The sequence below is a fragment of the Cervus elaphus genome, chromosome 33 (assembly GCF_910594005.1).
Source record: "Cervus elaphus chromosome 33, mCerEla1.1, whole genome shotgun sequence".
Lineage (NCBI taxonomy): Eukaryota > Metazoa > Chordata > Mammalia > Artiodactyla > Cervidae > Cervus > Cervus elaphus.
This window is the reverse complement of record NC_057847.1, coordinates 26,134,505-26,206,593: the sequence shown is the minus strand read 5'-3', so window position 1 is coordinate 26,206,593 and position 72,089 is coordinate 26,134,505. Positions and strand designations below refer to the sequence as shown.

Genomic DNA, 72,089 nt, shown 5'->3' with positions numbered 1-72,089 from the left:
AAATAGTTAGTGTGTTCATAAAACACCTCTTGACTTTTTGTAAGAAACTTTAGGAGGTAATGAAACACCAGACAATGGGAAGTGCTAATTAACTCCGGCAAAGCCATGCAAAGCTTGGCTTTATTGTCTTAATCAGATACATCCGAACACTGCACCGTGGACAGTGCCTCCAGCCTGGGTTCCCATGTGTGCACTAAGCTGATTCAGTCGTGTCCCACTCTTTCCAACCCTAGGCCTGTAGTCCGCCGGGCTCCTCTGTTCATGGGATTCTCCAGGCCAGAATGCTGGAATGGGTTGCCACGCCCTTCTCCAGGGGATCTTCCCGACCCAGGGGTTGAACCCACATCTCTTAATGTCTCCTGCATTGGCAGGCGGGTTCTTTACCACTAGCGTCACCTGGGAAGCCCCCAGGTTCCAATACTGATGGGCAAGAAGACTAGAGCTCTTCCTGCAACCAGACTTGCAGCACAGGTTTCCTCTGTGAGTTTCACAATGTACCCTGTTACGTGTTCCTCACATTTCTGGGTCACCAGGTAGAATGCTTTCAGTAAATGGATCCTGTTATGGAGAATTAAGACTGTTAGGGACCCAGATCCATGTTCAAATATTGAAATTAAAAATCAGACCTATAAATCACAGTGAAAGATGTGAAACTAAAGTAGAAGGGAGAAGAATTATCAAACAAGGTAAGAAAAGTTCCTTTATGTCTAGTTTCTCTCATAAAGTATGGAGTCTTGGGGAAATCCACAGAGTTCTAGACTCAGGAAGCCCTTTTAACTCTTTCTCCTCTTTTGCATTTTCTTTTAAATCCATACTAATCTTGGCCTGTGCTCTCAGATTTCCCAAACCCATTAGCCATTCTGTATTACCATGGTGTTTATTATCATCTTGAGCTCTTGATAAAAGTAGAGGCACTTTTCCATCATGGTGAAACATTTGCTAAGTTCTGACAAATACTATTTGCACATATCCAAGAGGCGCCAATTTTGACTATTATAAAATAAGACTACGGAGTAATCTTAGTCACAATAATTTTATTATTCATGGTGACCCATTTTATTTCACAAAATAATTCAAAGGGAGGAAAGGAAGTGCACTAATTAATAACTGCCAAAATATATTGAGAGGTATCATGGCAAAAGTAAAGTTATTAGATTAATCTACAGAAACTTTGATTTCTCTGGATTCACCCCTCCAACAATCTTCTGTTCAATATTTCTCTGTTGACAATATCTTATAATGCCTAAGAATTGCTTTAAGATTTTTGAAACAGGAAGATCCTTAGCATATATTTGTACAAAAGGTGTACAGACACGAATACTGTAGTTATATATCATAATAAAAGATATAATTCAATGTCCTACAAGACAGCTTGCCTGAAAACATGGAGGAGATGATTTGGGCATGTGCTCAGGGACGGAGCAATTTGGTAGTTAGAAAATAATTTAGGTGCAAGCAATGTGGTCTGCTTTTCCAAACCACAGAGCAAATGTAATTAAAAGGGGGAATGGAAAATATTGTGGTTTTGACTTTTTAAAAGTGGGTATGGACTTTTCCTGACTATAATCTTCTCTTGTTACAAATGTCAGCATAAGGAAGTATGGATGCAAAGAAGATGAAACGATGGCAGACCTGTGCAAACTCTCCCTTTTAACCACCTGGTATGCAGACAAATGGTGAGAAAGACAGACATAACTCTAAACGGTAAGGCTGGCAAATTCAGATACTTCATCCCCTTGATAAAAACCCTCTACCAGCCTCCTTTCAGTCTTTTAACTGAACTAACATGTAAGAGAAGAAAGAAGTCGAGAGAAGGAAAATAATGAAACTTGAGGTTAACATAAAAAGAAAAGACGTGTTTCGATAAAACATGGCTATCCCCTCCCTCTTCTGCTGTCAACAAATTGCTGCAAAACTGCCAGAAGAGATATATGATACAGTGCTAGGGAAAGCACCATGATCTCTATTATATGTTATTCTACTTGGAATTTCTTTCTTCATAAAGTTCCAATTTTACTTGAGATTTCCCAATAAGCACAAGGTCTTGAAAACATATTTAGGGCAGCATATCGTGGTTGTATTTTACTGTCTAACACCACCAGTGCCATCCTCAGGACTAGAGAGATTGGCCATGTTTCTCTTGTTGAGATCAGGTTCCTCAAGGTGTGATAGTGAAATAGGCTGAGATCATGAGACCCAAGAGGAGCCTAGTGCCAGCAGCTGGGGGGGTAGGGGATAGGCGCCGGCTGAGGGAGCCGGATGGTAAGCTGATGATACAGATATGCAGAGATGCTCTTTGTTTTGAGCTCAGACTGACCATTGCCATCAATTCATATTTCTCCCTGGGATGGAAGCTGAGAATAAATCCACTCTCTGTCCTACTCAGCGGGCCCCATCTGCTCTACAAGGCATAGGAGATTTTCTCAATGACATTTCACAAGCTAGGACTGCTCCCCTCCTGTTGCACTAAAGATGCAGTAGAAGCATCTCAGACAGAAGGAATAGCATTCAGCATCCTCTTAAGGCCAGGCACAGTAGGCGCAGTGCCTGGGCTCACAATATGTTTAGGGGTCCATGAAAATGTTTTCAATTTCTTTTAAAATCAGGAGAATAACAAATCTAGCCATTATGGCATATACCCACCCCCCAAGTTGAAATGGGCATTCAAAATAAATACTTGCACACAAAAGTTCATAGTAGCACTATTCACAATAGTAGAAAGGTTAGCAACTCAAATGCCCATCAGTGGATGAAAGGATAAATAAAATCTGGTAAATCGTGGTGAAGGATCCACGTGCCAATGCAGGAGACATAAGAGACCCAGGGTTCCATCCTGTGGTTGGGAAGATCCCCTGGAGAAGGAAATCACAACCCATTCCAATATTCTTGCCTGGGAAATCTCATGGACAGAGGAGTCTAGCAGGCTACAGTCCATGGGGTTGCAAAAGAGTCAGACACAACTTAGCAACTGAATAACAACAATAAAATCCACACAGTGGAATATTATTCAGCTGTGAAAAAGAATCAAGTTCTGATACATGCTACAATATACAATATAGTTGAACCTCCCAGAGAATATCCATGGAAAAGAAACCGGACACAAAAGGCCACATATGTATGATTCCACTTACATGAAACATCCACAATAGGTACATCCATGGAGACAGAAAGCTGAAGAGTGGTTCTCAGAGACTAGGAGGAAAGTAACTGCTTAATGGGTACAGGGTTTCTCTTTGTGGCAATGTTTTGGAACTAGACAGAGGGAGTGGCTGAACAATACTGTGACTATATAAAATGCCACTGAATTGGACGTTTTTAAATAGCTGTGTTAGGTGATTTTCTTCTCGATAGAAAGCAGAAAAAGAAAAAAAATCCAACCTGAATTATATTCATCTTGGTACCAATGTCGTCATCAAATACATGTTTTTTGGTTTTTTACTATTTGTGAAGGAGCCTAAAAAGGCAAAAGTGCCTAGAACCTGCAAATGTCATAATGCATACCTGACAGAAGGCATGAGCCCAGAGGCAAGCTGGAAGGAACGTAAGGTGTCTAAGGAAGTGAGAGAACGGTTTTGGCTGGAACACCCAGCAAGAGAGGGACAGACGCATCTGAGGAGGCCCAACCAGGCCAGTGCAAAGACTCAGGTTGCTATCTGAAGTGCCAATAAAGAGTTTTAAGGAGATATATATATATATATTTAAATCATTCTGGGATGCTATGTGGAGAGTAGATTAGTAAGGGTTCAAGAAGAGTAGTTAGAGGGAGCCCAAATTAGAGGATATTGCCATAATTCAGGCAAGAATGATGGCCACTTGCCAGGATGCTGGCAGAGGAGATGTAGAGAGAGCCATGCCTTTGAGACACCTGGACTATCAACAGAACTGATATAGGGGATGAGGAGGGGGCTGTCCAGGTTAACTTGCACTTTTCTGGCTGGCATAAACATCTAGATACATATGATGATGCTGTTCATTCAGATAAATCCTAAAGGTCCAGGTGTAGGGGCAGCCATTCAGAAATTGAGTTTTGAACACATAAATTTTGATTCCTGTAAAATTTCCAACAGAGGAACCTAACAGGTAGCTCAATATCTTAGCTACAGCTCAAGTGAGGAGGAGTAGAGACAGAACACTCGGGAGCTGGCCACGTCTGGAGTCAGAAGAAATCCCCTGAATAAATGAGGTCATCCAGTAGAAGAGCATAAAGTGAAAAGAGAGATTGGCTTAGGATCAAGATGTTGAGAAAACCCAACAGTTAAGTGTCAGGTAGAAAAAGAAGAAAAGCCAGCAAAGAAGAGGTGACATAGAAGCTGAAGGAAACCCAGGAGGGCCACAGATGTCAAGGAAAGCAACTGTGTCAAGAAGTGGAGAACAGCGAACAGACATGAACACTATTGGGGTCAAGTAGGATGTGAATGTTTGGTCTCAGGATTCGGTGACATGGAGGTCATTAGTGACCTCTTCAAGAGCATTTTCAGTGGAGTGATGGGGCAGAAACCAGCTGCAAGGGAACAGAGAAGAGTGAGAGGAGGGGAGGTAGAGAGTGTGGACCACTCTTTCAAGAAGCTGACTTCACTCATCCTCACTGCTTGCCTAACCAGCAAGAGAGAAATTAAGGCAGAAGAAACTTGGTCAAAAACAAAGAAGCTAACAAACTGGTGCTGCCAATTCTTAGAGATCCAAGATAAGCATGTCCAAAGCCCTTCTGCAGTTAGAGGCCTGACTGTCTAGGAGCTTGAGAGAAGCCACCCAGGGATCCTACTAGTTTTATGACTGTTTGCAAAGGGACAGTTCTCTGTCCTCACAAAGTCAAACCAAAGAGGAATAAAAGTTTGCAGCTTATTCCCCATCAGCTCTCTCAAGTTGTGGGGGAAAGCCTCAGGAACTAAGCCTTGGTCTTCCCCTCGTGGCTCAGTGGTGGAGAGTCCACCTGTCAATGCAGGAGACACCGATCAATCCCTGATCCAGGAGGATCCCACATGCCACCGAGCAAATAAGCCCCTGGGCCACAAAAGTGAGCCTGTGCGCAGAGCCCAGGAGCTGCAACTCGTGAAGCTCACGTGCCCTGGGGCCTGTGCGCCACCACGAAAGAAGCCGTCACAATGAGAAGCCTGTGCGTGGCAACCAGAGAGCAGCCCTCGTTCTCCACAACTAGAGAAAAGCGTGCACAGCAGTGCAGATCCAGCACAGCCAAAAATAAACAAATAAACACATAAAAATTAAAAACAACAACAACAACAACAAAGACTCCAGGGGAGAGTCCCAAAAGCCACCTTCAAGTGCTGGTAAAACTCCATACCAGTGCGAGGAAGCTGACTCCTATGAAAATTCAGCTTCTTTCTGCACAGATGGTTCAGAGCACGCCCAGCACCAAGGCTGAAGGCCAAGTCCCGTCCTATGATTCTCCTGCACAAACCTCCACGCCAGTGACTCTTAACTGCTCACTTCCTTTCTCCAAGCCTCTCCTTCGTCCCAATCTTAAATTCTAGGACACAAACAATATCTCAAAGCTGTCCCTTTATCTCTTGGCAGTTGAGGAAGAAAGCAGGCTGGCCGAGAGGAGCCAGACATTACAAGCCCCCTGGCTTTGACACCTACTGCCCCTTCCACCTTGTGTCACCGAGTGATGATTTTACTGAGCAGGATTGTTAATTTTTCCTTTCATCCACTGTGAAGAGAAAGTTGGTTGAGTGCATTTACTGTTGCCTTGTAGTCTCTAATTTCCACTTCAGGGGTGACTCACTGTCTCCAGTAGTGGAATAAATTTGAAAAGACTCTGGCCAGAAAGACCCCCATAAGCAACTCTCACTTTGCTTTTTCCCGACCCTGAATTTGGCCTATCAAGTAAGCCTTAAGCTTAACAGTAGAGCCTGAGTAAGTCAGCCGTTACGCTCTTTCTTTGAATGTCATAAAAGCTTTCCTAGGTGCCCTCATGTATATAACCCTGTGCCAAGCAGACAGAGGGCCCACATCAGGCTCTGGCATGCTTGGTGTGTGATGTTCCAGATGTCACATCTGTGGACAGTTAGCGGGGTTATGCTGTAGCTCTTAGAGGATCATGTGTTTAAAAAAAAAAAAAAGCCAATCTCCCCCTAACTTTGAAATAAAGGGACTACGTTGCTATACTGGGAAAAGTACATGAAACTAGAGAAACCAGACAGAATTTTTTTTTAAGTCAGAAAGGTAATTGTAGTCAGAATGTCATCAGCCTAACTACATCCTTCAGGACAGGAACTATGAATTGATCATTTTTTATCCTGAGTACCAGGTAGATAGCAGCAGCAGCAATAGGGTTACGTGTGGGAAAGACAAGTATTAGAACAGAAATGCCTCTTACCACCAATTCTAGCTAGTATTAAGCTCCTAATGCAACAAGACATTTAAAAAAAGAAAAAAAAAAGAGAGAGAGGTATCAGAATTGGAATTGAAGAGACAAATCTTTCATTATTTGAGGTCAATGTGACTGTCTCCATAAAAAACATCTTAGGGCATCTATAGGTAAACTATTAGAACTAGCAAAGGAATTATGTGGAATAGCCAGACAAAATCAATTTATAAAGATCAGTAGCATTTGTATAGATCAACACTGATCAATTTAAACAATAACTCTGCAAAAGCCTATGCCCCAGGGAAAAAAAATTACATAGGAATAAATCTAAGAAAAGATTAAGATCTTTCAAAGAGAAAACAGTCACTTATAAAAAGGACATTAAAGTAGACTTGGATAACTGGAGATAAAGAATGTCCATGGATAGGAACAGTCAGAACAACTCTGAAGGACACATAAGGGGTGGGCAGAGACAAGCCCTCTAAGACATCAAGATGTGAAGGCCATGGTATCGATGGTATGGTCTCAGCACAGGACAGGCAGAAAGAAATCAAGGAATAGACCCATACACAAATGAAAACTTGATAAATGAGAGGTAACATTACAATTGTGCTGGGCAAAGCAAGCACAGCACAGCATTACGATTAGTGGGGAAATGCTGGGTCATTCAATAACCTGTGCTAAGACAACTGGTAATCCACATGGACAATATTAGGAATTGCATACCAGAAACAAAAACAATTTCAAAGTGGACTAACGAGCCAAACTGAAAGGCAAAATAATAAAATTTTTAGAGAGAAATATTTTTATGACACCAGACAGAGAATTTATTGGGAAAGACAGAAAAGCTACAACTAGAGATTCAATAAAACTTTGGTAGAACACTACCACACATAAAAGACACCATAAACAAAGTTAGAAGATGCAGACTGGGAAAAGATATTATTTTCCCATATGTATCTAAACTAATATGTATCTGGAATATTACTATCGTTAAGAACGCTTAAAAATCAATGTAAAATAAAAATCACCAAAAAAGCAAATTGGGAAAAATTCATATAAATAATTTTCTTCAGAGGAAACATGGGTTAGTAATAAAAATATGCTTGTTCAACCTCACCAGAATAGAGAGAAATCAGAATCAAAGTCATGATTTACTTGCCATTCATATAGGGATGGAGATATACATATGCATATATAATACATTTAAGTGGCAACACTAGGGTCTCTCCAAGAAAGGATTACCCCAGTTTGAAGCGGGCTTCTGTAGCTGGTAGGCTGATCTGACTACTTGAATTTGAACCGGAGTAGAAAAGGAGGAGAAAGAATGGGAGAAAACAGGGCAAAGAGGCCGCAGTGCAGCAGACTATATACTCCCAGCCTCCCTCTGGGTGAAGCAAACACCCAGCTGGGCCTGAGCCTTCTCTTCAATATTCAATCCAAGAGGGCTGTATACTGTGCGAAGAGACGCCTACAGTGAGAGGCCGTGGGGAGCGCCATACCAAGGCAGGGGTTGAATGAGAGCTAAAAGCTGGAACCAGTGAGGAAAACATGCATTATTTCTGCTATAGTTAACATTACATTTGGTGATGCCTATTAGTGCTCGTATCTTTATAAATACATGACTGTTTCTGATTCCCTTTTAACTTCTTACACCTGCTTGTTTTACCCCCAGATGGATTTTAAAGCACTCTGTCAGACTGCAAAATAAAATTGCATTGTTTTTTTTCAGTTGGAAAGAAATATCTGCTGAGGCCAAGGATTTGGGAAGAGTGTGGGGAAATGTGAACTCCTAACCACTGCTACGAGGAATGGACTTTGGCACGTACAGTGGAGATCAATTTGGCAGTATCTGGCAAATTTGAAGATAATATCTTACTGGCCAGTGACTGAACTTGTAGATACATATCTAAGAGAAACACTCACACACATGCACAAGGAAACATATCAAGTATTTCATTGCAGCATTGTTTATAATAGACAAATATTGTAAACAACTGAAATGTGCATCAACAAGAAAATGGATAAACTGTGATATACTCAATGAACTATACAGCATTTAAAATGAGTAATTTAGAGAAACATGTAACACAAGTACATCTCAAAAACATGAGTGGAAAAAAACAAGTCCCTGAAGATTACGTACAGTAAAATACCATTTCATATAAAGTTTCAAAAACATAAAAATCACCCTATATATGCACACATACAGTAAGCATTTAAAATCATTCATGGTATCATTCTGGCAAACATCAAATTCAGAACAGCAGTTATCCCTGGGGGTGAAGAGAGAGACAGAATGATATAGGACTATATAGATTTCAACTATAGCCATAATCGTTTCTCTTTAAAAGAAACAAGCAACTATGTGTAAAATGATTAAAACTGTGAAAGCTGGATACTGGATACACAGGTTATTTGTTATACGGTTTTCCATATTTTTTCTATATATTTGAAATGCTTCACCAAAAAGGCACAATATAAATACTAGCAATTTTGTTAATGTTTGCTGACAACTAAGTGGATCTAAGTGAATGAATAAATTAATATACAAGATGGGGATAATTATTTCCAAGTGTAGGAAGATTATTGATTTCTCTAAGGCTAACATTTACTAATACTTAACTATGTGCCAGGCACTGTGGGAAGTGGTTTTCATGCATTAACTTATTTAATGTCCTCCATTATCCTTATGAAGATGATACTACTATTACCCCCACTTTACATTCTAAAAAACTGAGGCCAAGGGTGGAAAGGTAGAGTCCCTGGTCACATAGCTAGTAAGCAGCAGAGCCAGGACATAAACCCACATGTGCCCCACTAAATGATTCAAGATGAAAAAGCTACACAAAGTTATCAACAGTAAAAATGGCAAAGATGCAAATAACTAAGAATTTTTAAAGGATCTGCATGTGAGGAAGCTGAGTAAACACAATTAAAAGCGAATCAAACTGCACCTGAGTCCAAAGACATAATGAAAATATAGACCATGTGGTGAGAGATGCTAAACAGAAAGTTAATGTTGGAAAAAGTCAGTGATTCTTAAGACCAAAAACAGACACAACAAAGATACAGCCCTTTGATAAGAGTCCTCAGATTGCAGATGGACTTCTAGGCCTTTTCATCCGTTGTCCTGGGCACATATTAGCTCTTCAAGACTCACCCTTTCTGACTCATTCAGGCTCTACACTGAGTTCTTCCTTGTCTAAATCTGACTGGTCTGGCACTAACCATGACTTTTTGTTGGTATTTTCTACAGCACCGAGTCATCAACTATTTCAAGCAGTGTATTTTATTTAAGTAGAAATTGTATCTCAATATGTTTTAGTTGGCACTATTTGGAAACCAGTAACAGCCTCTCAAGTTTAAGAAATACCTAAGGTAAAAGTGAGGTCTCTGGAAGGTTTTGAGATTATCTCATGAGAACCCAGGAGCAGGAAATGAACAGGCATAAAAAATTGGAATAAAAGCACAAAGTATCAGGAATCAAGGCAGCTGTTCTCTTCATCTTTTTCTTCTGGTATTGTACGGTCTCTCATCTTTTATTCCTTCTGCTTCACATGTAGGTTCCAAATTCAACTTCCCAAGACATTCGTTTTCCATTTCAAAACTCTTGGGAGAAAACATCTAGTTGGCTCAAATTTGACCAGATATCCACTCCTTGTCCAATCATCTAAACAGCTCGCCCCTGAAGGTGGCAAAAAGTAGTATTCAGAAAATGGGACCTAAGTTGGGCAGATATCCTAAGAGCTATACCCTATTTTTGGAGAAATAATTTGTGCTTCATTCTGACTCCTTTCTGATGACGCAGTCACTTCAGACACATTGTTCACTGTCAATTTAGATTCTATGGCTCTCTTCAGATCTTGGCACTGAAAACTCCCCCTCATTCTCGAGATGAGAATCAGTGCATGAGCCACGTTTAAACGATGGACACCCCTTCACTACTGAAAAGTGAAATCTTCAGAGTTAAAGAACAGATGTCTGGGGGATGCAGGGAGGAGACAACATTTATTCTCTGCTTACACTTTAACCCTCCCAACAATCCTACGGATACTATTGTTATCCCCTTTTTCTGGGTGATGAAAATTAGATGTTAAAGGCAAGAAACCTACCCAATATTACATCTAATATGCAGCTTAATATGGACTTAGGAGACGCAATGTTGTTAAACAGCTGGGGGGTGGGGAGAGGAAAGCCAAAAGAAATGGAGACTTTTCAGTTTATCATGTATCTTAAATTTATAATAAAATGGTATAAATGTTACATATCAGCAAATCATGCAGTTTTTTCTAAATTTCAACTCCAATTTTGATATGCATTTTTCAAGGCAAATAAGTTATCTCTGAGTAGCTGAGAGGCTAAATTCCTTTATACTCTTTATTTTCTTAGTATTTATCAGTGTCACTTTATATAATCGGAACTTTTTCAACTATTTTGTTAACCCTGACTGAGCTGTACATCTGCCCATCTTTCTTCTCTTCACCACTAAACTTATGAATAGCCTATACGTGTTGTCTCCATAGCCTCTTTTCCTGTGTCATCTTTGACCCAAATTACTCTCAACTACTAACCAAGATCAGTTGACAACTCATTGCCAGGCCAAAATCTTTTCTCTTTTCATCTGACTGAACCTCTCGACTGCCTTTGTTGTCACCATCTTGACACTCAGTTTCTATGTCGGCCTCCTTGACAACTCTTCCTCCACCAATTCCATAAGTGTGGCCATTTCCCAAGGTTCAGGGCCCAGTTCAAACAGATCACCAATGTAGAGTTTATATTGTTTAAACATTAGCCTACAATGAATTAAATGCAGATTTTCTAAGAAGGCCTGTGATCCCATAAACATTAGGAATCACCAGTAAAGATTAAACTCTGAACTCCTCAATGTGACAGCCCCTCCTCCAATATATATCCCCATGCTATCTCTCACAATTCCCCATCATCCAAAGCAAATCGAATTGAGCCATTTCCTCTGCCTGAATTTTTCAGACTTCTCCATGCAGAATTCTCCATCTAGTTTATAGAGCACTTTGTATCTGCCACTAGCACATATCCACAATATATATGATTATATACAAATCTGTCTGAACAAGACAAGGTGGCAAATCAGTATTATATGTCTCCCAACACAAAAAAGATGATTTTACTAAATATGTTCCCTGGTGGCTCAGACGGTAAAGCGTCTGTCTACAATGCGGGAGACCTGGGTTTGATCCCTGGGTCGGGAAGATTCCCTGGAGAAGGAAATGGCAACCCACTTCAGTACTCTTGCCTAGAAAATCCCATGGACGGAGAAGCCTGGTGTCCATGGGGTCGCAAAGAGTTGGACATGACTGAGCGAATTCACTAAGTATCAAATTTTGTTTCCAAGGTATCAACCAATTTTGTTTTGTACTGATTATCAGACTATAAAAGACTTACTTCTTACTCACTCATGGCAAAAAGTTTTAAAAATACTATGTAGTGAAACAAATTGTTCTTACATTGAAAACAATTATCTACTTAATTAAAACTGAAAACCAAACTGCCTACTAGTAGGGTAGCATGACCAACACATATATTTTAAAACCAAATGTTAGTAATAATCTCACATTTTAAACAATACTGAGTGAAATTTTTAATAAGACAAATTTTCAAGTAATAGGATCCTAACTACAATTAAGATACAAGAGGACACTTGTTCTACTTAAGATTCTAACTCAGGAGTGTTTATTAGAGCTACTTGATGAGTTGTTAAAAATATAGTTGACCCTTGAACATGGGGGTTAATCACATTACTTACAATTGGCCCTCTCTATGACTGATTTGTAACGTGTGGACTCGACCAACCAGACTGTACTGTAATATTTACAACTGAAAAATAGCCATGTATAAGCAGACCCTTGCAGTTCAAACCCACCGCCATTCAATGGTCATGTGTATGTACTCTCCATCTCCAGATATGTAGATTTAGGTCAGGGATGAAGTTAGGTCTGTGGATTGTTAAATACTCCCAGCATTTTCTGATGAATACTATTTTCTATGAAATATGTTTGACATGCCTTCACCTTAAATATATTTTTACTACTTAGAATGTGTTTTCACTATTCTGAAATAATTTAAGCATCTTCAATATTTTGCCTAAAGTTACTTACAGGGCACCTGACTTTTTGCAATTGAGGTACTTTTCTAAAGCTTTATGTTAAGTGAATTACTTCTCAAAGTCATTAAGTATCAATCTACAGAAAATAAAATTTTCTCAAGTGATATTTTCTTTAAATTGAGGTATAGTGTATAGACACCTAGTCCACTAAATGAGTATGTTCTGATAAATAGGGATTATTTGTATGTAAATATACTGAGTATGTACTAACTCTAGCCTTGACAAAAACAAAGCAATTGCTGAAAACAGCTATTGAAGAACAAACTTACACTAAAACATTACACCCATACATAATACGAATAGATTTAACTAGAAAAGAATTACCTTAGGGTAATTCTTCAAATATTAAGTTTCCAGAGTGTATTAAACATTTTTTCTATTAAAAAAACAAATATTTAAAGTCACCTTGGCTGAGGTTGAATACTAACTTTCATTCCTTTGTTAGGCAAACACCCAAAACTTACTGGTATATTCCAGGCAGGTTCTCAAAAAAAATCTAAAAATTTATTTAAATAATTTTTAAGACTACTTACATTGCATTCATGCTCTAAGAAGTGATCAATTTTGCTTGGAAACTCAGACTGAAAACTCTCTATAAACTTATTGTAAATTTTCAGTGTTAAAAACAGCCCCAGAAACTAACACAAGATTGTAAATTACCCTCCAATTAAAAAAAAAAAAACAAAAAACCAACAACAACAACAGCTTTACCATCACCCTAAAAGTTTTTTAATCTCCTGATTTAATGGGTGTTTTTCTCAAGTGAGCAACCTTCTCACATAATCCTCTTCATACACTCAACATAATTTTTTAAATTCTAAAAATTATTTAAAGGAGTTTAAAGATTCAAATTCTAACCATGTAATTCCAAAATAAATGTACATTCATTAATTACCACTATTCCAAGTAATACTTCTTATTCCGCATCACAAGCTTAAGTCTCACATTTAGAAAAATTTTTGTTTTTATGTGTCTCTAGTGTTGTCCTAAGCACTCAAAAATATTAGTATTACTGACAGTATCAGATTGGGCCTGGAAAACAGACAATGGAGATCTTTAACCCTACTCTATACATGTAGAAAGTAACTGGATATTTTAAAATATCTAAAATATTCACATTAATATCCTGTTTATTTTTCCTTCCCTCTTACCCTGCCTTTATGATTAAATATATATAAATTAAAAAACTTTTTCAAATAACTCTTGTCATGGTTACCAAAGCTGTTTTATGTTATCATTTTTAAGAATCAAGTAAACTCAAATTTTTGATAAATCAAAACATTCTGCATTGCTTTAACAGGGGAAACAAAAAACAAGGTTTGCAAAATGGATTGATAAAATTCCTATGAATCAATGTGGGCTAAGAGTTAAAAGATTTTTCTCAGAAGTTCTATCTAATAGACTTATTCTTAGATGAAAAAAAAAGTGATCTCCAGGAGCCTCTACTCTTCCCTTTTTAAGTAAATATATATGTCTACAATAATTTCAGTGTGTCTGAAATCAAGAATCTGCAAATAAAATGCTAAGAAAAATAAACCACACCAAGTTTCTCACCCCATACCACTGCAATTATTTTAAATGCACAGGAATACAACAAACTCAAAAGAAAAAAAATAGTGTTTTATTAACTACCACACTGTTATAATACACTTTAAACGTACAATAAGGTAGCCTTTAAATTTGAGGTGGTCTTAAGAATAACAAATGAACAGAATTCCAAATTTTTTGAAATAGGTGAACTGCTGCAGTTATAGGTATACATTTAAGAAAATTGTATAGCTCTTACAAGACCAGCAATGAAACTTTATTTTGTACATTTTTAATAATTGAAAATATAAACAATAATTAAAAAATAAAAAGAAAATACAGCATAATAAAAAACATACATTTCTCAATTAAATGTACTGGATACATATAAATTTTAAGGGAAAAAGCAAAAAAAGGAAAATGGTTTATATTTAAGTGCAGACTGACTACCTAGACCAAAAAAAAAAAAAAAGACTTAAAAAAATATCATAAAACCTCTAGTTCTCTATGACTAATATCCATATGGTTGGAGTATCGTCACTATGGAAGTGATTTTGTTATGTTTGCATATGTTATACTTTACTGGTAATTTACATGATGGCTTTTAAGGCCCTGGCAGACATGTGGTTTTGGGAAACAAGATTGGATTTTTTAAAAAAAAAAAAATCACTGCTAAGACGCAATAAACCTTATTTTTTTGGTCCTCCAATATTCAAGAAAAGGGATAATTCACTATAACATTTTCTTACCACCCAAATGCCTCAACCTATACATTTTAAACCTTTTTAAACATTGGTTATATTGCCCAACTTCGTTATTGAAAGGATATTAACAAGACATTATTTTGGCAAATTAAATCTTAAACATGGCTTTTCAACAGGATTTAAAAGGTGACTATCCCTAGAGTTCCATGTTAAAATGTATTTTTCAAAATCTTACAAGAGTAATGCTTAAAATATTGTACATAGTTAACCTAATTAAAATAATTAGCTTCAAAATGACAAATTGATAAGCTAAGTAAAGCCTACACTATGTAACATTTGCTTGGAAACTTGATTTGTCAGTTATGCATAATAAAAATTCCAGTCATCAAGAAAATTACAAAAATTTTTTTTATCATAACATGATTTCTTTCACCCACCAACTTTTTTATCTTACAATAGATAAATACCAACATGTTCTCATTTTTACACTAAACCACACAGGATTGGTGCATTTGGTTAGACTACCATTCGCATTGTTAAATTCAATTTTCTCTTTATATAACTTGGTAAAATTTCATTTCTTCTAGATTCCAAAAGTACCTACAAAACCCATGCAATTTTACCATTTTTAATATACTATGGAATATCATACAAAGTAAGGCATTTCAGTGTCATGTATAACCAAGTTACTGTCAATCCAAAAATTTTTGCACATCAATAAAAAGATATCTAAGAACTTAGGAACAATATTCTTCTCACTACTGTATAAAAATAACCACAATGAATAAGTATTTGTGTAATATTTACTCCATTGTCTCATTTCCAGAAACTGTGACAAGCTGTAAAGGTATTTCAGTGTTGGTAAGGATATCTTGATTGCTGGTGGTGGAAGTATTAACAGTTCCTATCCCTGAAACAGAACCTTGTTGAATATTTGCAAGGATAAGTGTTGTTCCTCCTGCAGTGATCAAAGTATCATCTCGTGCAGCTTCCACAGATGCCAGCACTGTACTGCTAGAGTGGATACCTTTTTTATTCTGATGTGTTTTAATATGTTTGGCAAGGTGATCACTTCTCATAAAGCGTTTTGAACATTCTGGACAAACAAACTTCTTCTCACCTGTTAAAGAAATTGAGTTACTTAGTTTTTTAAATTCAACATTAATAGACTCATTCTCTGAGAAAGAAAATAAGTCAAGACTGACAGTTTTAGGGACAGGGAGCAGAATTCAATTAGAATTGTATTCGATTTATGAGCTGTCCCTGCAATATTTTCTCTTCAAAATAAATTTATCATCTTTATTTTTGGATGAAAAGCAATCTTCAAACTTATTAAACTATACACTGATATCAAATAAGAATCTAATACCTCAACTATGCCAACAGTTTGTTTTGAAACATCTGTTACAAGATACCAGCTTAAAAATGATGACCTGTAACATATATATTCTTTAAAGAAAACTACAGTTTTAAGCTATACTTCAGGTATTATTAACATGTCAGATCCTGATATTTAACCTTCCAACTCATAAATGAAAATTCAAGTAAACACACAAAGTACTTCAAGATTAAAGCCAAGACACAAGCTTGAAGTCTAATAAAGACTGGGTAGTCCCAAGAACTGGAGATGGTTACCTGATCTGATTTCACTTGGAATAATCAAAAGCAAGCTTAATACATCATGACGTTAAAGTTAATAAGACTCTGATGCATAAATTTATTTTTCAGCATGAATAAAAAATACTTTTTAAAGTATTTTAAAACTACATTTTTAAAACACAAAAGACAGACAAAACTTCTATTATGCTGAAGACCCACTATGTGGGAGGATTACTAGAAGGGAAGGCAAAAGGCCAAACTAAAAGGAACACACAGAGAACTCACACAATAAACAAATCCAATACTTTCTTATTTTCTTCAAAATGTCTTACCTATCTCATTTCAGCAACTTTCCTCTCAGCAGGTCCTCATCAGACCTCATGCCTGAACTATTACAGTGACATGCTAGGCTTTCCCTCTCTAATCCAACAAATCAATGCCAGAAAAATCTTCCTTAAATACCAAATTTTGTTAGAGTTACAAAAATTTACCATTGTACTAAGTGGTATAGGGATGTAAGAGTAATTTGTAGATAACTAAATACTTCAAGGTCTCCACTACTTAACTTCCAAGGACTCTCTAACGTGGCTCAATCCTACATAAAAGAAATGTATTAACAGAATCTCATCTTCACTCATGACAAATGGAGCTCTCACTTCTTCTATTTGCATACTATTCTATTCTTCCGGGAAGGTTATTTCCCAAAGTTTCCCTTGAAACATTAGTTCTGGGAGATGCTCAATGACAAAATGGCACAATGAGAGGCTGCCACTACCTCCCCTACCTGAAGATGTATAGTGCTCATTAACATATTACTAAAGGTGCTCCTTGAAGGTACTTGTATAGTAAACCTCTTTAACACAGTGTTTCCTACACTTTGATCATAGACCTTTCTTCCCTTCTACACTGTATCTTTTCATATCCTGCTGATCAAATTCCACTGAGGAAAATTCTAGTATAGGCCCATCTTAAGGTCTTAATGCCCAAAAATGCCTTACTAGCCCAGTGATAATGATCTCTGCCTCTGGGCATACTTTATCTACTTTTTTATATTGTCAGTTGCAGTTTCAAACAGGTTAAGTTCACCTGTCTAACTACCTGATGAGACAGAAATTAAAACAAGTAGAGCATAAAATACACTGCTACATATTTCATGGGTTACTTTATATATTTAGATCTAAGAGATTTCAAAGTTTCATCATAATTCTTCCTTCTAAGCTCTCTAGGCTTTGTAAATACATTATATATTTATCAATTCTTCAAATGTTGAGCACAGACTGGTGATCATCTTGATCATTATATAGTAGTAAGAGAAAACTATCTGTGTATGTTACATTAAGTTAGAATTCAACTTGGGTCATTCCTAGGTCCATTTCATAAATGACCATACAAACACTATGTAAACACAATTAAATGAAAATCCTGACATCAAAGATGCCATGGTTATTACCCCTCAAAGAAAATAGTTTTCTACTTATTTCACATATATTAAAACATGACATCATCAGAGGAAAAGGAATTATTATTACAGTGTTAAGGAGGAAGAAAATAATGATCAAGAGTAAAGGCATACAACTAATTTAGAACATTGACATAATTAACAATGATAAGATAAACGTGACTTAAGACACTGAATAAAATGAAAACAAAACAAAAAACTGACTGAAAAAGAGAATAACACTAACCAAAGTCTGCATAAGATAAAACATTATTTTATAAGGTAAGCCATATGGCTTGTTTAGAATTAAGTGTTTTTAAATTGATGTTGAAGATAGAAATGTGATGTAAACAAATATTTTAAAAGATTCAGTTCAGTAAGCTATACTTAAAAAAAATTCAAGGTAGTATGCAGCCCTATAATTAATTTTTGTCTGTTAAAAGTAAAGATTAGTAACCTGTATGTGTTCTTCTGTGCCTCTGTAATTCATCACTTCGAGTAAATCTTTTACCACAGAACATCCAGTTACAAATAAATGGGCGCTCCCCAGAATGCCAACGAAGATGAGCTCTCAGATGTGAGGTCTTCCCATAGACTTTACCACATCCTGGTATATGACAAATGTGTTGCTTCTTTTTCCCAAGATTGGTACCTCTAAAAAACACACACAGAATAATATATACTTAAATGAAAATATTCAAACAGGCAATACCACTCATCATATTCAACATGTTGAATTTCAAATAGAAGACATTATCACCATGCGGTCAATCAGAAACCATTTAAAGTCAATTTAAATAAGAATTTGGAAGTTTTACATGTTCTTTTACTCCACAACTAATGTGAATGCTGTCCAAACGTAAATATGTTCAAGAAATACATAATTTAAAAGGACATTTCATACATAGAGTGTATAATAAAGCTATTTATTATCTTGTCAGAACCAGTCACAAATTCTATGCATAGACCCAATTCAATTAAATTAGCTGAACAGGAAAACTAAATGGTCTATTCAAAGGCACGATGTCAGCTAATTTAAAAAGTAAATAAATCAACAACAGATGCATTAACTCATCACAGGCACAATTAATTAGGTGCCTTAATCAGGCTTTAAATTAATATGATATATGCATTATTTATTCACATATTTGTATGGCCACACCCTGAATATACACTGACTTACAGAAAACCAGAGGAAAAAAATCTAGACAAAGCTATCATCTTAGATCCCTAGAATTGTATGAAATTAACTTACAGTTAAAATTCCCTTACTAATAACCATGCAGATACCCCAAATTATAAATCAGAGACATAAATAAAATGCAGTTTCTCCACACTGCAAAGTTTTATATCTGTTACATTTCAGTACTTGATACCAAGAACAAGGCTTAGGAGATATGTGCTTAGATGGGTGAACACAGGTATCTTAGCCTAAGCAAGAAGGAAACTTTTTTGATTCCAGAAATGCTATTCAAATTGTATTAAACACTACAGAAAATGTTATTACTCAACCTCGACAACAACAAAAAAGGCTCGTTACTGAATAAAGACAAATAAATGAGTTTATATTTTTAAAAAATGACATTTTAGACTCATCAATTGTCGAAATTTTATTATACAAACTTCGCAGTTTCTCCGAGATTAAAAAAGATACATTTAAGACCCCCACCCCTCCTCCCACAATCTCAGTCTAGGTATACAGCCTGTAAACTGTCCATAAGCCTGCAAATCCTCCTGTATATAATATACCTATTGTTTCTCAAATTTTACTGGAAAAATGCATATTTCCCCACATTTATATTTAATGTACTCACACTCAGTAGCATGTGAAATTGCCATAGGACAAACAGTGCTAAACGGTGCAGTGCTGGCTGTTAGGTGCCATAGGTGTTCTGAACAGGGAGACATCAATGTGGGCTCCAGTAGTTAGAGAAGGCTTCGTGGAGAAGGTGGGTAGGATTTAGATAGAAAGGAGGGAAGGCATTCCAGGCAGAGGAATAGCATAAGTAAAGACAAGGAGGAGTCATGCTGTTGTCTCAAGGGCAAGGATGTCATAATCTAACACAATTCTAGCTTCAGCTCCAGTCCACCCCCAATTTCTACAACTCTCTTCGAAGAGCTGAGTTGAGTGAAATAGGTTTTGCTGGCTCAGCTGCAATGCCAAAGTCTTAACCAAAGCCAACAGTATTTCCATTTAGTTTAGCTCTTTTAAATTTATTTTTGAATGACCCTAAGAAAAAGAGCAATGTCTGTGGCTATTGGTGTATAAGCCGATTTTACATATTGTGTTCACCATAGCAATTTCACAGAGAACCCAATTCAGCTGATTCTATACTCGTAACTTCCTGCCTCTTCTAAGCCTACCACTCAGGTGAATCAGTGTCTTTTATAAATTCTAAAGTGCTACTGCACTAACTCTGCAAAATTCAGCCTGAGAGCAGGAACAACGCACAAGACTAAAATAAACTACTGCAACAAGTGAGTTTTCAAAGAACCAAAATGCCAGGAAAGATATTTTTTCATCAATTGAATTATAAGGAAACAAGACATATTTATTGTCTGAAAATGAGACAGGCATATAAGAAAGAAAAAAAATGAAGACAAGGCACACAAAAATATACAATATAAGGGAAAAGCCCAATACCCACGTTCAAGTTTCTATTTAAAGAAAAATTTCACTCAGGATATAGACATGCTAGATATGGACTTATGGCATGTGATACGAAGAAAAAGAACTTAAGTAAATTTCTTAACAACCTTTAAGTAATAAAAGATTACCATTAAGTTTTCTTCTTGATTTATATATTTACACCACTATACCTATTACATGACCTAAAAAAAATCTAACAATTTTAAGTTCATGTTCTTGACTTCTTAAACTCACTCCCAAAACTTTAATAATGCAAAGACAGACCAATACAATGAAGCAAGCTAAACTCTGAGTGGAAGGATTAAGAAAAGTAAACTGAGGCTTTTGCGTGGGACAGGAGAAACAAAACACAAACTGAAATGCTGACAGGAAAAATAACAGATTTTACAAAATAACTTATTTTTCAAAAAATGGGTTGAGGTCTAATTCACACAAAACCTATATAACAATAATGTCCTTAGAATTTATTTTACTATCGTCTCTTCTACCAGAGTATAGTTTCTGAAGGCTGGTTCTGCTTAATAAATATTAGCTAAATGCCCAAATGAATATAATTTTTAAATATTTAATTATATTTTACACCTTGGTCAAAAAGATAAAACAAAATTTAGGTCTTTAAAGATGCCACTTTACACACACTATTATATTCTTTTAAAGAATATTGCTGAAAGAAAAAGGCCAATATTCTAAAATGCTTAAAATGCCAACTATCTCACCTTTGCAGAGTGGGATTTACTATATGTTATGCTTCTATTAACTGGATGTAGCAACTGCCAATGATATGACTGTGCCTCTCATGAATCTATTAGCTGAATTTTGTGCAAATGAGCTCTAAGAAACAATATAGTTTCTTTCTTAAGAACTTCAATTTTAATTGCTCAGAATAAATTATTTTAAAATGAACTCACAGAAGTTCTAGAAAAATGAGTATTTTTAAAATCCTCAGTTTGAGGAAGACTTAACAGCATGCTAACAATGCATCTCAAGTAAAAATTTTGTGCTTAAAAGAAGTGTGCAAACTTTAAGTGAGAATTCTCCTTACTTGTATAAACTGTATAAACAATCACATTTTGCAAACCACTGAAAAAATTGAAAGGCAACGTAAAACTGGAAAAAAATATCTGCACATATGACACAGACAAATTAATAGATTCACAGAAGACAAAAATAATTTACAAAATTTTTAAATGGTAAAATAACAACAAAAAATGTTCAATCTCACAAAGGAACAAAAATATACTACTAAGTAAAACAATAGTGAGGCATTACTTTTCATCTCTCAGACTTTAAAGGTCTTAAAAAATGGTAAAATTCATTGTTGGCAAGGGTGTGGGCAAACAGACACTCTCATACATCACCGATGGAATACAAATTGATGCAACTTTCTAGTAGACATTTCCCTTTGATCCAACAATTCCACCACTGCCAACTTATACTGATGAAATAATCAGACAAATGTGCAAAGACATATGTGTAAGAATTAATTGACAATAAACTCTCAAAAAGTTTTTAAATTCTTATACACCCACACACTAGAATACTATAGTCATAAAAAACTGATTGAAGATTTTTGTAGATGTGAAGTATGATCACAAAAATTTTCAAAATAAGAAGAACAGACATGTAAAGCAGAGAAGGAGACTCTACTTTAAAATATATTTAAAGTCTGGAAAGATAAATAGAAAAATGTTACAATAGTCATCCTGAAGTAGGGTAGAAATCTGGTATTATTTTAATATTCTTCTATAAATTTCTGAATTTTTTGAGCATGTTTTAGTTCAATAAATGTAAATTTGAAACTTTAAATTTAAAGAAAAAAAAATAAGCAAAACACAGGCAAAGCCACGGCCCTCAGATTTGACTTTCATGAACAATTTATCTTGAAAGTTCCTCTAAAAATGAGATAAACTTCAGAAATGTTGTTGTCTAACCAAATTCCACACTAATTTATTTAAATTGGCCAAAACACTTCAAAGAACAAATAAAACAAGTGAATAATTACTATTAGTAAATACAAATGCCTAAGGATCAGATGCAGAAGCAAATTTACTCAGGAGGCAGTATAGTGGTTAAGATAGGTCCTAGAGTAAGAAACTGGGTCCAAATCCCAGTTGTACATGCTCTTAAAAGCCATTCATCCTCTCCATGCCTCACATATATAAGACTATCTAGAACATAGTAAGCTCTCAGTATTAACAATTAGTCATTATTATTAATGTGAATGGGCTGCCCAGTGTACAAATCAACTTTTCAAAGGCAGGTAGGCTCTATTAGATCAAGTTCATTAACTCTATTAGTAGATTCCACCCCCACCCCACCCTGGTCTATTTAAATAGCTCATTTCTGAGAGAGGTATATTAAGATATTTCACTATGACTGGAGGATTTGGTTAGTATGTTTTTAAGAGTGCTATCAGTCTTTTCTCTATATACTTCAAAGTTATGGGGAAAAGGTACCATGGCTAGTAAATCTTATTGATGAAAACTTCATGTTATTAAGAAATATATCCCTATCTATCCATTTGATTAGGTGAAAATATCAAATAGATATCAAATGATACCATGTCTGCTATGCATATTTCCTTTTTGTTAACATTTGCCCAATAAATCTCTTTCATTCCTTTATTTTCAATATTTCTGTGCCAATTTAAGACGTTCTTTATTATCAATATAAGGCTGGAGTTTGTTTTTTAAGGATGATCGGAAATTCTATTTCTTAATTATTAAGCTTAATCCATCCACATTTAATTCAATTACTGATGTTTTGAGTTTGTCATTTTTTTCTTAATGTTTATTTTTAAAAACACTGAACAGAAATATTACAGTTTCACTTTTTAAAAAATTCCACCATTAATGCTTACTATTCATTTCTGTTGAAAATGGAAAATACACTGTATCACCAATTTCTAAACTTATTTTCATATAACAGTTAATCCAACTTTTTAATCAGTATTTAGGCAAATCTCATTGCTGGTTTGCAAATTATCTGATATGGGCCTGTTAAATGGCATCTTATTATACTTCTTTTTAAAGTAAACTAATTTTAGTTTTTTAAAAAAGGCATTCAGAACTAAAAATGTGATTTCACATATTTTGTTCACTAACTTTTTCTGCCACACTCATACAAACAAACACACAAGATGATCATGTAGTGAATAATTTCCCTTAATTAGGTGACAGGGCATGCAGCATTTCAAAAATTAGGATGATGATATCAGCAGCCTAAAAAAAAAGTATGTTGCATGTGTGCATACCTCCCACCACCTTCTTTACAGTTGGGACAGGTGCAAGCTACCCTTCGAAGTCTTTTTCCTTCTTGATGTTGTTGGTCCCCTTCTTCATCTACCACCTGTACTCTTAAGTGTGTTAGATCATTGGTATTCAATGTAGAATCACCACTGAGCTGCCACTCTTCAGGATCAGGTTCTTCTTCCTTGATCCTAATATCTAAAGAAAAAAACAAATACAGATGAGAAGCAGCCCACTGGCCCAAAAAGATAGCAAGAGATCTGAGCTTCTCTAAAATAAAATGAGTAAATACTATGTATACGTAAAAAAAATCATCTGTTGGTGGAGCATAATCATTGCTCCCTGTTGTGGATTATTCTTTTAAAACAATTTGTTTTATTCTAAATATCAGAGATTAAGCCAAAAAGCATGAGAGCTTGTTTTTTAAAATTCAGTAAGAAAGCCAATTTTTTTTTTTTTTGAGCAAGCTAAGTCATAGAACAACCTGAAACTTAATTATAACTGTTCAAAAAGTCAATATATCTAACGGTCAACTCAGATTGGAACAAATTCTAATGCCTTAAACCTCTCTTGTACAGTATGTATCCATTATACCCATTTGTAGAAACTATGGGAATGGAAAATGTACGCATTATGGGAATGCAATTATGCCTATCTGTACATACTATGAAATTATTACTCATTAACCTAACCTTTAAAGTCAATCCTTGCTAAAATATCCATAATGGTCGCAACCACAGTATCACTGTGGAAGGAGGTACCTATGTATGAGAGAGTTTTTATTTTCAAGGAATTTTATTATGAACCAGACTGAGAAACAAAATGAGCATGCAATGGTGAAGAAGAGTGGATATGGCAGGAAGCTACATCATTTTCTCAGCATAGCCAAACGTCTTTCTTTATATCAATAATGATATGATATCATTTTCTAAGTGAGCTAAGAGATTTTTTCAATTCAGAAAAAACAAATTCTTTTAAAAAACGATACATGGTTTAGAATACTGAATAGAATCATCTTTGGTAAAACACAAATTTCTGCCCATTTTTATTTTGATTTATGTAAACTAAAAATCTTAATAGAAAATTATTTTAGATCTATATTAGTCATTAATAATTGGAGCCAAAAGTAGCATGAAGAAAAAAATATGCTTTATCTAGTATCTCCTGAATTTATACTACTGAAAACTAGAATGTACAACCAAGAAAAATGCCTCAAATAGTTTAAATTTATCAGAATAACTACAACTAAAAATCAAGGAGGGAAATGGGAAGAGAGAGCACTCTGACCTGGGCAACAGGCTATATTGTGGTGCTGCTCACTGCAACAGTAAACACTAGAAAAGGTTCAGGTGGGGGTAAAGGACAGCTAATGAGTTCAGTGTTGCTGGTCATGGAGTCTGAACTGGTGTCAGGCAACCAGTAGAAAAGAAAAGGTGGACCTGCACAGATGGGAGTCCATCCAAAGAAGTAGGTTAGAAAATTCAAAGGCTATGAGTAGAATGAGAACAGAATTAGCCTGTGAAGAACGCAGTTATTTAAAGAACAGAGAAGAGGAGGAACCTGTGAAAGAAGGAAGTACCCAGGAAAATGTGCTATAACAAAAGAAAGGAAAGACAGGAAGTGGTCAACATCAGATACTGTAGAAAAATAAAGACATCAAGACAGAAACTAAGAACATGGGCAATAAGCAAAAGAGTGTTTCATAACAAGTACAGGGAAGTTTTCCAAAACATCTGGCTTGAGAGGAAGACAGAAGCATGGCAGTACAGGCTGCAGGGGACCAAAGAAGAGAGTCTGGGGAGGGAGTGTTTTGTTCAGTTTGTGAAGGCAGGAAAGACTTGAACATGTGTACATGTTTATGAGAACGATCCATTACAGAGGGAGAGACTGAAAACACAAAAATGAAGTCTCTAAGTAAAGTCAGGAGGGGATGATGATCCATAGCACTTACAGGTTAACTGAGGGAGCACAGCCACCTCTTTTTCTATTACATGAGAGAAGAAAAGATATAAGCACATTCTTTCATTCATTCAATAAATAATCAGCTACTATGTGCCATGAACTGTGTTAGACCTCAGAGGCAGAGAGAATTTGATGGCTGGAAGTTAAGGGGAAACTGCTTTCTATTTCCCCAGTGAAAAGATGAAGAATTACGTATAAAATTCACCCAAACACACAACATAAATGAGCACTGATCACTCTATAATCAGGTGTCCACCTGCATCATTATGACAAACATTTAAATACTTGCACAAACACTTCAGAGTATTAGCTTTTTTACAAGTTAATTAAAAGTCTCAGCATACAAATAGCATGTATCCCACGTTGGATAAATTTTAAGTCCATAAAATGAGGAATTTTTAATATTTTTAATTGGATTATAATTGCTGTAAATATTGTGTGGGTTTCTGCCATACATCAACATGAATCAGCTAAAGGTATAAATATGTTCCCTCCATCCCACCCATATGGTAGTGTGTATGTTTCCATGCTTCTCTCTCAATTCGTCCCACCCTCTCCTGCCCCCACTGTGTCCACAAGTCTCTTCTCTATGTCTGTGCCTCCACTGCTGCCCTGCAAACAGGTTGATCAGTACCATCTTTCTAGATTTCATATATATGTGTTAATATATAGGATTTGCTTTTCTCTCTCAGATGGTTTTAAAGCTACTCATTTTACAGTATTTGTGACAAGATAGCAAGGAAAAAGGAGGACAGAATGCTAAATATAGATAAAGGAGTCTAGAGAGACAGAAGAAAGATTTAAAGAAAACACACAGAACAAATAAAGCAACTGATGAGATCGGGCAAGAATGAAATACAACCTGACTGAGGGGATAACGATATTAAAAGGGCATTCCTACTCCAATTGCTAATTCTCTTAATGGAACCTATAAAATAATTTTAACATGACCGAGCAACTAACACTAACCTTTACTTATCCTTCAAGATTAGTTCAAATGCCACCTCCTTTATACATGCTTATGTTAGAATTAATTCTATTTCACACATCCCTTTAGATAATGCTTCACTCAAAAGTGCTCAGAAAATACAATCTGACTAAATAAACAAAACCTTCCTTAAGGAGGATTTCCAGTATAGCTAATAATCTACCTGGAAAGACTGTCCCCCTGGCTTCACTATGCTCCTTCTATCTATAATTAACACATATAGATAAGATTTTAAAATTTTCATTTTATCCCAAATGGATACTTCATTTTCTAGCATCACTTAGTGAAAAAAAGAAAAGTCAGTCCATATGAACAGGACCACTTAGTGCTCACTAAAGACAATAAATTAAACTGCCCAACAGGTGTTATATCCGATTTTTTCATTTTACTTGATTGATCATACACACACTGGGATATTCTAGAATACTAATCATAAATTTACCTAATTCTAAATAACCCCTTTGCCAACCTGCATTATCAATTTAAGACAGACAAACCTTCAAACTATATCTTTAGTACCAGGCAGTCAAGTTTGTATCTTCCTCAGTATCTTAGTATAGATAATAGAAAAATATTTTTTACCAAGCTTTTATTAGAGCCCCACATAGATCCAGTTACTCTTAGAAATCTGTTTATAAAGCTCAGGAGAAGGGCAAGTAATAACCATTAAAATGGGCCACAGAAGTATAAAAAGGTATTCAATATTATTAGACACCAGAAAAATTTAAATCACAGTAAAACACCCTACACATCCAAGATGGCTAAAACTTTTAAAAACAGACCAGGCCAACTGTTAGCAAAGTAGTACAGCAACTGAAACTCCCACACTGCAGGTGGGTATGTAAATCCATAAGACGACTTTGGAAATCTTTATCTCTTAAAGCCGAACCTACGTATACCCTATAACCCACATAATTTCACTCCAACAGATATGCATATACACGACACTAAAAGGACAGAAATTCACCCTAAACTGGAAGTAACTCATACATGTTAGTGTTGGAATGGGGGGGGGGGGGGGGGGAATCATGATATATTCATTCATACAGTGAATATGTTAACACAATGAAAATGAACTTACATGCAACAGGAACATCACCAACGCCTAATTTTAAATAGAAGCAGACAAACACACAGACCCTCACATATAATGCCTATATCTATAGACAGATATGCCATTTAAATAAAGCTCACAAAGCTCAAAGCAACAGGAAATACTACTACACAGTGACTGCCTACCTTTAAGATGAATAATGACTGGGTACAGGGAGATTGCTGAATTGCTGGCAATATCTTATTTCTTGATCCAGGTGGTAATTTCTCCTATGTATTCGTTTTATAAAAATTCATCAAGTTATACACATATGATTTGTACATTTTTCTGAATGTATACTATACTTTGAATGATTCTAAATACAAAAATTTAAAGTAACCTACAGATTACTTAGGGAGTCTTAAAGACAGTCAATGTTGTGGTTATGTCTAGTTCCTATATAACCAATGACCCTCTTCTCCCACCATTGGAATTTATAAACAAAAAAACCTTAAGATGACTGTGCTCCAAAAATTAAGTCCTTAATTTGAAGTTTATAATATAATGTTATTCACTCTACAAATATGTGAGTGATTACAATATGCCGGTCACTGTTCTAGGTTTCAAGGATAAAAGTTAACAGGAGTTAAGCTCATACCTCTATCCAGTTTACTTTTTAGTGAGGGACAACAGGACAAATAGACGAGTTAATGTGGCTGACTCTTGAACAACGCAGAGGTGTAACTTACAGCCCCTCTATACACATCTGAGGGCGCAACGAACTGCAGATCGTGCAGTACTGTTGTATTTACTGCTGAAAAAAACTGGGTGTTAATGGATTTGAGCAGTTCAAACCCAGGTTCAAGGATCAAATATACAGTTTTGTTGATTGGGTTAAAAAGTACTTGGTTGATGTGTCTGTGGCTCGTGGGTTGTACTTTTTTATTATTACACTTTGTGTGGTGGTGAATTGTTATGGTAAAAAAGTAGAGTAGGGACAGACCAAAAGTAAAAGGAGTGAAGTACTTGTTTTAACTAGAGTGGCCAGAAAAGGTTTTGCTAATACAATAACATCTGACCCTGAAGGAGGACAAAGAGCAAGAAGGTGGGGGGCAAGTATTCCATGTAAAAGGAAGGGCAAGGTGGATGTATGCTTATTGTGTTCAGAGAAATACAAGGAGGCCTATGTGGCCAGAATGAAATGAATATGAAGAAGAGTAGTAAATGATAAGACACCTGAGATAAATGTGAGATATGATATATATGATGTTATACATTGTGTATTACCTCGTAGGTCACTAAAAGCTTACATTTTATTCAGTGAGTAAAGCCAGCGAGAGTAGAGGGGTGATACAGTGGCCTAAAATTAGTTAATGAGGAAGTAGTAAGGAATGCTCAGTCAGGAAACAGTTTGTAGGTAGAGTCAAAGGTATTTGTGAACAGATTTGATAATTTTATGTGAGGTGTGAGAACAAGGAGTTAAATACAACTCCAAGGTTTTAGCCCTGTGCGACTAGAAAGATGGAGCTGCCATTAGCGGAAATAGAACAGAGCAGAGGTGGAGAAAGGGCTTCCCAGGTGGCACCAGTGGTAAAGAACCTGCCTGCCAATGCAGGAGACATACAAGATGCGGGCTCAATCCCCGGGCTGGGGAGATCCCCCGGAGGAGGGCATGGAAACCCACTCACGCCAGTATTCTTGTCTAAAGAATCCCCATGAACAGAGCAGTCCGGCGGGCTACAGTCCATAGGGTCCCAGAGAGTCAGACATGACTGAAAAAACTAAACGGCAGCAGCAGAGGTAGAAAACCGTGGGAAAGAGGGACCACTCAGGAGCCCATTTTTGGACATCAAAGTTTTGAGGTCCCTATAGAATATTCAAATGATCGTGTTGATTAGGCAGCTAACAGATCTGGAGTTCAAACAGAACTATGGTCCACAGATAAAACTTTGGGCATCATCAACATAAAAAGCTGGTTACTTAGAGGCACCTGGAATGGAGTATATACAGGTAAGAAGCCCTGGAGCACTAAGTGAACAGAGGAGGTTAAAAAAAAGAACAGTGAGACAGGAGGAAACTGGTGTCCAAAAGCCATGAGAAGAAATCTTTTCAAGAACAACATAATCCTAAGTTCTCTAGGACATTTGTGTATACATTTAAGAATTTTATAAACTTAACAGCATTGGTTTTATCATGCCTATTAATATTTTCTACCTCAAAATGCTTAAATTTCCTCTTCATCTGGCCTGATATATGACAGACTACTGTCAGTTTATAGTTTCAACTATAGCTCTGTCCCATAGATATAGCTGTTTTCAAAGTCTACCCAAGTAAAACAAGTTTGTACAAGAAATATATAAATGGGGAAAAAAAAATGTCCAGGGTGTCCCCAGTGGTCCAGTGGTTAAGAATCCATCTTGCAATGCAAGGGACACTGATTCGATCTCTATAGTCTGGGAAGATCCCACACAAGGGACAAGTAACCCCATGTGCCACCAACTACTGAGCCTGCACTCTGGAGCCCACAAGCCGCAACTGCTGAAGCCCATACATTCTAGGGCCCACGCTCTGCAAGAAAAGCTACTGTGAAGAACAACACTGAAAACAGAGTAGCCCCCACTCTCTACACAGAACTAGAGAAAGCCCACAAGCAGCAATGAAGACCAACTGCAGCCAGAAATAAAAAAAAATTGAAAAAAACTTTTTTTTTCCAATTTCCTGCACACCTCAGTAAAAGCTGAAGGAAAAGAAAAAGAAACAGGGACATCAAATCATGAAAACCATATATGTACACACACACACACACACATACACACACAGAGCATGGTTACAAAGATAGGACCAATTTTCTTGTATAGTAAATGGACAAACACAAAATTATAGAAAGATATATTTTAACATGTCATCAGTATACTTTTAAATAAAGAAAAAATAGAGGCTGTATAATCAATATTAGTTAAGCATTAATAACTCAGGGAATGTCTAGATTTCTATTAAAAATATTACCAGAAGAAATACTAAACGCTTCTTCTGAAGACTATTTGCTAATTATTTGTCAATAGAGCTAACAGAATATTTATAAGTTCTTTGCTGGTTTATTAAGCCTGAAACATGCATATTTAATTTAAATAACACTAGATAAATATGAATTACAGTACTGTTGATAAAATGAGACATTTTCCTTTATCAATAGGATATCATTAGGACTTTGTTGTTCTTATCAAAGGCTTTCATGTTCTCTGCCTTCAATTTTTAAAGTACTGATGAAATTAACTTCATTTGATTCTAAAAATTTATTTATGTTTTCTCTTTAATCAGTTTCACCTGCTATAAAAATCACCTAAACAGAATTACAGGATAATCCTATAAGATCTCATATATTATTTAATTAGACTTTCACATTCATAATTATTTAAATTCCTATGAACATTTCAGGGCTACCATGTGTTTTTCTAGTTTTTCTTTCAAGGGGATAGTTCTAAACTATAGACATGGATTCCTGAAAATATAACTTCTCTAATCTGATCAAAAGAATTAACACTTTAGTGGAAAGTTTTAAAGCCAAATTTTATTTCTTTACCAAATATAAACTATATATATATATATACATATACATATATATATATATATATATATATATATATATATATGTATGAAATCTCTACTTTAACACGAAGCAATCTCTTTCCCATAAACCCTATATTCTTAGCTTTGGATCATTACTCTTCTATGACTGCTCCCTTGCCCTCAAATTTAATCTTTAATTCATCTCTATTTATCTTTTTCAAATCCAACCCTCTTCTATTTTTTATAGTCTTTCCCCAAATTATTTTCAAAGCTTTTCTACCCAACTAAAGATTATACATTAATAAAATTATTCTTCTTAGTAAATCTAAACAAAAGCTTTTATAAGATACACACACATAGATGTAACTGGAAATGACTGATTTTCTAATATGCCTTATAGAAGACCTCATGTTATAGACATACCACAAATATATGAGAAGAAAAACTATGACCTGCAATTAATACACTGTAAACAGTGAAATATTTATTTAATCTGCAGTACTAAGTATATGTTACTGTTAAAGAAACAGTGTTCTACTCTACCAGATGATAAAATGTAAGGGTTACTGTTTGTTGAACACTATCACAAGTACTTAATATACATTAATTTACTTCATACTCCCAACTACCCTAAGGTTTTAGCAGTACTTTTTCCGTCCTATCTATGAGAAACCAAAGAGGTTAACTAGTTTGCCTTAAGTCACACAGCTGAAAATTGGTGAAGCAGGGACAAAAGACAAAGAATTATGCAAAACCACATTGCAGGGATTTCCCTAGTGGTCGTGTTTAAGAATCCACCCGCCAATGCAGGGGACACAAGTTCAATCCCTGGTCCAGTAAGATTCCACTCATGGAGGGGCAACTAAACTCTTGCACAACTACTGAAGCTGGTGATCTACAAGAAAAGCCACCGCAATGAAAAGGCTGTGCACCACTAGAGGAGACTCCACTCGCCGCAACTAGAGAAAACCTGCACACAGCAACGAAGACGCAGCACAGCCAAAAATAAATTTAAGAAAAACATACTGCAAGTATTGCTAAAAATCAGTTCCCTCCCAGGGCTAATGTCCAGGAATAGTAGTCTAGCCTTTTTACATATGAATATGTAGTTTTAATTTAGCTTGTTCAAATTAAATTAGTGACTTAAAAAAATCTATTGATAAAGAATATATATACATACAATGAAATATTGTGCAGCCTCAAAATACATTATATATACATACAATGAAATATTGTGCAGCCTCAAAAAAGGAAATCTTGTCATGTGCTACAACATGGATGAATCTTGATAACATCACACCAAGTGAAACAAGCCAGACACCAAAGGATTAAATGCTGCATCAGTCTACTAATATGAAGTATTAGAAGTACACAAAACCTGAGAAACAGAATACAGACGGTGGTTGCCAACGGCTAGGATTACAGTCCATGAGGTCGCAAAAGTCAAGACATGACTGAGCGACTGAACAGCAAAGGCTAGAGAAAGATGGAGAATGGGTACTGTTTCAGTTTCACAAGGTGAAAAGTTCTACAGCCTGTTGTACACTAGTGTGAATATATTTAACACTACTGAACTATACACTTAAAACAGTGAAAATAAATTTAATGTTATGTGGTTTTTACTAACAATTTTTAAAATCTGGGGAAATTTCCCTTTGCTTCCCACTCCCACAGATGACCTATTTTAGGAATCTTACTGATAAAATCTTCAATATCACAGATAAAAAGTTCAAATTAACTATGAAGGATACACATCATTTAGCCTTTGCTAAGGCTCATCCCTTCCTCCATTAAGCTGAAGAGACTCGTTTTCCTCTCTAATTTCAGATTGAAAAAGACTACTTTAAAGCTATTCCAAAGTTTCTTAAAAAAGAAAAAGATGTTTTCCTCCACCACTCCCCTAGGTTAAAATAATACCCAAAAGAGAGTTCCCAATAAGTCCTGATGGCCGTCTAAGAAACAACAAGTAATTTGTTACAAGAGGTCTCACAACTGTCACTATTCAAATCCTAATAGTACCCACACATTCATCCTAAAAGTAGATTCAATTTTTAGAGACAAGATGATGATCAGAAGTCACATATTATGAGTAATATTAGTACTTAAACTGTAAGATATAATTTTTGTTTTTCATTCAAAACAAACCAAGATCATAATATAAACTGGATCCCTACAGTAGTTTACCTCCCAAGCACCTAACAGTCATTGGAATAAGCAAAATACCTTCTTAGTCTAAGGACTAAATACACTGTTTTGTTTTGTTCTTTTAAGTCTTCTTTAGTAAGACTAAGAAGGGAAATATACAAAAACAGCAGTAAGTTACATATGATTTTTTGTATACTCACCTCTCACAATCTTAACTCTTCAGTTTTCATATCATCCTTCTAGTAGATATTAAACGTATCCTCTCCCATGATCACATATATATATTTTATGTTACTCACCAAGGGTGTAAAAGATAGCACTACATTAATTCTACCACTAATCCATTCTAATTTCACACAGCAAGTAAATTCTCTTCCAAATTGGTTTGCACTCAGGAATTCCCTGGTGGTCCAGTGGTTAGGACTTGGCCCTTTCACTGCCAGAGTGGGGTTGGGGTTGGGTTCACTCCCTGACTAGGAAACTAAGATCCTGCAAGCCATGCAACGTGGCCACCCCACCAAAAAAAAAAATTTTGGTTTGCAGTCATCTCTTAAAATATTCTTTTAAAAAATAACTGATAAGATATATACTATATATTTGTATCATAATTTGTTGAAATAATAAAGGCAGTGGCATATAGCACATTACTATATGCTCATTTTTTCAAATTTAAACAACCGGGGCGGCGGGGTTCCTCTTTTAAGTTTTAATTATCAAAAAGTCCTTTAAAAAAGTAAACATTAGAACAGTGTGATCTACTTCAATGTTTTAATTATTTATCACTAAAAAACCAGAAAACTTCTAAAATTCAAAATCTGCAGGGCATGAGTTGTTTAGGACGGTAGTTTACCAGGTAAACTACAGGTTACCATATTGTGAATGGAAATCTCTCCAGACTTAATCATACATTTACCTACTTTCTTTAGCAGGAAGTTAATGACTCAAATTCATTATTAAAAATAATTTATGGTATTAACATTGTATTAAAGACATACAGAATTGTTTTTACTATTATTATTTCTTCTATATACTTGTGGGGTTTGTTTTGGTTTGGTTTTTTGCCTTCTTCCCAACATTCACCATTCATTGCCCATTCTAATGTGTATCTTCCAAGCCAGTTTTAAACTGGGAAATTTGTGAGAATTGTTCAAACTGTATATAAAATATATTATGCCTAAAGAAAGAACTTAAGGCTTTTCCTAAGAAGCCCAAACCCCCCAAAATGAAGATGGCCCCAGCAGCAATACATGCTCCAGAATAGGGATTTTCTAATTATAGTTCCTTAAAGGATACTGTAAATGTCAGCAGAAAGATGACCATGTATAAGCCTCAGGCCCTTATATAAATCAGAGCAACCCCATAAAGTCAGTTTTATACACTGGAGTTCTACCTAAGGCTTCATGAGCAAAGGTTCTACTTTAGCACTGAACTAAAACTGATGTTGCTGCCACTGATATTAGCGTTAGAAAAAAAAACAGTGTTTTGGGGTTTTTTCCCTACCACCTCATTTTAAAAAAATATTGCCTTTAAACAAAAGATTCCCTCAATCCTGTGTTTAAAGTGCATATTACTTTCTTCCTAAGGTTTATTCACTCCACTTTCTACAGATTCAACAATCTTAATTTTAGCTGCTACCACCAGAAACAGGAAATAGTGCTTTAAATCGGGGGTCCCCAGCCCCTGGGTCATGGACCAGCAACTAGTCTGTGGCCTGCGAGCAACTGGGCCGCACAGCAGGAGCAGAGCTTCCTTTGCATTTATAGCCGCTCCCTATTGCGAGCATTACCAACTTATCACAATGTAATAATAATAGTAATAAAGTGCACAATAAATGTAATGCGTTTGAATAATCTTGAAACCACAACCTCACTCCAAGTCCATGGAAAAAATTGTCTTGCATGAAACTGGTCCCTGGTGCCAAAAAGGTGGGGACTGTAGACCCAGTAAACCATATATAGTTTAACCATTATTTCTAGTTTTAACAATTATTTAACAATTATTTCTAGTTAAAATGTTACAAGTTTCACCGTTCTCTTATTTTTTCCTGTGTCGTCTTCAATATATAATCTCTCTGCCATGTTACACATAAGTGTCCGTGGGTGGGCTTGGCTTTATAAAGAAATACAAGCCAAAAAGCTGTATCTTGGCAGTTTTAGAATTTGTGCATTTTCTTATGCCCTCAAAGCTTAGTGTATTCACCATTTACTGAGCACCTACTATGACTAAAATGATAACATAATACATCAATAAGAATTAGTGAGGTGGTGCTATAGTTAACAAACAATCCAAAAATCTCAGTGGCTTCACACAACAAAAGTTTGTTTCCCATTAATTTTACATGTCCAGCTCTGGCTGGCAGGGGAAAAAAATCTGCTTATCACAGTCTCTCAGGACTCTACTTGACACATACTTCCAAAACTGTCTTGCCAGGAAGGCAATGTGGTAAATCATCCCACTCTTAAAACTTCCATTCACATTTTACAGCCACAGTAAGTCAGATGGCTATGCTGATTTTAAAACTGACATGAAACAGCAATCCTATCATGTGCTTAGAAAGAAGTGATATATTTACCGAAGAATCATGACTCCCAAGTCCCCATGCTGGTCAAATATTCAATTTACTTTTCCTCCCACATTTGGATACATCTGTCCCTTTAGTTAAACCCCATGTAGTTAACAGTATCAAACTCAAAGCTCCCGGGTCCAGGTATGGCCCTTCTTTACAGAGACCTATTTTCTAAAACAAGTTATCTACCTGCTTTCACAGACACAATACACAATGACAGAGAAAGGCAAGCATAACCATAATATATATAAATATATATTCTTGTCCAAAAGAGGAGGAAGAGGAGATAAAATAGTCAGTAGTTCGGAGCAATTCATAAACCCTGCTGAACAGGTAGGATAAGTGTTCTCTGCTCTGGGGCAGAGGATTCTCTGATCACTGGGAGGAGTTTCTCTGTCCAGTGTTCTCTAAGTCTTTCAGCTCTGCCTTTCAGGAGATGTATTTCCTTGCCTGCTATCCTCCTCCACAGGTGAAGTGGACACAGGGAGTGTGCATCTTTAGCTAAGCATCTTTAGCTAACTCTCAGCCTGCTGGCAGAAGATCAGTGGATGGCAATCACATTGTGCAATTACACTTTCTTTCATACTTTCCACTCTTGTTTCTTGGGCTGTACAACTCTCCAAAAACTTAGAGGCTTCCTTACCTGTTTGATTCTAGCCATTTTCAAGTGCTGATGTCTAGAACCACAACTTTTTGTCTAGACATGTCTTTTAGGCATTCTACATTTCTTTGCTTTCATGTCCCATAAGACTGTATGGGGTCTATTCCTCTCTACTTAATTGTGGGTGCCTTGGAACTACTTGGCTTTAATAGGGAAAAGACATACTTTTAAAAAAAAGTCTCTTTTCCCTAACCCAGCTGAAAGGCACTAGTCCCTTAAGCAGAGAGACCTCTACTCTGAAACACCCTAATCCATTCAGACTTTTTTTTTAACAGTCAGTAACCTTGATTGCCATAAAAGTTTTTATTTTTTTACTTTTTTTTTTTCATTTATTTTTATTAGTTGCCATAAAAGTTTTAATTATCTGCTCAAAAGATGTCTCAGTTTCATCTCTTACTGACAGTGAGAAACAATTGCTTTTTCCAATCCTACAATTCCCCAAATTTCTGGAGTCTCTTTACTGCTCTTCCTTCCTACTTACACAAAGTAGCTAGTAGTATGTTACAGCTCATTTCTTTCTTATATCTTTTCAGATGGAGCTAACAGCAGCAAAAATAGTTTGTTTTCCAACCTCATCTCCTAAAGCTATAAATGCATTAGGTACATTACTAGCCTTCCAAGTTATTGCAGGCAAGTTTTACCAAATGCTTCCCTAAGCTGCATCTTCCCAACCTCTAGTATCAGTTTCCTTGCTGCCCTGATCCTTGACCAATGCCACATTTGAGGGGCTTTGTTAGAGCACCCTACTGCTTATATCAACTTTGCTTTTAAGTCAAGACAGGTTACATTAATTTTGTTCAATAGAAATAGCTTTCAAGTCACATATACAATTTTAAAGTTTTCAGTAGCCACATTTAAAAGGCAAAATGAAACAGCAAAATTATTTTTTATGTATTTCATTTAACACAATATATACAAAATAATTTACATTTTAACCTGCACACAATATAGAAACTGTTGAGATATTTTACATCCTTTTCACACCAAATCTTTAAAATCCAATTGTATTTTTACATTTAATCACATCTTAAACCAGTCTAGCCACATTTCAAGTGCTTAACAGTATCATGGAGCCGGTGGCTACCATATTAGACCATGCAGGGCAAAATAAAACTGCAGTAGCAAGCAGCCCCTGAAATCTCAGTGGCTTAAAACAAAGGCTTATTTTTTATTCACGTCCACCATAATTTAGCCAAGAGTGTACTACATGCTTTCCTCACTTACGGATCAAGACTGGTAGAACAGTCAGTATGGCATATTTCATTGACGAAAGCAAACTACAAAACTGCACCCAACTTGGTTGTGCCCAGAAAGAAAACCAGAAATATACGGTAGATACAGCTTTAATGACTATCATAACCAATTTTTAAATCACAATTTAAAACTTTCAAATTATATCATCAAGGAATTATACTTTTAAATTTTCCTTTTTTCCCAATAGATACCTACTTCAAAAAGCAAATAAAGTAGTAAACTACTACTACTAGTTAGCTAGTTAAAATAGAACTCTAGGACAAATGCAGTTTCTCTGCCATTAAACATATCTTTCTCAATAAAGTTTCTGGAGATTCGGTTAAAGCAATCAAAAAGATATGACTAGAGCTCAAATACTATTTCTTTTACTTCATTTTGGTAAACTACTTCAAGTACTCTTTAACTTCTCGTATCAATTCTTTTCAAGTGACTACTGCCACTGAAACAAGGTTGAAGAAAAATTAAATGGAAGAGAAAATGCCACATTTATTCCGCTACAGTGGATAAAAGAGAGGAATATAATGTTAATCCAGACTAAAGATAATTTTAGTACTTTTTTCAAAAAGATTTCCTTATCACCTTTAGAAGTTAACCTTCTGTCATTTAACACTATAACAAAACAATCAATTGCCTATTTATTCATCCAAAACAAAGGTATTATTTCAAAGCTTAAGGCTTTATTTTCACAGGTCTATGGCTAAAACTCCCTTCTTCTAAAAATAAATGCTTACATTCTATTTTATCTTCACTTAAGCATCCAAAGAAAGAATTTTAGCCTATTAGAGGGCCCAGTATACTGGCTGGATTACATGAAGTTTTAGGAATTAAAGGGTATCCCAATGAGATAAAAAAAATGGTAAGCAATAGATCACAAGGAAAGACTACTGTAAATAACACAGGAAATTTTGGTTAGGGAATAAATGTGCACTGGTATATATGTGGATTGGTTTCAGATAACTATTAATAGCTCCCTACAAACTCTTTGAAGTTGGGTGTTCTTATTAATTGTGATTCAGGATAAAATAAGCATTTAAATAAAGCACAAATAATAATATCTCAAACCAATAATCAATGTAGATGATTTTCTAAGAGAAAATAGTAAGACAAAGCCAAGTCGCAACCAACCAAACCAACCCAAAACTACACTAATTCCAAATTAAACTTTCTGATGACAGCCATCAGAAGATAGAAATATCTGTTTTCAAAAAAAAAAAAGAAATATGTTTTCACGCTACTCAAAGAACTCTACTTCTGCACTAAAACTATTATTATAAAAGAATATCTTAGAATGGTATAAATTATACACATTCTTCTGCATTTTTTATTGATGCTAACAGAGCACTTTATTAATTTGTAGTCCCCATCCCCAAGTCTCCCATCTTCTTTTGTAACTTTCTCATTCATTTATCCACTCATGACTTCATGTTTTCACCTCTGTTCTACAGAATTCCAGTCCTCTGTCCTGAGCTCAGTCCTCTCTCTCTACCACCAACAGTCTTTCCAACCTAGCACCACAAATTCAATCCATTAAAACTGGTATCCTTTTCTTCCCCCAGATCAGTTTCCCTTCCCAACTCTGCCAATGACATGATATTTTTAAAAGTAAGGACTCATCTTTTATTCCCACTAGCTTATCACTAAATCCTATAGATTCATCTTCTAAAATGTCTAGCATTTTTTACCTCATTACTTTATTCTCATGTAACTGAAATAGCTTCCTACAATTCCTATCATCTTCAGTGCCAGTTTCTTCCCATTCCAATCTATTCCTGAAGTATATTTTCCAAGGGCTGCATTTATTCATGTTATTTGTTTAAAAACCTTCAAGGGCTTAAGTTGAAAATATTAAAATCCTCACCAACAGCACTCAGAGCTTTTACTCTTACCCAAATGAGCCCTATCAGTTTCCAGTCCCCAACACCATCGAAGCCTTCTATCTACACTGTTACAGCGTTTCCCAAAGTGTTTCTCACAATTCACCTAATGAAACACTCAACTCCAGATATGTATAATCGAAAAAAGATGCTGCTTGCTTCCTTTCCTTAGACAGGTTTATTTTCCACTATGCTAATGAGGATTCTCATAACCTATTTAATAATACCCATTTAGTATCTTTTGTTTAGTCACTAAGTTCATGTCTCTTTTGTGACCCTGTGGACTGAAGCCCTGCCAGGCTACTCTGTCCGCGGGATTTTCCAGGCAAAAATACAGGAGTGGGTTGCCATTTTCTTCTCCAGGGTATCTTTCCGACCCAGGGATTGAACCCACATCTCCTGCACTGGCAGGCAGATTCTATACCGTTCAGCCACCAGGGAAGTCACCATTAATATCTTTACAAGTCATTTTTGGGGGGGGAAATGCTGGGTTATTAAATTGTCTTCTGGATAAGCTGAACTCATATGACTTTTTGACATATTCTCACTTATATGACTTTTTGCCTTGTAAAACACATCTTCCCCTCCTTTTTCTACCTATACAAATCTATATTCATCTGCTGAAGTTCTCCCTTTTCCATAAAATCTGCCCTGTCAAAACCCTCTTTGATATTAGACTCCTCTGAACTTTAATTCTTCTAAATTTCCTCATATGCAGACAGGACTAAATCAAAATTCCTTTTGCTTCTTCCCCCCCTCCCCAGTTTTATAGATTCATTTCTGAACCATAATTCTCAATGTCACGAGTCTTTAAAAAGCTACACATTTAACACAATTACACAGCTGGAAGTAGTATACAATAAACAAATACCAGATATTTCACACAACTGAACAAAGTTAATTATTTCAGAAGCAAACAGGTAAAATTCACATCATGTTACCACACAAACCTATGTTTATTCTGTACCTATTATTCATATTTCATTTATTTTCCAAAAAAAAGCACAGAGATTGAAAGATGAATAAGAAATAACTGCTGAAGTCCAAAAGAAGACAAACGTTAACTACAAAACACAACAAAAGAAACACATGCTATTAACAAAGTAGTAACTTAAAGGAGTCAGGAAAGGCTATGGGATGAGGTAGTATCTGAGCTAAGCATCAGAAGATGTCAACTCAAAGGTTACTCCTCTATGTTCCTAAATGTGGTTCAACATTAGTATACGATTTACCACATTACATTAGAATCTTCTACCTGACTGCTTAACCCAATGGTTCTCAAAGAAAAGAGAGGAAATTTTGTCCTGTGGAAGACATCTGGCAATGTCTGAAGTCATTTTTATTGTCACAAATGAAGGGTTAGGAGTGCAACTGGCATCAAGTGAAAGATACTGCCAAACAGTCTACAATGGAGAGGACAACCCCCACAACAAAGAATTATTAGGTCTAAAATATCAATAATGTGAAGTTTTGAGAACACCCAGGCTAATCTTTATAGAGTATGAACAATTTTGGTGTAAGAAGTATCTTATTCATCCTCGTATGCCCACCACTGGACAGAGCAGGAAGTTTATATACGGTGATAGAGGCAGTAAGGGCTTTCCCTGACAGCTCAGCTGGTCAAGAATCCACCTGCAATGCAGGGGACCCTGGTTCGATTCCTGGGTCAGAAAGACCCACTGGAGAAGGGACAGGCTACCCATTCCAGTATTCTTGGGCTTCCCTGGTGGCTCAGCTGGTAAAGAATCCACCTGCAATGTGGGAGACCTATGTTCGACCCGGGTTCGACCCCTGGAGAAGGGAAAGGCTACCCACTCCAGTATTTCTGGCCTGGAGAATTCCATAGACTGTATATAGTCCATGGTGTTGCAGAGTCGGACACAACTGAGCAACTTTCACTCACTCACAGGCTCAATAAGCCTCATTTTAAAGGCAATGGAATACAATTTACATGTCAATTATACCTAAATATAGATGAAATAAAAAACAAAAGGCAATGGAAGAGTCAGTGAAGATTTTAGAGAAGGCAACAACCTGACCTATGTTTAGGGAAGATAACTGATGTAAAGGATATGCTGAAATGATTTCCAGTATCTTCCAAAATTAAAAATGCACATAATCACCAAGTATGTATCTATTCTGCAGATACACATGCTTTCCCTAATGGGTAAAAATATGTGTATAATCACTGCAGTATAATTTGAAGTAAGATAGAAAATGAATACACATCAGTAAGGATATTATTAAATGACAAGATACCTGTTCAACAGAATAGTGTTATTGCAATTGCCAAGAATGAGATAGCTCTATTCTTGTATAATTAATAGAGGCAACATAAAAATTTTTAATGCAGAAAAATGAGTACAACTTTAGGGAATGGCAGAGAATATATAGGTATGGTAGTGTTTGTAAATGTATCCTTCCACCAGAGATATTCCATACAGTTAAACAAACAAACCTGGTAACAATGGCTATCTCTAGGGAGAAGAACAGGAGGGTTAAGATAAGGAGGGAAAGATCTTTAAATCACCCTTTAATATATTTTCTGAATGTATGTCTTGCGCAGGTATTACTTATTATCCAAGAAATAAATTTTCCAAAAAGAATTTTGAATGTACTGGAGAGAGGAAAGATTAGCGGAATGAAAAACAAATTAACTATTTTAACAGCCCAAGAGAAGAGTAAAAGCCAGACTAGTAAAATGAAAATGGACAGGAAGGAAAATCACAAAAACATGGCAGAGAAAACCAAAAGGACTTGGAACTTTCTACCAGGAAACAGATAAGAGTTAACCCTGCACCTGCACGCAAGCAGCTAAAGGTAACAGGAGAAAGAAAATAATGGTACCAATTACTCAAGAGAGCACCCAGGAACCCCTCGCTTCCCAATTCTCTCAGATGACCATTTCATGCCTTTCTCCTTCTTAAATTTCTAACACCTGTCCTCATCCATCTCATCTTATTACAGAAGGAAATTAGAAGCAATCCAACAAGAATTATCTTATCTTTCAAACAACTGTCCCATATGATTATTCCCAATCTTACACGTGGCCAATCTCTATACCTGTGTCCTGTATTTCATGTTGCTTGCCTTCTTAAATAACTTTGCTCTATTATACCTTCTTCCTACATCATCAATTTCTTACTCTTTACTAAGACATTCCCAAAAAACCCACCCTGACCTCAAGCCTACCTCCAACTACTGTGTCCTATTTCAACATTTATCATAACAGGAAAAAAAAAACCTTTAAAATATTTGTTTGTAATTATGTTGCCACTCCCTCTTCCCTTCACTTCCTTTTAACTAATCACTCTATCCAGGCCTTTCTTCCTAACACTCCACTGAAACCGCCTGTTACCAACAACTAGACTCCAATTCTTCCATCTTACCTCCACACTGTCTGAAGTCCAGAACTGCCCTTTGAGCGGCCGCTCGCCTGGCGTCCAGGGCCCTCCCCTGCCCCAATACCTCCTGCCTCCCGCTCGCCCGGCGTCCAGGGCCCTCCCCTGCTCCAGTGCCTCCTACCTCCTGCTCCCTCGGCGTCCAGGGCCCTGGCCCTGCCCCTGCCCCGGTGCCTCCTGCCTCCTGCTCACCTGGCTGGTTCCTCCTCTACTTCCAATCCCCTCAATGTTGAGAACGTCCTCAGATTCGGCCAGATTTCCCTTATTTCGGTCATTTCAAGTTTCAGTTCCTAAATTTATGTTTGGTTCTTTTACAAATCTGCCATGTCATTTTCATTATAATCTCCAGCTCTGTGCTAAAACTTTTTAAGCTTGACTTTTACCTTCTAGACCATAGTAAAAACAACTGTTTTAGTCTATGTTGGTTATCTGAAGGTCCAGGAAGTCTCATTTCTGTTGTGTGATGTTTTCTGCTGATTCTCACTCCTGGCATGTCATCTCATATGCCTGATTTTACCTATGATTCTGTGCTAGACACTGCATTTAAAAATCAAGAAAATAATCTGAGGCTCAACATGACACCATTTTCCAATCTCTTCTTTGCCTGTATTCTTTCCCTAGTCCCACTTCAAAATCTCTTGGGGGCTTTTAATACATCTTTCCTAAGCCTAACGCAGAGTAATTAAATTAGAATTGGGAGGAGGGGGAACACAAGTTGATTGCATTTTTAATTCCCTGTGAAGGTCTACTATGCAGCCAAATGTTAAAAATCTATGATCCCAATTTTTTCATCCAGTCACTTCTATCTACATTAATGGCTCCCCAAACTTATCTCCAGCCCAATCTGAGCTCCAGATTCTGATAAACAACTGCTTACTTGAACCAATCACTTGGAAATCTAATAGGTATTTCAAATTTAACAAAGCCACAACAGAACTCTTAATTCTCCCTTCACCCCACCCTGCTCCAGACTTTTCTTATTACTAGCCTAGACAAATTAATTATCTCCTTTTGCCTATATTACTGCACTAGCCTTGTCCTTACTGTAGCCATTCCAACCTCAAACTACCATCCTCATTGGCCACAGGATCTGCCAGTGATCGTTTTAAAACATAAAACCATCCAATGTTTTCATATTAAAAAAGAAGAATCTAAGTTCCTTACCATAGTCTTTATTATCTTGCCCCTGCCTACTTCCAATCTCATCTTCTGACTCCTCTCATTCACTAAACTCCAGTATATTTACTCATTGCTTTTCTTCCAGATATCATTAAGACAGGTTTTTCAACGTTCAAACCTTAACTTCTATTAAAAAAAAAAAAAAAACCTGAACTTCTATTTCACCTACACATAGGGAGATATTTCCTAATCATCCTAGATAAAATAACAACAATTCTCCATGGTTTTTCCATATTCCCTACTATTCCATAACCCTACCTATATTTTCTTCAAACACTAATCATGTAAAATTACTGTGCATGCTTATTTGTCTTTTTCCACTGAAACACAAAATTTATGAAAGTAGGGACTTTGTCTCTTATACTGTTGCAAAGTATTGACTTCTCAAGTTGCTGGCAAGATGATGGTACTACTCATCAAAGGAGAATTTATGTATTTATTAAGTGTTACACATTATGTACCCTCACATAAAATAAAGTTAGATATAAAATTTATGCCCCCAAACCACTAAAATGACCAAGGAGTTTAATGACTAGCTTTAATAAGCTATTCTCTTAATTAAAATAATACTGAACTACAAAACAATGCATCAAAGAAACTATACAATGAAAATCATACATTAATTAGTGATTTACATGCTGTTGTGTCCATTAAGAACTCTAACTTACATTATCATTATATTATGTGGTAAATTTGGTTACTCATAAATTAAATACACTATTTCAAAAAGCAAAGAGAAAAGTATTTAAAAATAGACATGAGCAGCCATCTGTTGAAGATGCATCTAATGAGTTAAACTAGCTGATCCCTCTAAGATGCCATGGTTTCTATCATACGGGTACATAATACTGTTATAAATACCATATAATAATGATACTGCTATTATATTTACCAATGTTAAATTAAAAAGATATGAGACTTTTGTAGGTATCACTGTCAAGGGATTACTCACGGATCTGTAAACACTAATTTTTCATAGAATACTAAGAAAATAATAAGGGTGACCAAAAACTTACATTAAAATGACTTACTTTAAAAGTCACATAGTATAGTCTAGACATTTTTCTTGGCATAGGAATTATAATTTGAAATTTCCAATTTCTTGCAAAAATTGTTGAATAGCATCAGATGACTTGCAAACAATACAAACGAAACTAAAAAATTATGATCAGAGTTTCTCAATTATTTTACTAAAAAAAAAGTCTAAAAAAAAAAAAAAGTCTAGTTAAGATCTTAGATTTAAAAAATAAATTTTTTAAAAAAGAAAAGAAAAACTCACATGTAAAACTCACCACTGACCAAACAATGGCAAAAAAAATGAGAGAAAATATCTCTGGTATGTGACAAGACTAAAGTCCTTAACATATAAAGATGTCTTTTTAAAAGTGTCTTACAAATCAGTAGAGGGGGAAAAAGAAGCAAAAAAACATGAAAGAAAGGGAACTGACCAAACACAAATAGCCAATAAACATTCAAAGCTGATCAGATTCCCCAATAAAAAATGAATGTATTAGATTCTATTTATACCACCCCAAAACTCTGCCTCTGCCATTTGATAAAATGATATCCCAGTACAAAAAAAACCAAAAACAAACCCTATACTTGCATACAATGCTGGTGAAAAAGCATTTCTACAGTATATATAAAAGCTTTAAATACTTCTGCATAAGGAAATAATCAGAAGTGTGAGCAAATTATTTCTATGTAACAGGAAAAAAATGAAAAATATCCTAAACACCTAATAAGAGGATCATCTAAATCATGAAACATTTGCACAAAAATACTTAGTAATGAAATCAACTAATCATGTAGAAAACTAATGACATGGGGACATGTATACAACGTATTATTTGAAAATAAAAATTATAAAATTGCTGCGCACATGACCCCAATTTTATAAAGACATTTAAAATATGAAATATGCACAAAGAAAAGATTCGAAGATTATATGGCAGAATACTAGCAGGTAATTTACCAACTTTACTAGCTGTAGGATTTTTTTTCCTGTTTTCTCTTCAGAACTGTCCTGAATTTCTGTATCTGCTATTACTCTTTGTCTTTGCTACACTTCTCCTTTTCTATTTTCTGCTGGATTGATAATTTACTAACTCCTGCCCCAGTACAGAAGCTAAAAATTGCATCCTGGAACAGAGAGAGCACAGAGGATTTTCAAGGCAGTAAAAATACTCTTACAATACCATAATGATGGATATTATTATACATTTGTCCAAACTCCAAGACTGTACAACAACAAGAGTGAACCACTATATAAACTGTGGCCTTTGTGTGATTATGATGAATCAATGTAAGATCATCAGTTTTAACAAACATACAGCTACGGTGAAAGATGTCAATGATGGAGGAGGCTATGCATGTGTAGGAGCAGAAGGTATATGGAAAATCTCTGTACCTTCTCTTCAATGTTGCTATGAATCTAAAACTACTCTAAAAAAAAGCCTTAATTTAGAAATATACATATATAATTGCATTTCTGTTCTCTTGATACTTATATCCAAATTATAAATAGATGTAAAAAGACTAAAATTATTCTCTATAAAAATGATCCTCCTAAAAATGACAAGAATCTTTAACCAGAAACCAACCCCTACCAGTCCCACACCCCTATTTTTGTTTTAGGATTAGCATTCCATTTCTTAACAATATAAATAAGCATTAACTACCAAGAATAATGAATACCATGTATTAAAATACAACTGATTAAAAAAATGAGTTCATAATGATATACTAAAAAAAATAAAGAGAACCTCTGATGGATGCTAAGACACCAACTCATTCTGAAAACAAATAAAAGGAATGGATTTAACAGCTTATCCTGCCTTTCTTGTACAAACTGTGCTTTGGGGGTAACCAAACAGCTAACAAGACTGTTCAGAAAAAAGAATCACAGCTTAACACAAAAGTATTGAGAAAATTAGAAAAATCACTGTTTTGCAAATCTTAATGAATCCAAATGACAATGAGGAAAAGCTGAGACTTAAGAGGCACATGAACCGATTAAAGACACGGCCCTTGTTTGAATCCTAATTTGATCAATTCTAGAAAGATATTTTTAATCATTTTGGGAAAACTAAACATTGCAAGGATACTACCCAAATATTATTTATTTACTTAAACATTTAAAGGGTTACTATCAATTTAGGGTACTGTATGTAATGGTACTATGGTTATGGTTCTTAAAATCCTTATTCATTAGCACAGCAGTTTCCAAACTTTAAGTCTTAAAAATTACTGAAAACTTTAAGGAGTTTTTGTTTCACCCTTTGCCAGAGGTGAAAGAGAATGACTGATCATGAAGTGGCATTCTGGAATGGAGAGGAGAGACAAAATGATACTATACCTTAATTATGGTGGTGTTTGTACAACCGTGTACAGTTACTGACATTGTGTAACTCTGCACTAAAATTTTACAGTGAATCTTACTGTATGTAAACTATGTCTTTATAAAAATGGGAAAGATTCATTTTTTAAAAACTTGAAGATTTCAAAGGGTCTTTGTTTATGTATCAGTATTTACCATATTAGAAATCAGAACTAGGAACATTTAAAAGGTTTATTAATTAATTTTAAAGTAACAAACTCATTGGTGTTAGCATAAGTAACATCATCTTATGGGAAATATGTTTTTTAAAAAATCAGAATAGGATTTCCCTGGTGGCTCAGTGGTAAAGAATCCGCCTGCCAAGCAGGAGACACAGGTTCGATCCCCGGTCCAGGAAGATCCTAAATGCCCCAGAGCAACTAAATTTGTGTGCTACAAGTTCTGAGCCTCCGCTGTAGAGCCTGGGAGCCACAACCACTGAAGCCTGTGTGCCCTAGAGCCCATGCTCTGCAACAAGACAAGCCACCGCAATGAGAAGCCCATGCACTGCAAATGAAGAGTAGCCCTCGCTCACCAGCCAGGCAGCAATGAAGACCCAGAACAGCCATAAATAAATAAATAAATAATTTTAAAAATTAGGCTAGTTTGCCTTTCTTGCAAATATCTTTAATATCTGGCTTTTAGAAAATAGCTAGATAATACTAAGTAAAATAAGTCAGAGAAAGACAAATATATATCACTGATACAAATTAATGTATTTACAAAACAAAAATAGACTCACAGACATAGGAAACAAATTTATGGTTACTACTTAATGGGAAATGAGAGGGAAGGGATAAAGTAGAGTTTGGGATTAACAGATACACACTACTATATACAAAATAAACAAGGACCTACTGCACAGCACAGGAAACTATATTTAACATCGTGTAATAACCTATAATGGAAAAGAATCTGAAAAGATATATTCATGTGTGTGCATGTTATGTATATTACGTGACTGAACTGCTCTGCTGTACACCTGAAACTAACATCGTAGATCAACTATACTTCAATTAAAAAAAAACAGCTAGATCTTCACATTTGCTTCTGTGCTGAATCTGCTGTTATCACATATCATACAGCCTTTGAAACACTCCACTGTATATCACTTGTGAGATGAAAGTGAAATAAGCAAATAGCATCTTGCTATTATTAAGAAAATAACTTTGACCTCACAGATACCTATGCAAAGGGTCTTGGGGACTCCAAGACCACACACTGTGAATCATTTTATCAGTACTTTTGGGTAAAGTTATACATTGTCTGGAATTTACTTTAAGATACTGGAGCAAAAGTTTACATAGTGGGAATATAGCAAAGAATGCCAGAATATTGATAACTGTTGGAAGCTGGGAGGTAGTTACATTAAGGTTCATAATACATTTCTCTGCTTTTATGTATCTTTGAAGTTTTCTGTAATTTTAAAGTTACTAGTATTTTACAGTCATTATTAATTTTCTACCCACTTTAATCACTATTATGTCCTCATTTTCTCTGGATCCATTTTTCTACTTAATCCTTCAGCAGTTAGTTTTATGAGGGTCTTTGAATAATAAACTCTCAGTCCTTGATTATTTTAAACATCATTATATTCTAACTCTTAAGCAGGATTTTAACTACATATAGAATACTTGGCTGCCAGTTCTTTTTTCTCATACCATATTACTACACGATCTTCTGGTATGTGTGTGGCTGATGAAAAGATTGTACGTCTGTAACTTCTTTGAGAGCAATCTGACTTCTGTTAAAATTTAAGATTATCTCTCCCCAGAATTTCAACATACGGGTGGACTTATTTTTACCTTGCTTAATATTTGAAAAATTTTCATCTGTAAACTATCTCCAACACAAGAAGATTCTCAGCCAACTTATCAAATATGGCTTCTCTTGTCATCCACTCTATTCTCTTTTTCTGAAACTCTTATGTTGATGACTCTCAATCTTTCAATTGTCTTAACTACCTGTTCATTACCTCTAAGCTATATTCTGGGTAAATGTCTTAGTACTCTACTATTCACTCATTTTCTCCTATGTCCAGCCTCAAGGTTCTCCTGTTTGTCTCCCCAAATTTTTCTATTTCATCTAGACAATGCTAATAAGCGTTGATTATGCTAAAGCCTTAACTGTGGATCACAACAATCTGCGGAAAATTCTTCAAGAGATGGTAATACCAGACCACCTGACCTGCCTCCTAGGAAACCTGCATGTAAGCCAAGAAGCAACAGTTAGAACTGGACATGGAACAACAGACTGGTTCCAAATTGGGAAAGGAGTACGTCAAGGTTGTATATTGTCACCCTGCTTATTTAACTTATGTGCAGAGTACATCATGAGAAATGCTGTTCTGGATGGAACACAAGCTGGAATCAAGATTGCCAGGAGAAATATCAATAATCTCAGATACACAGATGACACCACCCTTATGGAAGAAAGTGAAGAACTAAAGAGTCTCTTGATGAAAGTGAAAGAGGAGAGTGAAAAAGCTGGCTTAAAACTCAACATTCAGAAAACTAAGATCACAGCATGGGGTCCCATCGCTTCATGGCAAATAGATGGGGAAAACAATGGAAACAGTGACAGACTATTTTTTGGGCTCCAAAATCACTGCAGATAGTGACTACAGCCATGAAATTAAAAGACGCTTGCTCCTTTGAAGAAAAGTTATGACCAACCTAGACAACATATTAAATAGCAGAGACATTACTTTGCAAACAAAGGTCCGTCTAGTCAAGGCTATGGTTTTTCCAATAGTCATGTATGGAACTGAGAGCTGGACCATAAAAAGAAGGCTGAGTGCCGAAGAATTGATGCTTTGAACTGTGGTGTTGGAGAAGACTCTTTTGAGAGGCCATTGGACTGCACGGAAATCAAACCAGTCAATCCTAAAGGAAATCAGTCCTGAATATTCATTGGAAGGATTGATGCTGAAGCTCCAATACTTTGGCCACCTGATGTGAAGAGCCAATTCATTAGAAAAGACCCTGATGCTGGGAAAGATTGAAGGCAGGAGAAGGGGATGACAAAGGACAAGATGGTTGGATGGTATCACCTACTCAGTGGACATGAATTTGAGCAAGCTCTGGGAGACGGTGAAGGACAGGGAAGCCTAGTGTGCTGCAGTCCACGGGGTTGCAGAGTCTGACACGACTGGGCAACTTAACCACAAAGAACACATTCTACTACCAGTAAAAAAATTAAAAGTACTATAAATTAAACACTGACGTGTCATGGTCTGTAAGATAAACTCAAGATCTCAGAAATGTTAAAATGTTAAACATCATGTGTCTTAGAAACAATGAAATATGTTTCTCCTTTCTAGGATTACTGGCTTTTTCTTTTACATATCTACCTTCTGTGTTTCACAACTTTTTTCCTAAGATGCTACAGCTTCCTTTATCTCACTGACATATTAGCTTTTCAGATTTTTAAATTATGTTTCTTCAGTTGGACATGAATTCATCTCTTAATTGTTGATTTTACAGGCTGTCATAGATTCTGCCTTCATCACTTACTTTGGAATTTTGGTTTCAGACTTACATTGAGTAAAATTCTTCTCTATGCATTACAACCCCATTTTTCCAAGTGTCTCTATCAAGTCCTTCTAGCTCTAGTGCAGACTTAGGTCTTTTATTGGCTTCAGAGATAGTACTGGATATCATAAACCTAGACACCCAGTTAATAGCTGAATGGTTCAGACTGGTTCAGAAATCGATTGTAAGACGGTGCTAGGGTCCTCCTATTTCCCATGTCCTCTTCTCATCTATGATTTGTACAGCCTCATTTAAGCTGAACCTTAGACTAACAGACCTTCCCTGGTGGCTCAGAGGGTAAAGAATCCACCTGCAATGCAGGAGACGTGAGGGATGCAGGTTCAGTCCCTGAGTTGAGAAGATCCCTGGAGGAGGGCATGGCAACCAACTCCAGTATTCCTGCCTGGAAAATCCCATGAAGAGAGAAGCCTGGCAGGCTATAGTCCATGGGGTCAGACACGACTAAGCCACTTTCACTTTTAGAGTAACAGCCTGCAACTTTGTTTTTAGCTCACCGCTACAAAAAGGAAGCCTACTCCAGCCACTGGTTTTAAGCAATGAATTTGACTCTCAGCTTTTTCTCATGTGGGGTCTTTTTAACTGTACTAAATAGTATGAAAATGCAGCAAAATGATATATAGCACCAGAAGATGAGCCCCCCAGGTTGGCAGGTATCCGATATGCTACTGAGCAAGAGCAGAGAAATGGCTCCAGAAAGAATGAAGACGCTGGGCGCCAAAATGGAAATAACACTTAAGTTGTGGATGTGTGTCTAGTGGTAAAAGTAAAGTCTAAAGCTGCAAAGAACAATATTACATAGGAACCTGCAATATTACATCCATGAATCAAAGTAAACTGGATGTGGTCAAGCAGGAAATGGCAAGAGTGAACATCAATATTTTAGGACTCAGTGAACTGAAATGGATGGGAATAGGTGAATTTAATTCAGATGACCATTGTATCAACCACTGTGGGCAAGAATTCCATAGAAGATATGGAGTAGCCCTCACAGTGAATAGAGTCCAAAATCCATAGTTGGGTGCAATCTCAAAAACAACAGAATGATCTCAGTTCCTCTCTAAGTCAACATCACAGTAATCCAAGTCTATGCCCCAACCATGAATGCTGAAGAAAGCTGAAACTGAATGGTTCTGTGATGACCTTCAAGACCTTTTAAAACTAACACCAAAAAAAGATGTCCTTTTCATCATAAGTGACTAATGCAAAAGTAGAAGTCAAGAGATACCTGGAATAACAGGCAAGTCTGTCCTTGGAGTACAAAATGAAGAAGGGCAAAGGCTAACAAGAGTTTTGTCAAGAGAACACACTGGTCATAGCAAACATCCCTCCTACAACAACACAAGACACAACTCTATACATGGACATCACCAGATGGTCAATACCGAAATCAGACTGATTCCATTCTCTGCAGCCGAAGATGGAGAAGCTCTATATAGTCAGTAAAAACAAGACCTAAAGCTGTGGTTCATATCATGAGCTCTTTATTGCAAAATTCAGGCTTAAATTGAAGAAAGTTGGGAAAACCACTAGGCCATTCAGGTATGACCTAAATCAAATCCCTTATGACTATACAGTAGAGGTGATGAACAAATTCAAGGAATTAAATCTGGTAGAGTGCGTGAAGAACTATGGATGGAGGATGGTAACAGTGTACAGGAGATGGTGATCAAAAACATTCCAAAGAAAAAGAAATGAAAGGAAGCAAAATTATTTTCTGAGGTGACCTCACAAATAGTTAAGAAGTGAAACGCAAAGGAGAAAGGGAAAGATATACTCAACTGCACACAGAATTCCAGAGACTAGCAAGAAGAAAGCCTTCCCCAGTGATCAGTGCAAATCGAAAAAAACAACAGAATGGGAAAGACTAGCGATCTCAAGAAAATTGGGGATATGAAAGGAAAATTTCACACAAGGATGGGCACAATAAAGGACAGAAATGGCAAGGACCTAAAAGAAGAGATTAAAAAGAGGTGGCAAGAATACACAGAAGAATTGTACAAGAAAGGTCTTAACGACCCATATAACCACGATGGTGTGGTCACTCACCTAGAGTCAGACATCCTGGAGTGTCAAGTGCCTTAGGAAGCATTACTACAAACAAAGCTAGTGGAGGTGATGGAATTCCAGTTGGGCTATTTAAAATCCTAAAAGATGATGCTGTGAAAGTGCTGCACTCAGTATGTCAGCCAATTTGGAAAACTCAGTAGCAGCCACAGGACTGGAAAAGGTCAGTTTTCATTCCAATTCCAAAGAACGTTAACGTCAAAGAATGTTCAAACTACCATACAATTGCACTCATTTCAAATGCTAGTAAAGTTATGCTCAAAATCCTTCAAGTTAGGCTTCAGCAGTATGTGAATCGAAAACTTCCAGATGTACAAGTGGGTTTAGCAAAGGCAGAGGAACCAGAGATCAAAGTGACAACATTCGTTGGACCATAGAGAAAGCAAGAGAATTCCAGAAAAACATCTACATCTGCTTCACTGACTATGCCAAAGGCTTTGACGGTGTGGATCACACAAACTGTGGAAAATTCTTAGAGAGGAGTACCAGACCACCTTACCTGTCTCCTGAGAAATCTGTATGCAGGCCAAGAAGCAAGTTAAAACCAGACATGGAACAACGGACTGGTTCAAAATTGGCAAAGGAGTATATCAAGGCTGTATACTGACACCCTGCTTATTTAACTTATATGCAGAATACATCATGTGAAATGTCCAGCTGGATGAATCAAAAGCTAGAATCAAGACTGCTGGGGAAAATACCAACAACCTCAGATATGCAGATACCATTCTAAAGGCAGAAAGTGAAGAGGAACTAAAGAGCCTCTTGATGAGGGTGAAAGAGGCGAGTGAAAAAGCTGGCTTAAAACTCAACATTCAAAAAACTAAGATCATTGCAGCCAGTCCCATCACTTCATGGCAAACAGATGGGGAAAAAGTAGAAACAGTGACAGATTTTATTTTCTTGGGCTCCTAAATCACTGTAGATGGGGACTGCAGCCATGAAATTCAAAGAGACTTGATCCTTGGAATAAAAGCTATGACAAACCTAGACAACATATTAGAAAGCAGAAATACCACTTAGACAAAAAATGTTGAGATAGTCAATCCATGGTTTTCTCAGTAGTCATGTACAGATGTGAGAGGTGACCATAAAGAAGGCTGAGCACTCAAAAATCGATGCCTTTGAACTATGGTGCTGAAGAAGACTCTTGAGAGTTCCGTGGACAGCAAGGAAATCAAACCAGTTAATCTTAAAGGAAATCAACCCTGAGGATTCATCGGAAGGACTGATGCCGAAGCGCCAATACTTTGGCCACGTGATGTGAAGAGCAACTCATCAGAAAAGACCCTGATGCTGGCAAAGATCAAGAGTAGGAGGAGAAGGGGGCAGCAGAGGACAAAACAGTCGGATGGCATCACCAACTCAATGGACATGAGTTTGAGCAAACTCTGGGAGATGGTAAAGGACAGAGAAGTCTGGTGTGCTGCAGTCCATGGGGTCGCAAAGAGTCAGACACGACTGAGCAACTAAACAACAAAAGATAATTAAACAGGATATAATTCCTGACATAAACACTTTGATGGACATGTTCACTCTACCAAAAAATAATTAACCAAAAACTAAAGATAAAAAAACTGTACAAGCAGTGCAGTTATGTGACAGTATTTTAAAATGTATATAACACTCAGTCTTAAAGGATAAGTCAAAATCTGACAGGACTCAAATGTGAGAAAACTGGGTTAGGCCTTGGCTTAATTCAGGAGACATTTTCTGACTGGAAAAGATGTTGGAAGGTAATTTCCAAAAGTAAATTCATCCTCTGTCTCTTCTTAGTTTCACACACATAAAAAATGGCAGAGTAAAAATTAAATTTCAAAAACAGCATGCATTTCTAAGTGGGCAAGGAATAGAAATAAAAGGAGTGACTGGGGTTGCAGCTTGGGGCCCACTGAGTTCTATGTTGCAAGGAAAATGGAGTTTGGTTTCTAAGGGGTAAAGAGCACTAAACATACCCCTCATGAGGAGGGGCCCTGAATCAGATTCACACCTTAAAACAGGTCAGAATAGAAGTCATTTCTGTTAAACGGGAGCTTTAAAAAAAAAAAAAAAAGATGATGATTAAATTCCAGAACCCTGGTTTAAAAAAAAAAAAAACAAACTATGTGGTTTCCTTTATGTGGGAAATGTGTTTCATGGTTTCCATACTAAACAAAAATAAAATGCAAACAAATGGTATCAAGATTTAAGCAGTTCATCTGGCCATACTATGTTCTAACACTTTTTTAACTGATTATTCACATAAGAAAACATGTCTTACAAGTTTTTTGTCAATTAAAAAGACAGTATACCAAGGAATAGTTTTATTACTAGATTATCCCCAAATTCCAATTTTTTGGTTTTTATTTTTAAATATGCTACAATGTACTATGCAGCATTTTCATTATCATTCTCTTTAACTTTTGTTTTCTCATTCCTTTAAAATTGGGAGAAAATCCTAATTTAATGGCCTTCTGGAGTGCTTATTTTACTCTTCCTTGCCCAACACTCAATAAACTATCATCTTAAAAATTCAATTTTGCATTTAATTCAAACAGTGTTACTATTTTGATACTATTTTGGAAATAAATTACTGAGTACTTCTTCATATCAATCTAATTTCATGACCAATATAAATTCACAAAATCACAAATAAATTCTCTAGAGGTCTTCTAACACGTACAGATCTCCATAATTTTAATTTTGTGGAAGCTTTAAAAATTGGTTTTAAAAACTATCTATGTCTTCAGGAGTCTGTCATTCTACCAGTATTTTCAAACTTTTTGGTCTCAGGACTCCTTCTAAACTCTTAAATATTACTGAGGTCCCTAAAAAGCTTTTGTTCATGTATGATACATTTTTTGATATTTACTGTAGTAGAAATTAAAAGAGAAAATTTTAATGTTTCAATTAATTTGAAAACAATAAACCCATTACATGTTAACACAAATTACTGTTTTGTGAAAAACAACTATTTTCCCAAAATATATACAGAAGTTAATGAAAGGCCATGTTTTATATTTTTGCAAATCTCCTTAATAGCTAAGCTAAAAAAAGACAACAGGAGTTTCATATTTTCTTCTGCAGTCTGCAGCAGCATGTGGTTTGGGCTGAAGCATATGAAGAATATCTAGTCTCACAAAGATACATGGATGGAAAAGGAAGAAGTAATCTGTTAAGTCTTTCAGCCAAATGTGCCCCACGTATTCTTCTTTGATACTATACCAAATTTGACTAGTGACAGTTTCTTAAACGTCAGTTGCAGTGTAGAATCTGAAAACATATTGATAAACTTTCCACATGCTTATTGTTAGTCTATCTTTCACCCACGCATGATTTGTAAGATAAGTTGGTCATTTGAAAACCACTGATTCACTGAACTATCATAAAGATCTTGCAAATGTTGGCGTATTTCATTACAATACAGTATTCAAAAAAATCCTATTTATTAATTTCACACTGTCCATCTCATCAGAAAAGAATGAAATTATTAATACATTATCAAGTTCATAGTAGTAGATACAAGTTTTCCTAAATTCTTATTTTCATTGGAAAGTCCAAATTTTATCATTGGAAGCAAACAGATTCTTTTCCTTTGAAGGACAGGCTCACTTATTTTTTCAGAAAATATCTGTCACTTAAATACATGAGTCACTCAATAATCAGTTTGTCAGTCTTTCAAGTATTGTGTTTCCTGAAAGCATCTAGCTCAGCTTGCAACTCACACGACTGCTCAAGTGAAAACAATATATATGTTTTTTAAAATATAATCATCTTATTTTGGGATGCAGCAGAAGTGCTTTATTATAGTACAGTTCCCATTTTATCACAAAGAATACTACAAAAACATGCAGCAGGAACTATAAACCAGAAACACAATGAGATACCACTTCACACCCATTGTCTAAAATCAAAAAGGAGGACAATGATGTGTTGGTGGGGGTGTAGAAAACTGGAACCCTTTTGTTGGTGAGAATGTAAAATGACAGTCACTTTGGAAAAACATTTTGGCAGTTCTTCAAAATGTTAAACATACAATCTAGCAATTCCACTCCTAAGTATATACCCAAAAGAAACAAACACATGTCCACATCCAAAAACTGTACAGAAATGTTCACAGCAGCATTCTCTCAATAGCTAAAAAATGGCAATGCTGTCAATCAATGGATAAGTGGACAAAATGTGGTATATCCCTACAATGGAATATTATTCAACCACAAAAAGGAACAAAGTATTGGTAAAGACTACAACACAGATGAAGCCTGAAAATATGCAAACAGTCAGAAACAGAAAGCCATTTATTGTATGCTTCTACTGATAAGATGTAATAGGCAAATCCAAAGAGACAGAAAAGTAGATTAGTGGTTGCTAGGGGATAAGGGAATGGGGGAATGTAGAGTGACTACTAATGGGTATAGGGTTTGGGGGTGGTGGTGAAAATGCTCTAAAATTATACACTGGTGATGGCTGGACAAGTCTGTCCCTGTATTAGAAACCACTAAATTGTATACTTTAGTGACTTTTATAATATGTGAGTTATATTTCAATAAAGCTATTATTTTAAAAAGGACATGCAGCATTCAAGGGTCAAGATTTAGTGAAAGTAACTCTTGATGTGTTCATCAAGGTTATTGTTCAGTGAAACTAGCATTTTTCGTTAACTGCAAGTGGATGGTCATCAATAATACTGCTACTATTACAGTTTATCATCACAGCTTTGATTTGTGCTAAGATACAGCAGTTTTAGCAACTATCAGTGAAAATGTCAACACAACAAAAAAGGCAAGTAATTTTACTATTATTATGAAAAGCAGTTTGACATCAAAGACTTCTGAGAGGGTCTCAGCAATCCTCAGTGGTTCACAGACCACACTTTTGAGAATGCAGCTTTAAACCACAGCTTCAGAAGGCTCAAATGCAATTAAAGGCTTCCTAAGAACACATGGAGACTTTGTTGCTCAGTTGTGTCCAACTCTTTGCAACCCTATGCCTGTCAGGATCATCTGTCCCTGGGATTCTCCAGGCAAGAATACTGGAGTGGGTTGCCATTTCCTCCTCCAGGGGATCTTCCCAACCCAGGGATCAAACCCAGGTCTCCTGCATTGGCAGGTGGATTCTTTATCGCTGAGTCACCTGGGAAACCCAATTTTCTGTGTATATATCACAAATTTCTCTAAAGAAAGAGGGTAATACCATTAATTCAGTAAATTAAATCCAAGTTCCCAGCTTGAGTTTGAAAGGGTCAAAACAACAAAAGAGTGAAAGTAAGAATTTTGTGTACAACAAAACATTCAATAAAATACTAAGTAAATAACATTACTAAAGTAATGATTATACTATCTCTTTTAAAACTGTATCATTTCATTCTTACAAAACAAAGAGGACACTTCTGAAATTTCTACCCATACAATCAATAACAACATATCTAGCACAACTATGTTTAGGACCTACTTCACACTTCTAAGAATAAATTATCACAGAATTGAAGAATTTTAGGTCTACAAGACCTAGACATAGTTATGTAGTCCAACAAGCACATTTTACATGCTGAGAAAACTGAGTTTGTAGGAGCAAAAGTAACCTAGCCACAACCACACAGCTAGCTAGTGAGTGAGACAGCATGAACACTACCTACTCCCAGTACCATACTTTCACTATGCCAGTCTGATTGCCCAACCAAATAAAATGCATAAAACATAAAATTTACATCACACCAAAGACAGCCAAGACACCTTACCTGTCAAATAAAAATTCTGTGATGCTTGAGAGTACCGATCAGATGTTAAGAAAATACATAAAACGGAGTGACAAGAAACAACAAATGTAACTGGCATAACAGAGAAATCAATCCTTGACTTACAAAAACTATCATCTTTCAATGAAGAACAATTCAGAACACATTTTGATGTTGATTTTTTTATACAGACACAGGGAAATGTATCATCATCTTTAAAGATCACCAGATTCTGATAAACAGAGAAAAAAATTTCCCTACATATTAACATATCAGTGAACTTATCTATGGCATCACATGACTTAGAAGACTCACCTGCAGGACTGTCAGCATTCTCTCCTGGGTGTAGCTGTATACCAGTAGAATCTATAGAGTTTACTGTAACTGTCTGTAGATTTGGCAACTGACCAGTGCTTAGACTAACTGGAGTTGAAGTCAAGGCTCCACCTGCTGCAACTTGACCAAGCGTGAGTGTCTGAACAGGCGTCAAAGTTATCTGTTGGGCAGCAGTATTCTGTATTTGCAAATTCTGCAAGTTCTGAACCCCTTGTACTTGAAATGTTTGCCAAGTTATCTGTCCAGAAGGGGTCACTGTCTGTGCCTGAATTAAAAAGGTTCCAGGATTCAGCTGCAACTGAAGATTTTGCAAAGCCTGTTGTGATATATTCTGACCACTGGCTTGCACACCATGGATTGTCTGTGGTGTAATACCTTGCACAATTTGGGCTTGACTGGTTGGCTGCTGAGACTCTTGAAGTTGTAGATGTTGTACAACAGGCTGTGCTGTAGAAACCTGAATATTCTGAGCCTGTGTCTCTTCAGAAACAGGCGACTGGATATAATTTCCCTGAAGATCTGAAGAATGGACTTGCCCACTAGTAGGAGTCAAGCTATTTGTATTTTGTTGTAATATACCTGTACTATCTATAGTAACAGGCAACTGTGATGAAGAGGATGTTGGCACAAATAAATCTGTATCAGTATTAGTCTCATTAATATCAGGAGAAACCCGCTCACCAGTCCTTTCTGAATTGTCTGAACTATCCATAGCTTGTCCTGTGTTTATCAAATGTCCATCAGCATTAATGCCTGCAGTCATTGTCTGAGAACTGCCCGAGAGTCCCAAAGAATCTAGATCAACACTATTGATTGGTACAAAGGTAATATTTCCTGGAAGACCAAGAGGCACATTAGCAACTACTTGGGTTTGGCCAGGAAAAGATGAACCACCAATTGCAACTCCCTGAACCTGGACTTGACCAGTCTGTGGTATGAGATTCTGGATATTAGCAGGAGGTGTTCCAGAGGCAAGCAAGGTTTGATTAGAGCCAGGAATGATCTGAATTTGACCACTTTCTTGATTTATACCCCCATTATCTGAAGAGCCTGTGAAACCAATCTGAACCTGCTGACCATCTGATGACTGAATCTGTGGTATTACTTGATATTGAACATTGGACACTGTACCATTTGATGAATCTGATCCTGGTGCAACTGAAAATATTTGCTGATTCTGCAAATTCTGAAGGGGAAGGACATACTGCCCACTGGAAGTAGCAGCACTTGGAATCTGTACTAGATTGCCAGCTTCATCTTTTATAGTTGTAGGTGTGGCTGACAAAACCTCCCATCGGTTTGGTGCTCCTCCTAACTGTGCAGAAGCCAAATCACCTGTCTGAATGAAGAAAACAGAAAATGTTATGTGATATGTATTTGTGGTATATTTAATCCAATTCTCAAAAAACTTTAAAAACTGATAAAAACCCTTATCACCTGAAAATTCTCTCAGTAACACAACAGAGCTCAAATACAGAAGTACTGTATAAACTACGATAATCATCATTTTCTATTTTGCTAGTTATTGCTAAGATAAACCAGGATATTTGAACAGGAAAAAAATTCAATTAGAATATTCCTTATTTTATGACTACAAACTGATTTTCCAATCCCTCATCTATGATCCCTCTGATGCTATACAGTTAAAAATAAAAGTAGAAATAGGTAGAAAAGATTATGAACGCCTCAAACCAAATATGCCTCAAACACAGAAGACAGTTCAAAAAGTATAAAACCCACTAAAAACATTATCATTAAATCAGGTGCATCATATTTGTGTACAAAAAAGAAACATTATTAGAGCAGTGTCATCAGTTCCCAGAACCAGAAATAAGATTTGTATATTTTTGCTATCAACTTTAAATCAAACAATTAAAGCTACTCTTTCATGGCATGTAGTAAGGTACTCTGGAGTAAATACAAGATGTGGGTGATTCCTTTAGCGAGCCATCAACTTCTTTACTTTTGCATGAACTACTAAAAAAATATATGAGACCTTACAAATGTTTAATGAGGAAAGATTATTGCCCTGTGACCACACTGGAAAGTCAGTCCATCTAAAAGGTTTTTCTAAAATCTAAAAGCTGGAGGAAGTAGACTGTTACTTTACCTACTATTTCTCTTTAAGTTTGCAGTAGGATATTAAACATTATATTTTGCAATTCTGTTATCTGCTAGAATTTCAGGTATCATCTCCATTATGGATTAGACAAGACTAGAAAAATACCACTGTAGGAAAGTACAAAGCAATAAAACCCAACATATCAATGTGAAAGGGTAAATTTTTTAAGGGAATAACAACAAGTACCATGGTAGGGACTTGTAAGATTATGTAATCTACTGCTTACAACTATTCTATGAGGTAGTATGATTATCCCCATATCACAGATGACAAAACTGAGAGACAAAATCAGACAGCTATCAAATGTCAAATGTCCAACACAGGATTTAAAACTAAGTCAGTCTAACTCCAGAAGCCATGCCCTTAAATACTATACCATACTTGTCTCTCACTAAGACCAAGGGTAAACGCACAGGGAATGAGACCTGTATGAATTGATCACCATCAAAATAATGCCACCCCTACCCCATTTCCTTCTAGATCTGTATGTGATTTCCTGTAACTCCACACATCACTAGACAATGAGAACATGAAGATATCTAAACCAGAATTCTCAATGTACAATCCATGCCTGAGGTGCAAATATCTAAAATAGCATATCTAAGTAGCATATCTAAATAGCATAGCTATCTAAAATAGCATATCAACTTTTTGAGAAAGTTCAATTGGAAGGACGGGGCTGGGGGGGTCTGTGACCATTAAAAACAGGCGAAGACAAATAGTATTCTCTCAAAATGAACCATTCCACAAAATTTAATACAAATATTATAGAACCAGAGTTTTATAGAGACTCACTACCTAATTTTCATGTGCACACACAGCTGAAATGTATATTTCAATGAAGGAACCACATTTAATGACTCAAATCCAAAATATTTGAGCATATCTGCCAAGATGAAATAACCATGAGTAAGCCCATGAGATACAATTTTTATCTTCGACTGATTCGCTATCTATCCAACCAGACATACACATACATGTTACTACTATGTGAACAGTGGTGTACACTATGCATAGGATCAAAAAACTTTGGGGAAACAGAAAAATGAAAAAAGACAAGACTTCACAGAAGAGATTTTTTAGGTAATCATGAATAAAATTTAAGATTTCACTGCAGGCAGTGAGGAAGCAAAGATATAGGCATTAAGGTATAGAAATAATTAACTCACAGACAAAAAGAAACTTAAAAAAAAAAGGATAGTTTGGAGTTGAAGAGAGAATCCAGAAAAGACTCATATTCATAGAACAAAATAATGGGGGAGAGGACTAGACATTTTTATCAGGTCCTGTAGTAAATGGCTCCATAGATCATACTAAGGAGGTTGGACTTTATCCTACAGATAGTGAATGAAAACTATAAAAGCTTTTGAGGCAAGTGAGTGGTGCAATCAGATCTGTGTTTTAGAAAAGTAAACTAAGACCTAGTGAAGGAGACTGAAAGGCTGAAGACAAAAAAGTCACAGAAACTGTGGGACCAAGTACAAATGTCCAGGCTTGAACTAGAATAATGATCTCTCTTCTAAACACAAACATTTAAACTTATCAAACTTAAATTGTTGAAATGAAGCAGTGGACATTAAAGTCACACAGTTAAAATGAAGCAGTGGACATTAAAGTCATGTATCATTCTTCAAATTCTACCTGGTATAGAAATTACAAGTTTAAGTCATCTTTCCCAGGATTAGAGCAACAATTTACATTTCATTTCAGTCTCTTGGCATTTTAAACTAAAGACATTCATACTGAAATCTAAAGTATAGTGTTTCAAATCCAACTCTTATTTTCTTAAGATTATTCTTTGGGGAATCGAACTTGAATTTTTTCTGACCAGCATTATATATACCATCTTTCAACTTACATCAAAGAAGATACCTCATATACAAGTTAATTTTACAATACTGCTAACCCTAGGTATCCACAGGGGATTGGTTCCAGGACCCTATGGATACCAAAATCCCCATGCTCAATTCCCTTACATAAAGTGAGATGCAACAGGCAAACCTCCAAGGATTCAGAACCCACAAATACAGAGGGACAACTGTACTGGCATGTTGTCCCTTTTCCTCCTTAAAATTTATGGCATCTGAGTATTTAACAAAATCTTTATAAGAACAGGTATTAAACCATCAGTGAACAGCTTTCTAGTTCAAGAAATTCCTTGAAAATAAATACAACTATTCAGATGACATACTACGCAATCACCCCCTTCTCCAGAAGCTAAGTAAACTACAGTACTTTTCCCAACAACGCAGGCCATTAATCAAAGGGAAGTCCCCAAACCTAGGCTAAAATGATGTACTTGAACTTTTGAGTAAACCTAAGGTTAAAACATATATAACAAATATTTATGAACACTGAAACAGAAAAATACTAGACTTTCACGATTTAAGCTAAGACAGCAAATGCTTAGAGGAAAGGAGTATATTGCACTAGGAAAGAAAAAATTCAAAACTGGGTTCTAGCCCTAGCTATTCTATAATCACCTAGAACTATAGGTGATTTAGATCAGGACTCAATTTCCTTATGGGAAAAATATTACCTTGCAGGGTCATAAGAGCCTAAAGAAAGTGTTAAGCTTTATAAACTGTAAAGCACTATATAATCCTAAAGTATCCTTACAATGACTATGATTACGGGACAGATTTGAAAAACATCCAACTGTGCCTAGCAGAAAGATCAATAAATATTTTTTAAGTAAATAAAAATATCTTATTTAAAAATTGCAAAGAAAATGATAGGAAAAAAATGGGATCAATAAAACTGATCTTGAGATATTGTTGTCTTCAATGAAAAACTCTGTACCAGTTTCAAATCAACTCCACAAAAAAATGTGCCCCAAATGTTTCAAAACTACAAACCCTACAAAGATGATTTCTTTTAACAGAAATTTCATCAGTAGTATACTAGCAAAATAAATAAACTAGAACATTTGAGACCAAAAAAAAGTTGTAAGAATGTTTGATGTTAGGCTACTAGAAACAGTATAGACAGAGAGACATAAAAAACACATAACCCAGGCAAGAATTAGTATTTGGTTTGGGTTCAAGATAACCCTCCACATTAAGCTTACACACTAAGAAAAATCGTGTTTCTCTCAGTAATTCTAATATTCTACTGACAAAACACCAATTAACATGGACACTGGCATTATTTAAAACGTTGTAATTGAAGGTAGTCCAAGTTTCCCTCTGTATACAAACACATAATCACATGGTTAAAAAAAAAAGACCACAACCAAGAGCAGCCCTGGGACATTACTACAGCAAATTCATTACAAGGGCATTCTCCACTGCAACCAGGCATAAAATGGGGGGACGGGGGAGAAGAGGGGAAATACAAGAATTTATCTTTTCAGATAATAACTGTGTAAAGGAAAAAAGAACAAATTCATACCAACTTATTACATCTCATTTGGAAAGGATTAATAACCCCTCAGTTCCCACAAATGGCTTTACAAAAGCCAGAAATAGGCAAGAAAAGAATAACTGGAAACAAGTGTGAAGCTAAGGTGGGAAAAAAACAAGAAACATTCTAGAGCAAGTACTGAAGTTTCTTAAAATCTTCAAAGGGAACAGTAAAGAACATATACTACAAACATAAAAACAATTACCCAATGAATTCCTTACAATGATAGTGTAAGTCTTATCTCTGAAGAGTCAAAATAATTTTTATATAGTTAAGTTATTATTCACTTTGTAGTTCACAAACATTTATGTAATAAATGAAACATTCCAAGTTAAACTAAAATTTAGGCAATGTCTTTCATAACACTTATACAGATTAATACTTAAGTGCAAATGAGTAATTCACAGGTTCACACAAATGTAGACTGGATGAGTTAATACCTCAAAGTTCTTCCATTTCTATTTCTTGATTTACTACTAAAACTAACTACACAACTTAATAATAAAACATAAAAATCTTGCCATCAAATCAATTTTGAGAGTCTATGCTGTGGGACATTACAGGTGAGGCTGCTTTGTGATTAGACCTATTCAGCACTATAATGAGGGTGCCAAAAATTCTTGGCCAGGATCCAGGATGAACACAAATCATAACAAATTCTAAACTGAAAATATGTAAAGCAAGTCTGTAGTTCAGCTATTGGCTTTTCAATGCCCCTTTAATCCTAAAATATCAAACTAGTATAAGGTTGCATTTAAAAAAGTTTTAAGTAGAATGTTGTATATTTCAACTTGATCTTAAACATAATACTACTATGTGCAATGTGGTATCCTGAGTTGGATCCTAGAACAGAAAATGGAGTGATATCAGAACAAAGTCTATAGTTAATAACACTACCAATGTTAATTTTCTAGTTTTGACAAATGAATCATGGTTAGTTATATCAATATTAGAGGAAGCTGGGTGAAGGATAAAAGGTAATTTTCAGTTCTATCTTTGAAACTTTTCTGTAAATACAAAATAAACCCAAAATAAAACTTTTAGAGAGCACACCTACAAAAGCTCTCCGTAAACCTCTCATAATTCCTAGTAATTTGAGGAAAGTCACATTATCCAAGCACATTTTTAAAGTGGGGAAAACTCCTATGAAATCACTTAAATTCTCTCTTATCTACTGAGATGTCCGTATCTACAATTCATTTTTGAACTGGGAAAATAATTTTCCCATTTGGTAAGGCAAACACGCTCAAGACAGTCATACTATTTTTTACTCAGTGAAAAATATTATGCACAAATACCAAACATACAAAGAAAAAGTGCTTACAGTGATTGTGGTTCATGCTAATCTGGCGGGAAATGTGATGTCAGTAGAGATTTGGTAGTTCAGAGGAGGAGCTGAAGAGGCAGGGAAACAACTTCCCTACAAGTCTATGGCCACAGTAGGCTAAGGTTGGAGACAGTATCCTATTCCTCCAGTTAGACTTACATATACATGTATATATACATATATTCTACTCCTAACTTCCTCCTTCACTTCTCTCCTCCCCCAATCACTGTGCTGATACCTAAACTTGGTTAAGTTGCAGTTATAAAGTATTTTGTTCTTATTTGAAAAACTTAAAAAGACAAGTAAACACAATCTGCCTTGCAATTTTACTCATGTAGTGTTTTGTAACTTTTCTTTGGCACTGTGGGCCTAAAGGGACATAGTTCATGAAAGAGGTTTACCAGTTCATAAATTTGTTTGAAAGTAACAATGCATCTCATATACACAATTTTATGCCTTTACATTTCAACCTGGTTACAAAAGAACAAAACCTAAAATCATACTTTTAAGTCAGTAAATCTATTCACATCCCCCTACAGTGTAATTTCAAGCATTAAAATTACAAATACAATATTTAACAGTAATTATTCAGCTGAACAACAGCTTCACTTTTAATGTCTTGGAACACTAAGAATTTCCTGCAGACTACAACAAACTTTTTCGTCTACAGTGACAATTCAAAATACTACAACACAGACCAATTCCTATAATCCACATTAAAAAAAAAAACACAATAATGTAAGCGGTTTCAATTATTTTAATAAGTGAACACATCTCCATGTTAAACTAATGCAACAACAAAGATTCAAACGAATGTAAACTTCACAATAATCTTAAAAAACTATTTCTAGCTAATTTGTATTAAGCCCTCCTCTAACACTGGCCAGCTCCTCCCCCTGCCCCAGACAAACTAAAAACCCAAAAAGAATCCCACCACATTCCATCAGACTAGCAACCACAATAAATGAAAATATAGCTTTGTCAACCAAATTCAACTGTAAGCATGGTGTGCATTAGCATTTATGTAAATATAATTCCTTACACGTACTTGTTTCTTCTTATTCAACTTCAAAAGCCAAAATATTATCTAAATAACTTCACCGATTCCAACGATCATTTAAACTCCATTTAAGAACAATTACTGTAAATTTAAGTAGCCTGCAAAAACTAAAATTCTATCATTTCGAATGGCCATTAAAAAAGCACTCAAAAGGTGTTCATTCCTGTATACAAAAGAGTAGTTCAAAGAGTAAACCTTCATTCCTTAAAAAAAAAAAAAAGATTTAACATTTAAGTCAGTAAGATCTAGTAACTCCCAGCAGAAAAACCTCCGAGTCCAAAAAACACTAGAAGCTAAAGACACTGGCTCTGTAGTTGATACTATCTATGGCCGATAGGCTGTGCTTGAAATTTTTGTAGCGTTCGGCGAAGGAGTTTTCAGCACTGATATGAATTTGCTCAAACATCCATTTTGGAGGCCTCTACCCCCACCCTCTCAGACTTCATTTTGTAGTGAATGTGGATGGAGGTGCTGCAGTGACAATTTAGAGAAAGCCTGGGCTGGCTTCTGATCCAAACCAAGCACGCCAAAGAGCAGGAAAGGGTGCCCCGGCCGCGCGGCCGTCCGTCTCGCGGCAGGCGCGGGCGCCGGGGAGGCCTGCAGGCGGGCGGGCGCGCCGCGGGCCCGGGATGGCGGGCGCTGGGCCTCGGCGGGGGCGGGCCGCGCGCGAGAGACTTACCGCTCCGGCGGCGGCGGCGGCGGCGGCGGGGGCCCCGGCTGCGGCGGCCGCCTCCTCCTCGTCGTCGCCCGGCGATGGCGGCCCTATCTTGCTGCAGGTAGCGGCCAGCAGAGCGAGCGGTGACGGCTGAGTGTCCTACCCCCGATGGGCGGGTTCAGAGAGGGAGACAGGGGGAGGGGGTGGCGGTTAGGGCCGGGCCGCCGCTCGCACAGGAAGTGCGACTCTGGCCTCGCAGGCAGCGCCCGGGCGAGCGCCAGCCCGCGCTCTCCTCCTCCTCCTCCTCCTCGACTCCGGCTCGCGCCCTCCCGCTCGCACGCACACCGGCCCCACCGTCCGCGGGAAGGCGGGCGGCGGACTGCGCGGCGGGCCTCCACCTTCCGCCCGGAACCCACCCCCGGGAGGGCGCACACTCTCACAAGCGCGCGCGCACACACACACACACCACACACACACACACACACACACTCAGTCTCTCACACAAAAAGGCGGCGGGCGGGGCAGCGCGGGCGGGGTCGGAGCGTTGGCGCCTCGGGCGGGCAGCTCCCGGGGCGGGGGGAGGGGAGGAGAGAGGCGCGGAGGGAGGGGAGAGGCGAGGGGAGGAGAAAGCGGCGCGAGGGGGGAGCCGGTCCGGGGCTCAGCCGCTCCTCACCTGGGCCGCCGCCGCCGCCGCCGCCACCGCGCCGTTTCCGTGCTGCTGCTGCTGCTGCAGATACTCGCCGTGGCCGCCGCCGCCGCCGCTGTCCACGTCCAAGGCAGCCATTTCCTCTTGTTTCACGGGCTTTTCGGGAGCTGCAGGCACAGCGCGGGGGGGTGGGGGTGGGGAGGAAGGCGGGTGGAGGAGAGGGAGGGGGCCCGCGGGCCGAGGCGAAATTACTCCGAAAGCCCGGACCGAGTCCCCTTCCCCTCCCCCACCCGCCCCCCGGCGGCGGCGGCGGCGGCGGCTCCCTCCTCCCCTCCTGCTGCTGCCCCCGCCCGCCGCTGCCTGTAACCCTCCTCCTCCTCCTCTTTCCCTCCTCCTCCTCCTCCCCGCGCTGCCCCTGCCCCCTCTCCTCTCCTCTCCTCCCCTTTCCCTTCGCGCCGCTCGCTCTCACTCGCGCTCGCTCCTCTCGCACCGTCAGTCACTCACACGCCCGCCCGACCGCCGCCCGCGCCCGCACACAGGGGGATGCGCTCCCGGCGGACCGGGCCGCCCGCCCCGGGCCCGGCGGGGACACTGCGTTGCTGGGGCTTGAAGGGTGGACGGTAGCTGGCGGGGAGGGGAGGGAGGCGGAGGGGATTGCGGCTTTCTGCCTCTCACAGACACTCGGTCGCACACAGGGGGCCGGGAGCCGGCGGCGGCAGCCCCCGGCTGGCTGTTGTCGGCGGCGGCGGCGGCGGCAGCAGCAAGGGTTGCTCTCTCTCGGTTTTACGTACCGGTCATAGTGTGTTTAGGGCACCTCAGGCGGGGCTCCCCGCCGCCTTACACATGGTGAGGAGCGAAGGCGGCGGCGGCGGGAGAGGATGCGGGAAGCGGCGGCGGACACGGCCGGAGCGGTCCGGGGATTTTTTTTTCCTATTTTGATTGACTGTGCGGGAAACACAAAAGGTGGAGCCTCCAGCCCAAAAGGGGGGAAGAGGGTGACAGCCCGCCCGGAAGTTCCGCCCCTCTTCTCCGCGCTCATTTGCCATCACGGTCTTCGTCGCGAGCTCTCATTGGCCCAGACGCCCGTCCGTCACTCGGCCTGGCGGCACGCTTCCTGTTTGCCCCCCGGGTGGAAGGGGAGAGACAATGAGCGGCCGTGGCGGCGTAGGTTCCCGAGAGCGGCCAAGGCTAGCCTGTTACCCCGCTGTGCCCGCCTCGTTCGTCGGCTGCCGCTGCCAGGGCGAAACGCAGGCCTCTTCCACCTTGTAGGCGCTTGGAGCACGCCCCGGCAAGCCGTGGGGGAGCTGAGCTGAGGAGGAGATCCCGTCCCCGAAGGCTCGGGCTCCACTCGGCGCTTCCTCCATCCTGGCAGTAGCCGGATCTCCCCAGGGCCTCTCGCTCTCCGAGCCGCCGGTTCCTTTCGCTGCCGGGAGGCCGCTGCTGCTCAGCCCCGGGGCTGCTGCTGCGGCCGCTGCTGCTACTGAGCAAACCAGGCCCGCCCCGCGAGCCCGGGGGGAGGGAGCTGGTATTGGGGGAGACACCCCCTCCGAGGCTGGAGGAGGATTTTCTCTCACACACTTTCAGCTCTTAGATTCAGTCTGAGCCACCTCGTTCCCATCGCCCTTTGCCCCTGGTTTCCAAACTGTCTTCCACTTAAACGTACCCTGGAAGCAGGCATTTTAAACAGGAATCTCAATTCACCTCACAGGAGAGCTTTCATTCTGGCCAGTGGCACCGAAACAGACAAGTATATTTCATTTAACATATAGTGTATATATTCAAAAGAACAGGATCCTTAAAAAAAATTAAGTCATATAATCATTTTGTTACACAAACATGTTATTTAATCGTCTTGGTAGCAAGTGAAATATCTGAAAAAGCCCAGCAGTAATTGCCAACATTTTAAAAATAGTGAATCTCAGTGAAGTATCTTTTTATCTTGGACCATTCATTGAAAATCTCGTTTCACTTACTGGCTGGGTTAACACACCTTTGCTCTTCATAAAGCGTTAAGTCTAGCCACCCATAGGAAGCAAAGTACTTGGCCACAGAAGTTCCGTTCATTTCCTCACTGATACCAATTAACAAATGGAAATGAAAAAAAAAAAAATCATTTTCAAACATTTTGAAATGTTTGGTCCATAAACCATTCTGACAAGATGCAGAAACACTTCATGTAATCTAATTGAAAAAACAGTAATAACCTACCAGAGCTAACTATTCTAGTTTTATAACTGCAGTGCTTTTAAGAGACACAACTACCGAAAGTACCACTACTACATAATCAGATTCAGAGGACCTGCTCAGACTGCACTGAAAAGAATCACTGTCATGGAATATCTTAAGAAAGCTGGAAATGAAGGTAGTCTCTGAAAAGAACATGTTCTCTTAACTACTTCAGTACTGTAGCCAAAACTTGAAATGCGGTTTGTGTTAATTAAAAGGTATTTTCTCTGTGGAAGATAGCCTCTCAATGGCACCCACTGTTATGTTACATAGGAACTCAGAAATTGCACTTGCTTATCAGGAAGGGATCACTGTGCTAGGTATTATTTATACTGTCTTCTTTCCAAAGATGATTGGAGGAACCCCTTGCTGGCCACTGGTTACATCACAGCAGGAGATCTGAATGTCACTTTATTTTCCCTTTTTCTCAATTTCCTCATTTTTTAAAATCTTACATGTGTTTTTATAAGTTAAATCCTTTGGAAACTGTGGTGAATGTCAAAGGACCTCAAAGACTTCTATAGACCCACTGGCACGAACCCTTTCACCCATCTTCAGTACCCTTTTTCTTTCCAAAGAGAAGAAGAGAAGAAGCCATTTAATAATACTTGATTCACATCTGCAAGAGCCTAGCCATTCTGTATTGAAAACAATGACAGCCTGGTTAACTGCATCACACCTAAAGGACTCCCCTTTCCTTCACAATCCCTACTACCTTGCTTCCCTTCTGAACATCTATTAAGTGAACAATATAAAGTTACCAGTATTCACCCATTGTTGTCGAAAAAGGTGGCAGTTTTGTATAGTTGCACCTAAATCAATGTCTACTTAACGCAACCTTTGTTCCTGTGATCCTGATCCACCTTTTACCTACCTCTGAATCTCTTTAACCTGTGCACACTGGATTTCAAGAATCTTCAACTTGTTCGCCTTAGGTAATCACTAACATATTTCAGGAATATTCTAGTTGAGATTGACTAGGTGTACTTAACCCCTTTCATATTTCATATCTTCCCTGCTTTCTCAAAAATACACCTCAAAAGCTATATCCCTTGGAACTAACACTTTTGAGCTTTTGCTGTGTGCCAACTCCTTTGCATCTTTAACCATCACAACCCTAAGAATCATGAGTATCATAAGTATCATGGGTTCATCATTTCATAGATGAGGAAACTGAGGCTAGCAAGGTTTTTAGACTTACTCAGTGTCATTTTCAAATAAATAGCGGAGTCAGGCTTTAAATCCACATGTCAGTCTCACAAATCAACATATCAAGTCTTAAATGATCAGCTTAAGAGACTTACCCATTATGTAAAAAATAAAGAGATGAGAA

At 37.1% G+C, this 72,089-nt stretch overlaps 1 protein-coding gene across 1 annotated transcript; it reads right to left on the bottom strand.

Annotated features, from left to right (window-relative positions):
• Positions 1-14,072: 14,072 nt before the first annotated feature.
• Positions 14,073-69,458, bottom strand: SP3 (Sp3 transcription factor). The gene is made up of 7 exons (XM_043894151.1): positions 69,322-69,458; positions 68,558-68,697; positions 67,909-68,043; positions 59,295-60,654; positions 23,645-23,837; positions 18,199-18,395; positions 14,073-15,824 (listed from the first exon to the last, which is right to left on the bottom strand). The coding sequence occupies exons 1-7, from the start codon at positions 69,326-69,328 to the stop codon at positions 15,508-15,510; spliced, it is 2,349 nt and encodes a 782-aa protein (XP_043750086.1). The 5' UTR covers positions 69,329-69,458; the 3' UTR covers positions 14,073-15,507.
• Positions 69,459-72,089: the final 2,631 nt, after the last annotated feature.

What these genes read in the sequence shown, in the direction of transcription:
- SP3 (XM_043894151.1), bottom strand. An exon ending in CCGCCGCCGCCGCCGGAGCG is followed by an intron (nt 60,655 to 67,908) that starts GTAAGTCTCTCG and finishes TTCTTCATTCAG; the next exon opens with ACAGGTGATTTGGCTTCTGC. An exon ending in TGTAAAGAAGGTGGTGGGAG is followed by an intron (nt 18,396 to 23,644) that starts GTATGCACACAT and finishes TGTGTTTTTTAG; the next exon opens with AGGTACCAATCTTGGGAAAA.